Source organism: Muntiacus reevesi, chromosome 3, assembly GCF_963930625.1.
Source record: "Muntiacus reevesi chromosome 3, mMunRee1.1, whole genome shotgun sequence".
In the NCBI taxonomy this organism is placed as follows: Eukaryota; Metazoa; Chordata; class Mammalia; order Artiodactyla; family Cervidae; genus Muntiacus; species Muntiacus reevesi.
The window spans coordinates 217,877,851-217,949,939 of NC_089251.1; positions in this window are offsets into that span (position 1 = coordinate 217,877,851).

Below are 72,089 nucleotides of genomic sequence, written 5' to 3' on the forward strand. Positions count from 1 at the left end.
TAAAAATATTATACAGATTTAATAAAGAAGAAATAATTATTCAAGTTCAGATCCCAAAATGGGGAAAAAGTAAACTACCACATTTTAAGTGCAAGAACAAAAATGGCAATATAATAGAAGTGAAACTCATAATTCTAACACACAAGTAGAAATACTTAAGATCAAATTCCAATTACTGAAAAAATCTAGCATCCTAAAGATGTAAAAAGAAAAGGATGAATAAAACATAAGATATAAATTTTAAATAGTAATAAAAAACTTCTAAAAGCAAATCTAAATGGCATACTTTTCAGTATGAAGAGAGGTAAATATGTACTAACAGTAAGAAAATATCTCTGGCAATAAAATATTAAGGGAAGGCTCCATTATTGTTAATGAAATGCTCTATTCACAGATTAATTATCTAATAAAGATAAATAAAGCTATTTGTGATAGAAAAATTATTTTTTTTTAATTTTAAGATAATAACTTTTTGTCTATGCAGAAAGAACCATATTTGACCGGGTAGCATATCTCCAAGATATGGCAAAACAATTTAGCTGGAAAAAAATACCATTTTGACATCACTAAACTTAGCAGAATATATTCTATTTAGCCTTCATTTTCATTTTAAAGCTGTTATAAATTCTGTTCTGTTTAGTTTTAAACCATTAAATTAAGATAATGAACTCTTCACTGGAAAATGTAATATTTACTTGTTACCTTCCTTTCAAACCATAAAGTTAAAATTCTTTTAATGAGAATATCTCAAAACATCAAGGTCAGGGAAGAAATCCCTTTAGGATACATAGTATAACCACTATTTTATAGTACATGAAGTAAAAAAGAATAACCAATGATGCTTTAAATTATCTGATTTTATAATGGAATCAAAAAGCAAGAGATTTTTGATGGTATTAATTTAGTCATTATCAAAACTCATATAACAACACATATATTGGTCAATAGTAGTCACGCCTATGCTCTGCAAATAGAAACAGCCTCAAAATTCTAGTCAAGAAAGAGCTAAGTCTTTTAGGCAGAAAACATACTTTCAATAGCTTTCAAGAGCTATGACAATGGAGTTGCCACAGTTTCACTTATTTATAGTCATTCTCAGGACTGGGAAACACATCAATATCATAAATTATTTTTTAACAGACAGTATCAACCATTTACATATAGACAGCAGAGATGATCTTAGCAAAGACCACCTAATTTCCTGTCTTCTATAAATTAGCAACTAGGAAGCAGTTTTCACTCCTCATGACATCTATTTATGTATAGTTTTCTGCTTCATTTCCCAGGTCATTTTGTTCACCCTCTCTCTAAACTGATTATTTCCTAAGCATACTAACCTCATATTTAAACACTTGAATAGTCTTACACATTTTAGTGCAAATTCAACACAACACGCATTTACTGAAAAAATATTATTGTGAAGAAATATTTTGGATAAAGTGGGAACTTCAAAGATTAACAATAAAAGTTCTTTGCTTTCAATGATATAGGAAGGGGAACATAAACATATGCAACAAAAGTTAATTTGGTATTGATCATCAATGTGTTTTTAATTGTGCACTTCCCTCATAGTTTAGTTGGTAAAGAATCCACCTGCAATGCAGGAGACCCTGGTTCGATTCCTGGGTCAGGAAGATCACCTGGAGAAGGGAAAGACTACCCACTCCAGTATTCTGGCCTGGAGAATTCCATGGATTATATGGTCCATGGGGTCGCAGAGAGTTGGACACGACTGAGCAACTTTCACTTCAACACAGAAGTAGCTATGAAACCTCAGAGAAAATTGTTTTGAATACACTGGGGAGAGAATGCAACAATCTTGGCATCTATGACGTCTGAGATGGCACTTAATGGAAGTATAGAATTGAGCTGATTGACACAAAAGATTCAGATAGGAGGTATGAAGAAAAGAGGATGAAATTTAGAACATATTTTTAAAGGTGTGGCGATAGAAGATGGGATTTATCTTTTGAGGTAGAAAGGAGGAGCCTGAATTATATTTTAGGGCAAGTTCTATTAGCCATTGTATATTGTTCTCCTGTAGGGTTGACAGGACTCAATGACTTACTCCTTACTTCAAAATACTGCTGACATCTGTATTACACTGCCCAGTGACTCTTTCATATATAACCCATTCAGAAAGCTGATTTTCAAGTTGAGCAAATTCAGTTAGGTTTTCTTTCATCATATATATTTTTATTTTAGCTAAGATTCAGAATTGTCTTTGGCTAGATTGAATAAAGAGAAAATTACAAACCTTGAGTCAATTTCAATTAGTTCAGCTTCTCAAAATACCCATTTCTTTTTTCCTTTCAATGAGACTTAAAAAAAATTTTTTTTCTTCTATTACTAGCAGTTTTCATGTGTCCTTAGGCTATCTAGATTGAATAATTTGCATTTAGCCAAGAAAAGCTGATGAAATGCTCATTCAAAAATTAAAGATGTTTTACTTTTTAGAATCTGATATCTACCAAATCTTAATGAGTCCATCTGTAGGGTTATAATTAAGCTGCCTAAAATCACAAGACATTTGCTAATTGCTCATGAACTAACTTAAATGTTTCAATTTCCTACCATATAAAATTTGTAATGAATAATTTTTTAACTTCAAATGGTTTCGCTGCATAGCAATGAGCACCCCCAAAATACACTGGGTAAAATTCTAAGTGCTCAGAAAAACAGAAAGAGTGAATAAATAGGTGGTTGCATGGGCAGTGAAACCTTCCCTCTAAAAAGAAACTCCTTCACTGCCATCTGCTCTGCAGGAATCACTTGGAATATCCAAGATGGACCATTTAGTTTATAGCTTACTAGGGCACTTAGTGTCAATTTCAGCCTCTAACTTTCATGCAGAAAACTTAGTATTAAATATACAACTAGCCAGTCCTATGATTGAATAGATTGCTTTATTTCTCTTATCTTCAGTCTTCTAATCTGTAAGTGAGTGAGTGATAGGCAGTCAGTCATGTCTGACTCTTTGCGAGATCATGTAATTTTCCAGGCCAGAATACTGGAGTGGGTAGCTTTTCCCTTCTCTTGGGGATCTCCCCAACCCAGGGATGGAACCCAGGTCTGTTGCATTGCAGGTGGATTCTTTACCAGCTGAGCCACAAGGGAAGCCCTCTAATCCATAAAGTAGGAATCAATAACAAACACCACAGTCCATGCTTGAAAATATCAGCTCTCTCTCCAGCCTTCTCTACATTCTGCAATACCCATCAAAGAACAACTATGCAGAGGTTCTAAATACATATTTTCAAAAATAATATCCATATAATTAGGATAATCAGGTCATGCAGGATGTAGAAGCAAGGGTCCAAGGAAATATAATGAAATAATGTCTATCTTTGAGATAATAAACAGCAAACAGTGGTTCTCAAACTTGAATGTGAATGGGAGCCATCTGAGGATATGTCCTCAGATGGTCTTAATGGGGTCTTAAGGTTGTACGTTCTTAACAACCACTGACAAAATATGCAAATACTGCCGGTCTGCAGATGATACTGAATAGAAAGTAACAACCAGAAGACACCCAGAAAGCCCTCAGGTCACCCAGTAAGGCGTGGTGACAGGGAAAGAATTTTAAGGTATGGGTCCATGTGAGACCCAGGATCTCACATGACACTGTCTTACCCTGTATGGCAATATTCATCACCAAAAGCTGTTTATCAATAGACAAACTGAACTTTGACTCTAGATATAGCCTTTCTGTTGATTCTTATAGGCAGCCTAGGTGAATATCTAACAACATCCAAGTCCAAAGAAAAGAAAGGAAACTGAAATAAAGGGAAGGAAAATATTAAAAAAACATGAACCAAAAAAGTGGCTATCCATTTTCTGGAGAAAATATGGTGGGAAAATAAAATTGGGAAAGTAATTGCTTTGGTCATCCAAATATAATTTTTAAAATGGTTGTTTCTTTGATCTCCAAAATGGCATTTTTTACTGCTCAGCTATATTTCTTGCAAAATTTTCCAAACATAGCTCATTTGCTTCAAATATTTTTTTTTCTTTTCCTTGATTTATAGTTACTATTCAGTTTTAATACACCATGCGAGTACAACGTCTATTAAACACCAAGCAGTGGATGGAGTTGGGCAAATTAAATTTGGGGAGCTTCATTTTTCTTCATGTAAATTCCTAAGTCCTCATCTTAGTTCAACACTGAGTTAAAGATAGGATGATGGTAAATTCAGGACCAAAATCCAGGTTTTTAATTCCTAATTCACCTATCTTTCCACATTATCATATCATTTTTTTATTTATGGTATTAAGTTGTACTGTAAAACTGAAGACTCTGAAGTTAAAAAAAATGGTTCAAGTTTTGATTTAAATAGCCTTGGAAAATTATTTAATTTTTTTGATCCTCAGTTATCTCATCCATGAAATAAGGATAACTGTAATATCAATTCCAAGAGACGGTTTGAAGATGACATGACAATGTTTGGCTACCCATCAACTACTATTCAGCTACCTCATAAAAACATGAATTATTGTTAAGAAATTTTGCTGCTTTATTAAAATAATCCATTGGGGATCATAATTACTATTTTATAATGCTATCCTAATACATTTTACTACTCATATTTCAAAACTAACCTGTCATTAATGAATTTTTATTCCAGATGAACCATTTGTCCATAATTATTTTATAAAACAAAAAAGTGTGTATAACTGACTAGTCAGTAATTATAATAACCTTTGATGTCAAATGCATTTTTAAAGGTTTAATATATTTTTCAAATCATGGTATCACCCCTTTCTCTCTTACCTAGAAGAGTTCTGGCAGCACATTTTTCTTAGGCAACCCTCTTCCTAGGGTCATGGTGTCTCAAACTAAAACTCTGTCTCAACAACCCACAGGCCAACAGTGAGGTTAACTGCTTTTGCCTGACATTTTAAAACATTAATTTCAGTTCTTAAATTTCTCATTTAGTATTAGACAAGATTGAAATGAATATGGTTTGACACATACAACATTTTAATTTTTGAATCACCACTAGATTCAAACTTCTTTTCCAAATAAACAATTTCAACAGTTACATTCTATTTCCTAACCTTTAACTGCAATTTAAATCAACAATCAAGGAACTGGATTATGACATCTTTGAAACATCTTGCCAATATCATATGCAGGACTGTTTTTTCTAAGTGAAGGGAAAAAAGCACAACGATAATAGGATCCCAGGAGCCTGTGAATACTAGACTAAACAGAGAAGAGCCAAAAGCAGCTATGTAGATGACAAATAAATTGGTACTTATTTTCAGTTTTTTTTTTCATGGAAATGTAACAGAAAGAAAGAAAAGTTTATGAAGGATCCTCCACACAATGAAATATAAAAGCCGAGCTATTTATAGCTTTTTTATAGCTATTTATTTCTAATCCAGTGAGATGGAAACAAACTTTCTCAATGCCTTATTTCTCTTCACTCTGCTCAACCACCAAAGACAATGAAAGGTTTGTAAAAATAACTCTTTGGTTAAAAATGATGATTTTAATAAAATTTGCTAACCTATAATCATAAAGATAGCATTTCCCATAGACCATAATTAATGGATAATTTTTAAGATCATTTGATGAGTTTCTCGGAAACAATAAAAGTAAAGAAAAGAAATTCAACAGTTACTATATACCTGACATTTTATTTCACATAAACCTACAACATATTCATTACCAACACAGAGCAAAAGAAAAAACTGGGACAAGACGAGTAATAAAACTTGCCAAATACTAAATGACCAGTAAGTGGAAGAAGCTTGGATTCTCCACAAATAATGCTTTGACGGTAAGGTCTCACTTCTTTTTAATAGAAAATAGGTCATTAAATTTGTGATGCCACAAAATCTTTAATCGTTTTGGACTATGATATATGCCTCTCTAAAATAAAACTGTTTGAGTAGAAGCTCTCATTCTGTTTTGTAACTCTATATCATGAGTCTAGCTGGGCATATGTTGATAAAGTAATTGGCCAAGAATATAGGGTCCTGCCAAATCTCCAAAGCTTGCCACAAATGACCTGCAAAAAGAAAATCCAAATATAATAACAGCTCTATTATAATTCACTCAATAGTGTTGCTTTTGCCTGGAGAGTTAACATACCACACTGAATGCCTCGTCTAATATCAGACAGTAAACGAAGCATTTGGGAGATGGAGATCAATGACATCCCTACATGCACATCAATTGTAGCATAATTAACTAAAACCTAAAACCAGGAAGTTCAAAAATTGAAATGCTCTCCTGTGCACTTTTATATCACCAATCATTGTTGTACATTAATGTACAGGATGTACTTGTGATTGAGGATAGCAGCCTTGACAATTTAATTAAGAAAAGATAAAACACAGTAATACTATAGAGCAAAGTTGGTCTCCTATTTATCAACAAATGCATTAAGAATCTTCTATCATTAAATTACACATCAATAATGGTATGAAATGAAAAGAAATAAGTGCCAAATAGGTTCTTTGATATAAATATCAAAAGTGTTGGAAATGTCAGCCATATACTAAAGTTTAAAAAAAAGTAAAAACCCTACTATTCTATGATCTAATTGTATAGTGACAGGAGTAGTTTTACAGTTCTTAATAAAATAAAAATTCCATTGAAATAAAGGATTTGTCTTAGAACTACCTCATAAGTTCTACCAGACTATACAAATAATATGCAACATATTTTAACTCTTAAGGACACATATATAGAAAATAATGTGGCTCTTGAAATCACAAGGCTCTGCAACACGGGAAGTAAAATAGCCTAACAATCTGAAAACAATCAAAACAAACAATAAAAGTTATATATTTTAAATATATATAGTTTATTCAATTAGGCTTTTGGGAAAAAACAAAGTGGAAAATTCTGGATTAAATTTCAGAGATTACAAGGTAATTTTTTAACAGCATTCTATAAAATCAACAGACCAGGAGAGCAGATATAGATTTCTTTAACTTCAAATTGTCTATATGTTCATTATTAAATTTAAAAAATAATTTATTAGAAATCATTTTGCTTTGTTATGAAAGTAAGTGTGAAAGTCACTTGTCACTCCGTGGTATCTGACTCTTTGCAACCCCATGGACTATACGGTCCATGGAATTCTCCAGGCCAGAATACTGAAGTGGATAGTCTTCCCCTTTCCAGGAGATCTTCCCAACCCAGAGATCTAACCCAGGTCGCCAGCATTGCAGGCAGATTCTTTACCATCTGAGCCACAAGGGAAGCCATTGCTTTGCTAATAAGTATTCAATTTTATGTTTGAAATCACAGTTATAACAATGATCCATATGTAGAATTAGGTGGTAAGAATAAGAAAAATATTAAATTTGTCTTTAAGATATTACAGAAAATGTTGATTTACATTATATGTTAGTATTACAACAAGAAGAATCATTTTTGAAGTAATTGTTCCAGTATATTTTGTATCAGCTCTTGGAAATACAACAAATGCTCCAAATCTTTTCATTTTTCTTTACAACTTTAACTGAGAATTACAGGTAAATAAAAATTCTGCTTTTCTTCATTTTGTTTTCAATAATCCACAAATCATTCTGATATACTTCATTCAAAAACTCAGACCAACATTTGTAGAATTTTTGAGAGAATGTGTTTAATTTCAATGAAGATGTAATAGAACACGTGTGTAGTAGAATCTTCTACTTTCTGGCTTACATAATGCTGGGCAAGTTGCTTGAACCTTCAGTGGCTCTATTATTTTATCTTCTAGAGGAAATAAAACAGCTACTGAAATCAAAGAGCTGTGAGGACTGTACAAATACACAGTTGGCAGCAATACCTTGAGGTCTGTAATGATATATTAATGACAGTAATTAATATTAAGGAAAATCTTTTTCCCATTTTATGAATTGATAGTAGGAATATACTTTTTCACTTTAAGAGTTTTTTTTTTTCCTAATACTGTTCAAGGAGCACAACTCTCAGGCCCTTTCTGCTCCCTGTATTCACTCTTCTGCAGATAGAAAGTAGATTATCCAGTAGTTAAACTGGGGGAAAGACCCTGATGCTGGGGGGAAATTGAAGGCAAAAGGAGAAGAGGTGGGCAAAGGATGATGCAGTTCAATAGCACCACTGATTCAGTGGACATGAATTTGAGCAAACTCCGAGGGTAGTGAAGGACAGGAAAGCCTGGTGTGCTGTAGTCCATGAGGTAACAAAGAGTCGGACACAACTTAGGGACTAAACAACAACAACAAAAACTGGGGAAAACTATCTAGAAATGGCTATCCCAGCACTACTTGCTTTCCTCCTCTTGCTGGCAGAGAGTGGCTTCTTGTTCCTCTGTGATTTGAGATTTTAGATGGGTTATCAGAAGGATTGTTGTGCACATGGAGTTCTGCCTGGAACTCCCAGAACCTCTACCCCTGGGCTGGGAGAATCTGCATGGTTCTGGGATTTATTTAAAAGACTGCTTTGGCTCACATATTATGATATTTCCTACAAATTTCACATTATCAACTATAAGGTGAAAATCTGGTGTCCATATTAATAATTTAAAATGTAAATCATCTTCTTCAGATGCAGGTAGAACCTGTTCACATGGACAAGGAAAAGAATAGCCCATAAACTCTGAAGGTAATTTGTAATAAAAACCACAAAATGTATAAAAGCAAGATCCTGGAATTGGTTGAGGCATCTCTTGGTAACCATTGCTAAGTTTAACACTTATATGCTGTGAATATCCTGGCAGAATTGTTACAAAATTAATTCACAGTTAAAGTGATCTTTCATTTTGTACATAAATATAAACACTTTTAGAGCCTTCTATTCAAGAAACTAAGAAAATACTGTTGCATGTTCTGAGCATTCTTGTAATTGTTATTTGTGTTCCAAAACAATGGAAATATAGTGCTTTCCATAAATGTGTTTTTAGAGTTTAAAGCCATACAACTTAGATTATTTAGAAGCCACTTTTTAAAAGGTAAAACAAAAAGATCAAATTTAAAGTATTTAACTGAGTATACCCAAAATATTATCATTTAACATCCAATCAATATGAAATACTGATTAGATTTTTATAGGAATTCATGTGTAGTCTAGTATATATTTTACATTTATCTCAGTTTGGACTAATGACATTTCAAATGTTCAATAGTCACATGTGTTTAGTGGATATTGCATTTGATAACAGTGCAACTGTAGACCATCAACAGAATACTAAGACCTCTCTCTCTCTCACACACACACACACCTTCATTAACCTTAATAAGTGAGAAAAATCCAAATGAATCCTTTTGATTGTTTTATATTCAGAATGGTATTTTTTTTTTTACTATGTATATCAGCCTTCTTTTTTTTTTCTCAATTAGGCATCATTTACCAAAAAGAAAATTATATTTTTTAAGCAAGTGAGATAATGAATGAATTTTTTTTCTTAAAAGAGAAAGAACTGATACATGTAGATTAATTTCACTTATCTTGCAATCTTAGCCCATATAAGTTAAATATGTATTTTCCTCAAATTTTTTCAACACAACTAGTCATTCAATGTCAGAGTGCCTTAAAGCAACTCACAGAGACTTAGCACAGTGAGGAATTGTGTGTTCAGTTGTTCTGATTCATATCTTGAGGCTTATTATTGTATTTACTGATTCACTCAACTTGGTTTCACAAAATTTTTAATTTTCTTAAAGCATATATATGTAGAAAATAAAGCTACAAATATATCAGACTTAAGGACACTACAGATCAAGCCAAAGCTGGGGATCCTTAGAATATCAGTGTTCTTGCCACAGTGTTCCACAATTACTCATGAAGAGTACAAAATTTCACTCTCCTTTTGGCAGCTCATGCAAAATAGAGCCTTTGATCACTTACACAGTATTTGGTAAGGAAAAATGTTCTGGTCTCTCAGAGCATACAAATTTTCCTCCAACCTGAATCTGAAATTAAGCTTAAAATTCAATTTCTCTGATATTTTCTTTCATTTTTTAAACACTGTTATTCCTAAGCACCTCTTCCAAGAGGACTGAAAAGGCAGAAGTGAAGACCTGCCAAAGCCTCCCCTTGCCTTGCCTAAGTCCAATGTGCTCTTGTCACGTAGCCATAAAAACAGAGAAAAACCCCAACTGCAGTACTTTTCTAGTGCATGCGCACGCACGCACACACACACATTCCTGAATCTCTAAGCATATATAAATAATCATGTCATTTTATAATTCAAACTTTTCCCTAGTTCTCACTACTGTGATCCAAATTCAAAAATAAATAAATAAATACTCTTAAAACTAAATTTAAATGCTAAAGTCTATCTTCCGGGAATAAATCTCAAAATAAACGTTCTAAACTGTGAAAATCGATTTATGTTATCATTGCAATTATGTTAAAAATAAAGGTATACATATAAAAGTACTAAAAGAAGCCAAATGTGTTAACAACAGTTGGTTTCTCTGAATTATCGAATACGGCTGTTGTTTCCTTGTTTATTTTGGAGTTTAAATTTAATTATTTAATAAGTGCTTGTTACTTTTAAAAACGCAAAATTACTCCATAAAATGAAATGAAACAGACATGACTATACTGCCTCAAATACACAGAAAAAACAATTTTGGAACCTCTCAATGTACAGAAGCCTTCAAAGGATTAGGTAACAGTTGACTGAGTTTTTAAAATACATTAGAGATGAACACTATGGTGAATCAGAAACTGGAAAAGCAAACACACCCTAAATACAGGCTGATGCTAAAATATAAAATTGATACAGAGGAAGTTAAGCATGAGCAAGGAAGGGTGGCCTAGCCAAAATGGATGCAAGATGTTCTCTAAATTTCATACCACACAGGCCCAGGAGAGCTCACAGATATGCTACAAAATAACCACAGAGACTTTGTCAAGTCCTGAACATGTGCTCTAGGCACACAGCGGATACAAACTAACCACAAGGGCTTCCTAAAGTAACCTTAGGCAGGAAGGAGCCAACAAAGGGTACATAAATATTCTACACATACATACATCTGATTATAACAGACTGAATTATGGAATGCATGCACAGCAGAGCCTGTTGTTATGAAACTTGCAACTGCCAAATCTTTGTTACAAGACAAGAACCAAGGGAGATAAATAAGCCATCTTGACAAAATCACAGTTTGAACATCTCCTAGAAACTATTTTGCTACTCCTTAAAAAGTTTTCATTACTGTCATTGTTTTGGGCTCAAAAAAGTTAATCCCCATCTATTGTACTTTATTTTGGTTGGACTGTTATGACTTTGCTCATGGATATATATGTATATGTGTATATTCTATCATTTTAATTATTGTTTGTGACTGCCATTTGTCTGGGGTTTAACTTTGGTTTCTCATTTTTGGATATTTGTTTTAATCTCACACGATGACATAACAAACCACTCGTGAAATCTTCGTTCCTGACCAGAGACCAAGACCTGAGTGGGAGCTCCCTGTGTGGGAGCACTGACTCCAAGACCCTGGACTACCAGAGAACTAACCCTCAGTTCAGTTCAGTTCAGTCCAGTTGCTCAGTCGTGTCCGACTCTGCGATCCCATGAACTAACCCTAGGGAGCATCAAATAGTGAGAATGCACACAAAGGAACCCACTTGAATACAAGAGCTGGCATCACCCAATCAGCAGCAGCACCCTGTGCAGGAGAACTCATCTAAACAACAAACAAAAAGAAATCCAATCTTCAGCAGACAGGAATATCACCTCACTCAGCCTTTCCCATCAGAGGAAAAACAAACAAACAAAAACTCAGCACAAGTCTCACCCTATATGAAGCTTACCCAAACCACTGGACCAAATTTAGGATGGCAGAAACCAAAAGGAAGAAAGAATTCAACCTTGAAGCCTGGGAAAAGGAGACCTCAAACACAGTAAGTTACCAAAAAAAGAAAAAAGAAAGAAAGAAAAGGCAGAGAAATACTGCAGAAATGAAGGAACAAACTAGAAACCTAGAAGTCCAAATTAATAAACAGGAAACAGGCAAACTACCTGAAAAATAATTCAGAATAATGATAATAAAGAGGATCAAAAACCTTGAAAAAAAATGGAGAAAAATGCAAGTAACAATTAACAAAGACTTAGAAGAATTAAAGAATAAACATGCAGAGACAAACAACACAATTACTGAAATGAAAAATACTCTAGAAGTTTTCAATAGCAGAATATCTGAACTAGAATGAATCAGTGAGCTGGAAAATAAAATGGTGTAAATAACATCTGAAGAGCAGAATAAAGTAAAATGAATGAAAAGTCTCATAGACCACCAGGACAATATCAAATGTACCAACATTTGAATTATAGGGGTCCCAGAAGAAGAAGAGGAAAAGAAAGGGTATGAAAAAAATTTTGAAGAGATTGTAGTAGAAAATTTCCCCAACATGTAAAAGGAAATAGTCAATCAAGTCCAAGAGGCACAAAGAGTGTCATACAGGTTAAACACAAGGAGAAACATACCAAGACACATACTAATGAAACTAACAAAGACTAAACACAAGGAAAGAACATTAAAAGCAGCAAGAGAGAAGCCACAAGTAAAATACAAGGGAAACCACATGAGCTTAACAGCTGATCTTTCAGCAGGATCTCTGCAGGACAGAAGGAATGACAAGATATATCTAAAGTACTGAAAGGGAAAAATCTACAACCAAGATTACTGTTCCCAGCAGGGATCTCATTCAAAACTGGAGAAATAAAAAGGTTTTCAGATAAGCAGAAGTTAAGAGAATTCAGCACCACCAAACCAGCTTTACAACAAATGCTAAAGGGACTTATATAGTCAAGAAATACAAGAGAAGAACAAAGATCTATAAAGTCAACCCCAAACAATTAAGAAAATGGCAATAGGAACATGTATACCAATAATTACTTTAAACATAAATGGAATAAATGCTCCAACCAAAATAAAAAATTGATTGAATGGATATAAAAACAAGACCCATATATATGCTGTCTACAAAAAACCCACTTCAGACCTAAAGACACATATATACTGAAAGTGAGAGGATGGAAAAATATATTCCATGCAAATGGTAAACAAAAGGAAGCTGGAGTAGCAATCCTCATATCAGACAAAACAGACCTTAAAATAAAGAAGATTACAAGAGATAAGGAAGGACACTACATAATGATCAAGGGATCAATCCAAGAGGAAGACATAACAACTGTAAATATCTATACACCCAACATAGAAGCACCTCAATACATAAGACTAGCATTAACAGACATAAAAGGAGAAATTGACAGTAACACAATAACATTAAGAGACTTTTAACACTCCACTCACACCAATGGACAGATCATCAAAACAGAAAATAAATAAGGAAACACAAGTCTTAAATGATACATTAGATGAGATGAATCTCATTGACATCTTCAGGACATTCCATCCAAATGCAGAAGAATACACCTTCTTCTCAAGTGCACATGGAGCATTCTCTAGGATAGACCAACTCTTTGGTCACAAACAAACCTCAGTAAATTAAGAAAACTGAAATCATATCAAGCATCTTCTCCAATCACAACGCTATAAGATTAGACATAAACTGCAAGAAAAAACTGTAAGAAAGACAAACACATGGAGATTAAACAATACGTTTCTAAATAACCAACAGGTTACTGGAGAAATCAAAAGGGAAATGAAAAAATTTCTAGAAACAAATGACAATGAAAACATGACAACACAAAACTTGTGGGAATGCAGCAAAAGCAGCCCTAAGAGGGAAGTTTATAACAATACAATTCTACCTCAAGAAGAAAAACAACAAATAGACAACCTAATTTTACACCTAAAACAACTGGGAAAAGAACAAGAAAAACAACCAAAAAAATTATTAAAAGGAAAGAAATCATAAAGATCTGAGAAGAAATAAAAGAAAAAAAATGAAAGAAACAATAGCAAAGATTAAAACTAAAAGCTGGTTCTTTGAGAAGACAAACAAAATTGACAAACCTTTAGCCAGACTAATCAAGAAAAAGAGAGAAGAATCAAATCAACAAAAGTAGAAATGAAAAAAGGAGAGTTTACAACAGACAATGCAGAAATACAAAGGATTATAAGGTACTATTATGAACAACTATGTGACAATAAAATGGATAACCTGAAAGAAATGGACAGATTCTTACAAAAGTTCAATCTTCAAAGACTGAGCCAGGAAGAAATAGAAGTTATGAACAACCCAATTACAAGCACTGAAATTGAAGCTGTGATCAAAAATCTCCCCAAAACAAAAACCCAGGACCAGAAGGCTTCACATGGGGAATTCTGTCAAGCATTTAGAGAAGAGCTAATGACTATTCTTCTAAAACCCTTTCAAAAATTTGCAGAAGGAACACTTCCAAACATTCTACAAGGCCACCATCACCCTGATAACCAAAACCAGACAAAGATAACACACAAAAAGAAAACTACAGGCCAATATCACTGATGAACATAGCTGAAAAAATCCTCAACAAAAGTTTTGCAAACAGAATTCAGCAACACATCAGAAAGTTCATACACCATGATCAAGGTAAGTTTATTCCAGGAATGCAAGAATTCTTCAATATATGCAAATCAATCAATGTGATATACCATATTAACAAATTGAAAGGTAAAAACCATATGATAATCTCAATAGATGCAGTAAAAGCCTTTGATAAAATTCAACACCCATTTATGATTAAAAGTCTTCAAAAAATGGGCACAGAAGGAAACTAGATCAACATTATAAAGGCCATGTATGATAAGCTTAGAGCAAACATTATTCTCAGTGGTGAAAAACTGAAAGCATGCCCCCTAAGATCAGGAACAAGACAAGGGTGTCCACTTTCCCCACTATTATTCAACAGAGTTGTGGAAGTCCTAGCTACAGCAATCAGAGAAGAAAAATAAATAAAAGAAATCCAGATCAGAAAAGAAGTAGTTAAGCTCTCACTGTTTGCAGATGACATGATACTGTACACAGAAAACCCTAAAGATAGTATCGGAAAATTACTAGAGCTAATCAGTGAATTTAGCAAAGTTGCATGATACAAAATCAATACACAGAAATCACTTGCATTCCATGTACTATAATGAAAAATCAAAAAGAGAAATTAAGGAATCAAACCCATTCACCATTGCAACAAAAAGGATTAAGTATCTAGGAATAAGTTTACCTAAGAAGAAAAAAGAACTGTACACAGAAAATTACCAGACACTGATGAAAGAAATCAAAGATGACTTAAACGGATGGAGAGATAGTCCATGTTCCTGGGTAGGAAGAATCAATACTGTGAAAACGACTAAACTACCAAATGCAAACTACAGATTCAATGCAATCCCTATTAAATTACCAATGGCATTTTTCACAGAACTAGAACAAAAGATATAATGATACATATGGAAACACAAAATACCCCAAGCAGCCAAGCAGTCTTGAGAAGAATGGAGATGGAGCAATCAACCTCCCTAACTTCACACTGTATGACAAAGCTACAGTTAGGAAGACAGCATGGTACTGGCACAAAACCAAAAATACAGGCCAGTGGAACAAGACAGAAAGACCAGAAATAAACCATGCACCTATGGGTACCTTATTTTTTACAATGGAAGCAATAATGTACAATAGGGCAAAGACGGTCTCTTCAATAAATGATTCTGGGAAAACTGGACTGCTACATGTAAAAGGATGAAGTTAGAACAGTTCCTAAAATCATACAAAAAGATAAACTCAAAACAGATTAAAATCTAAATGTAACACCAAAAACTATACAACTCTTAGAGGAAAACATAGAGCAGAACACTCGATGACATAAATCAAAGCAAGATCCTCTATGATCCACCTCCTAAAGTAACAGAAATAAAAAACAAAAGTAAACAAGTGAGACCTGATTAAACTTTTAAGCTTTCACAGCAAAGGAAACAATAAGCAAGGTGAAAAGACAACCCTCAGAATGGGAGAATATAACAGCAAATGAAACAACTGACAAAGGATTAATTTCCAAAATATACAAGCAACTCATACAACTCAATGCCAGAAAAACAAGCAACCCAATCAAAAAGTAGGAAAAAAAACTTAAATTGACATTTATCCAAAGAAGACATATGGATGACTAATAAGCACATGAAAAGATGCTCAACATGACTCATTATTCAGTTCAGTTCATTTCACTTGCTCAGTCGTGTTGGACTTTTTGCAACCCAATGAACTGCAGCACGCCAGGCCTCCCTATCCATTACCAATGCCCAGAGTCCACCCAAATCCATGTATATTGAGTCAGTGATGCCATCCAACCATCTCATCCTCTGTTGTCCCCTTCTCTTCCTTCCCTCAATCTTTCCCAGCATCAGGGTCTTTTCAAATGAGTCACTGCTTCGCACAAGGTGGCCAAAGTATTGGAGTTTCAGCTTCAACATCAGTCCTTCCAATGAACACCCAGGACTGATCTCCTTTAGGATGGACTGGTTGGATCTCCCTGCAGTCCAAGGGACTCTCAAGAGTCTTCCCCAACACCACAGTTCAAAAGCATCAATTCTTTGGCACCCAGCTTTCTTTATAGTCCAACTCTCACATCCATACATGACCACTGGAAAAACCATAGCCTTGAATAGACGGACTTTTGTTGACAAGGCAATGTCTCTGTGTTTTGATATGCTGTTTAGGTTGGTCATAACTTTCCTTCCAAGGAGCAAGTGTGTTAAATTTCCTGGCTGCAATCACCATCTGAAGTTATTTTGGAGTCCTGAAAAATAAAGTGAGCCACTGTTTCCACTGTTTCCCCATCTATTTGCCATGAAGTACTGGGACCAGATGCCATGATCTTAGTTTTCTGAATGTTGACCTTTAAACCAACTTTTTCACTCTCCTCTTTCACTTTCATCAAGAGGCTCTCAGTTCTTCTTCACTTTCTGCCATAAGGGTGGTGTCATCTGCTTATCTGGAGAAGGAAATGGCAACCCACTCCAGTGTTCTTACCTGGAGAATTCCAGGGACAGTGGAGCCTGGTGGGCTGCCATCTGTGGGGTCGCACAGAGTTGGACACGACTGAAGCATCTTAGCAGCAGCATCTGCATATTTAAGGTTATTGATATTTCTCCCGGCAATCTTGATTCCAGCTTGTGCTTCCTCCAGTCCAGCGTTTCTCATGATGTACTCTGCATATAAGTTAAATAAGCAGGATGACAGTATACAGCCTTGACGTACTCCTTTTCCTATTTGGAGCCAGTCTGTTGTTCCATGTGCAGTTCTAACTGTTGCTTCCTGCCCTGCCACACGTTTCTCAAGAGGCAGGTCAGGTTGTCTGGTATCCCCATCTCCTAAAGAATTTTCCACAGTTTATTGTGATCCACACAGTCAAAGACTTTGCCATAGTCAATAAAGCAGAAATAGATGTTTTTTTGAAACTCTCTTGCTTTTTTGATGATCCAGCGGATGTTGGCAATTCGAGACAGTGTATTCCATTGTTCATTATAACACTATTTACAATAGCTAGAACATGAAAGCAACCTAGATGTCCATCAACAGATTAATGGATAAAGAAGTTGTAGTTCATCTACACAACGGAATGTTATTCAGCCATAAAAAGTGCATTAGAGCCAGTTCTGATGAGGTGGATGAACCTAGAACCTGTATACAGATTGAAGTGATTCAGAAAGAGAAAGATAAATATGGTATTCTAACACACATATACAGAATCTAGAAAATTGTTACTGAAGAATTTATTTAAAAGGCAGCAATGGAGAAACAGATATAGAAATATAGAATAGAGCTATGGATATGGGGAGGGGGAGGAGAGGGTGACATGAATGGAAAGAGTAACATGGAAACTTAGATTACCATATGCAAAAGAGACAGCCAACGGGAATTTGCTGTGTGGCTCAGAAAACTCAGACAGGGCTCAGTATCAACCTAGAGGGTTGTGAAAGGGAGGGAAGAGGGAGGAACACCTCTGACTGACTCATATTACGTTTTGACTGAAAACAGCAAAATTCTGTAAAGCAATTAGCCTTCAATAAAAAATAAATTTAAAAAATTATTCTTACTGCAAATAACCTTCCAAGCTGAGCTTGTCTTGCTTATCCTCATTCTTTTGCTTCTAGGAAAATACTATCTTTCAACTGATGTATAATATTCTATATTTCAGTGATTTGATTAAATTTTAAACAAACATGAGAACAGAGCTCACGATCAAAACCAATCACTAATATCTTGTAGGCACATTTACTGAGTAAAATTCTTAATACTTCCATACACATTAATTTATTCAGAGAGGCAGTCAGGCAGATAAAGCACTAATGTGTTGTATGGTTTTTAATATTGAAATGTTTTAAGCATAGAGTTGGAAACAATATTGTGATAGATATCTATATTCCCATCCTCCAGAGTTAGCAACTAACATTTTGCCAGAGTTGCTTAAATATTATTTTAAAGAAATAAAACATTTCATAAACAGCTAAAGCTTTCCATTGTATTTTATCCCCAAATTTTGCTTTTTACCTAAAGGTAACAACTATCCTCAAATTGTGTTTATTTTCCTTCATATGGTATAAAATAACTACCATTTTATATTGATAAATAATAAATGATGTTCAATATTTTAAATTTGCATACATGGCATCTACTCTCTTTACTTATTTTTACTGTGCACTAGACTTTTAGCATTATCCCACTGGATCTAAATAAAAATTAAACAATTTCAACTTCTAGTTAATAAATTATTTGTCCATTCTTATATTGATGAGCATTTATAATTTTTTCCAAGATAAGCAATATTGTGGAAGCATCACACTGTGAATGTCTTTATGTATGGAACTGGCCATACAGTTTGTTTGGGTTTTTCCATAACATCTTATGGGAAAACCCAAATGAACGATTTGGCTAACCCAAAACTTATAGAAGAGTTTTACTAAGGTAGACATATTTTTAAAAGAAATTCTGAATCATACAGCATAACTGTCATCAATTTTACAAATTATAACCAAATAAAAATCCATACTAATTCTTCAATACACATTCCTTCTAGTTATGTATGTTTTTTCATAACCTCAAATAAACTTGAGATTTGGTTCGGACTGCAGTAGACTCATGAATTAACTTGAAGAGGATTAATATACTTATATAATTCTGTATACCTCTATACATATAATATCATATTTAGACATACTATTCATAAAGACAGTACCTGTTGGGAGATTCACTCTTTGCCATTTTGTATTCCTCCAACAAATCTTGCTGCGTATGACTGCTCTCTAAAGAATTGGAACATTTCTCAGTGTTGTTTATGTTGCTGGTTACTTTGAGAAATGAGATAATCCTTGCCCTCAACTGAAAAACAAAAACAGGCTTGCTTACTACTTGCTATGAAAGCAGTTGATTCCCCAAAGTCAGTGTTCTTCACCTATAATCCAGCCCACTGTATATGCAGGCATCGACCTAGTCCCATCATCTACCTAATCCTGTGATCTTGGGGGATGGGGAACAAGAGCACCAAAGCAATATGGCAATACTAAAGCTGCTTCTTTAGCGGTGAGCAGTAATGTCTCTGTTTTTCTAACTCAAAAGTCTTCTGCCTTCTTCCAGAATCTATGAAATATCAACATGTTTGTTTGTCAGTTTTTATGTATGGTAAAATTAAATTTCAGTGCTAAGAGTTCATATTTTATTTATTATAGATTTTATTTGAAGCCCATAATACAGATTTAGAATGTTCAGTATAGAGGGCTTATGCATCTTCTGCCAGAAGAAAGAAAGGAAGGAAGGGGAGGATGGATGGAGGGAGGAAAGGATGGAAGGAGGAAAACTATGACACTGCATATGGTTAAATAAAGCATATTTTTCTATCAAATTTGCAATTATGGTCTGCTAAAATGCCACCACTGTGCTAAGCTGGCCAACCTATGTGCAACATGTACTTTGTGCAAATATGTATTATTCCCCACAACTGATTTTATTGCAGTTATTCGGTTGCATTTGTTTGCCTTACTATTCAGCAAAGAGTAGATACTTTGTATTAATCTTGTCATAATTTATATGCTTGATATTTGGTATATGGTGTGCATATGTTATCTTTCACTCACTCATTTAAGATTATCATGGGCCCCCTTCAAATTGTGAAGTCTTTCAAAAGACACAGATCATATATTTTCCTTCCTTTCTGCCTCACCAGTTGGTATAATACAGAATTCTGACCGTGCACTCATAAAATAAATGCAATAGACTGACTGATTATCTTGGTTGGAAGCATATTTTAAGATGTTTACAGTTACTCTCAATATTTAAGATGATTATAATCATAATAATCACTTTCATTTGTATAATGCTTTATATTTTCCAAAACCCTTTTCATATACATTATTTAATATGAACTCATAACAAGCTCAGATCTACAATAATCAACATAAATAGTATCCACTTGGCAAGATAAATTGATTGTATACTTCTTACACATAAGATTAAAATCGACTAGCATTATGAAAAAATAAAAAGGCAAAATATGTGTTTGCTTGTGTTTTACTTATGATAAGCATTAATCCAAATCATTTGTGTTGACTTTGATCAAGCTACATCTGTTCATGAAAGTTCTTTTATCTGCTTTATAAAGCAAGTTGTGCCTAGGGTATTAATAGACTGGGCAGAAGACAGTAAATTGTCTATTCTTTTCAGATTTTGAATAAGATAGCTTTGCTTAGTCAAAATGTCTCAAGCCTGGGGATATTACCATTCTCAATTTAATTTATAAATGTGTTCATAAGTCTTTTTTTTCCCCTTCTTTTCAACCCATTTGTAATATTGCTTACTGCACTCCAGGTCTAAAACATTTCCATGCTTAATCATGTTAGAGTGTAAAATTGTCTCTCAATTTGAAGATCACTAAGATGGACTGTGTCTCTGAGAATAATTAATGTCTGGAGACCCAATTTAGTTCTTTTTGTTCTAATGTTCAACAAAGACCCTCATTTATCAATGTATGTTTCCCATGTGTCACATTGCTATGTGGAAAGTAGGTCATAGGAAGAACACTATTGACTTTAAGGTTCAGTATTCAAAAATGCTGTTGCAGTGAAATAGCATGTTCTCAAAGCAATGACATCTAAAAGGTTATGGTAGGGACAGCCACAACCACATAATAATGATGACAAAAGCTCAAGAAATGTTTCAAGTGGTAGAAAAACTGTTTTCAACTGAATAGTGTACTATTATAAAACCCAGAGAATACATTTATGTGTGTGTGGTACTCTTCAAACAGGCCAACCTGCTTAAAAATACTATAACTGATGACTATGATGACTATTAAAATTTTAATTTACAGACTGTTTTCAGTAATATAGGTGAGGTTATTGAACAATATAGTCAAACCAGTTGATGAGGATATGCCTAAACAGAAAGGTTGCAACCAGGGATAACTTTGACATAAACAATTGTAAATTACAGGTGAAAGAAATGTTTAAAAAAAAAAAAAAAAAAGACATGAAGGAACAAGTGGAAAATGGGAAGGAAGGGAGATAAGAGTATTAAAAGGAAAGAGTTGAAAACCCGAATTGGCATATATTTTATCAAAATACCGAGATACTAATCAAAGCAAAACAGCTCCATGGAGGTCTAGTTTACATACAGTAAAATTCACCAACTTAGTATACAATTCAAAGAATCCATACATGTATATTCTTGGGTATCCACCACTTTTACCAAGATGTAGAATGCTTCCAGAAAGTTCCCTCATGCTTCCTTGCAATGAATCAGCCCTTACCCATCTCCAGGGGTCAGATAGTCTGCTGTGTGGGGTGACAGTTTAAATTTTCAGTTACAGAACCCCCCGGCCCCCACCCCATGGGACAACATTTTGGAGTCTGTCTTTTTTTGCTCAACATTGTAGCAGCAAGTTTTAGTAGACAGTGTTGTATCTATACGGTGTTCTGTTTACTATAACTATACACTGGATTGTTTATCTTCCATGAGTTGATGAGCAGTGAGCTATTCCAGTTCCTGGTGCTATATGAGTCTCTTCTGGGTACTGGCTACCCTTTCACCTAGATGAATAACTGGGAATGGAATGACTGCCTTGTATGTTAACAATATAGTGAGTTTATAACAAACAAATTATTCTAAAGTACAATTTTACATACCCCATCAATATGTAAGAATTTCAGATCTGTATATTTGCTAACACGTGATAATGCTCATCATCATTTTTAATTTTTGATTAAGGTATAGTTGATTTATAATATTATATTAGTTTCAGGTATACAACATAGTGATTCAAATTTTAAAAATAGATACTATATACATATAACTAAAAGTTATATATATATATAATAGCTATGCATATAGTTATTATAAAATATTGCCTATATTCCCTGTGCTGTACAACACAACCAATAAACATAGCGTGTTCATTTTATACATAGTAGTTTGTGCCCCTTAATCTACTACCCTTATCTTGCCTGTCCCTGCTCTCCTCTCCCTACTGGTAACCACTAGTGTTCTCTCCATACATGTGAGCCTGAATCTGTTCTGTTACTTCATTTTATTTCTAGATTCCCTATATAAGTGATAACATCTATCCTCTCTTTTCTTTCCATTCCAGGTATGAGACAATTCTTGACTAGTGCTTTGTATGGGAAGTTCTAGGGTTTAGACTGCAGAGAAATACATAGCATTAGCAAGTTATTTTTACTTATGATATACAATAAAGATATGCTGTACAAACAGCTTTATCAGTATCACAGCTGACAAAATGAATTTTATTTGCCTCCTAGAAATTGCTACTTACATGATTCTAAATTCAGAATAGAAAAAAAAAGGTATATTTATTCGTGTTCTAAAACTTTGGTCTTTTTCTTTTTCTATGACTTTGAGAAATACAGCGACTGGCACTTGGTGACCAGAATAACAAATGGATATCAAAGTGTATGGCAGACATGTGAGTCACTTTATTTAGGTTTTCACCTAAATTAGCTCAGGTGACATGGGATTGGTTATCCATAATGGTTTAATGCAGTGTATGGGCATTTTGAGTAGAGTTCACATATCCCATTGCGAAGAATGCTGAGGTAAAGAATACAGAACCTGGTCTTCTTTGAGGAAAGAAATAGCTTGAGAAAGCTATTACACACTAAAACATGAATAGCCAACTACATAGACCTGTGGGAAATCTCAGTTTCTATCAGATAGACTTGCTCAGGTATTCAAATGGTAACTGGAGTGGTTTTACATATATATATCAGTGCAACTCTCAGGACAGGAGTGGTGTGAGAACAGTAAAAACCGCGGAGGAAAGAAGATTAAGAAGAGATTTTCTTAAAAGTAAGGCCATAATCTTAAAGAACAAGCCTGCAATAAGTAAGAAATACTAAAGATGTTCTTGGGTTTAACTGCTTGTAAAAATGTGCTAAAATAGAGGGTAGCTATTTTAGTATTACTATGAATGAAAAAATGAATGGCGGTGGGTGGGATAAAGGTAAAAAACAAAGACAGAAAAGGCAAGATCTCAAAGAGGAGACTGAAATGACCAAGTACAGTTCAAGGTACCAGCCACATGGACCCAATGAGAAATAGAAATTTAAAAATATTTGAATATGCTGGCCAGGTAGAAAAGCATACCGAGTAAGTCCTGGTAACCGTAGTGGTCAAATTACGAATAACTCAATTTTGCAAAAAAAGTAGGAGCCTCTCAGTGGCCACACTCAGAGAGCAAATACAATATACAAGAGTAATTTTTTCCCTAAGAAAACATGAAATATGGTAACTGTAGTGTCATAAACAGCCTTTTTTTTTTAAAAGATATTTATTCCTCAATGAGTTTCAGTTCATAAATCACAATCTCTGGACAACTGTGATATGCTGAACAGTGAGGCTGGACCCTAAAAAGCTACTGCCGCTTGATCCTTCCCACAGAAATCACTATGAGCTCCCTGTGATTTTCTGCAGGATGAACATCAACTGTCTGGTTTACCTGTAGAATTACATCTGGGAACATCATTTTTGCCTAGGAAAGTGGGCAAAAAAAAACTCTTGACTAGAAAGTGAGTGACTTGCATTTCCAAAATTTATGATAGAGGTTTGTACTGTGCATCTAATTTACCCAATTACAAGAGGTAATACTATTAATGCTCTTTAAAAATTAAAGAACATCTGTGAGTTTGGGGTTGGATTAATTCAAAATTTGAAAGTATTGAAAAAACTGAATCTAGTCTGTTTAGAGAGAGCTGATGCTGGAAGAACACCAAAACTACTCAGGCTTCCAGAAAATGAATCCCTTTCTGGCCGAGACAGATCAGAACAAACAACTGGGGAATATTTTCAGGCTTTATTTCTTAAATCTGTAGTTAATTACTTTGGATTTCTACTCTCACTAAGGAAAGGAAATTATATTTTGGGTTCTAATTTTTTTCCTCAGAAATTAATTTAAATCACAGGTATCTTATGTGGTTGACACTTTTGTTGCAAAACCTCTGATAAATTTGAATGTACATGGTACATGGGAATATTTTGAAGTGTGAATTAGAAGAAACAACCCAGTTTTGGTCTTGGAGTTAACTATACTAATGCCATTTTATGACATAATTTAGAACTTTCTGATGATGATAAAAAGTAAATTGAACACTACCATCATTGTTCAGTTGCTAAGTCTGACTCTGCAAACCCATGAATTCCAGCACACCAGGCTTCCTTGCCCTTCACTATCACCCCAAGTTTGCTCAAACTCATATCCATTGAGTCAGTGATGCCATCCAACCATTTCATCCACTGTCACCCTCTTCTCCTCTTACCCTCAATCTTTCCCAACATCAAGGTCCCAAAAAGTCTGCTCTTCCCATCAGGTGGCCAAAGCATTGGAACTTCAGTTTCAGCATCAGTACTTCCATTGAATAGTCTTGGTTCATTTCCTTTAGGATTGACTGAATTGATCTCCTTGCTGTCCAAGGGAGTCTCAAGAGTCTTCTCCAGTGTGACAGTTCAAAAGCATCAATTCTTCAGTGCTCAGCCTTCGTCATGGTTCAACTCTTATATCCGTACACGACTACTAGTAAAACCATAGTTTTAACTAGATGGACCTTTGTTGCCACAGTGATGCATCCGCTTTTTAATACGATGTCTAGGTTTGTCATAGCTTTTCTTCTGAGGAACAAGCTTCTTTTAATTTAGTGGCTACAGTCACTGTCAGCAGTGATTTTGAAGATCATGAAAATAAAATATGTCACTGTTTCCACTTTTTCCCTGTCTACCTACCATGAAGTGATGGGACGGGATGCATGATCTTATTTTTTGAATGTTGATTTTTAAGCTAGATTCTTAATTATCCTCTTACACCTTCATCAAGAGGTTCTTTAGTTCCTCTTCACCTGCTCCCATTAAAGTGGTATCATTTGCCTATCTGAGGCTGTTGATATTTCTCCCAGCAATCATGATGCCATCTTGTGAGTCATGCAGCCCGGCATTTTGCATGATGTACTCTTCATATAAGTTAAATAAGCCCAGGGTGATAATATATAGCCTTGACATACTCCTTTCCTAATTTTGAACACTTGTATACCCAGAAAAACACTCACCCTCAAAAGACTAGCTCCCCCCCCCCCCAACCCCCGCAAAAGAGTAGAACTGGAAAAATCTGAAGAACTGCTGATTTCTTTTGCTATGAGACCAGTCATGTTCTCGATTGACTAAAAGTCTAATAGTCTCTAATAAGAGACAGGAAACTACAAAGTATTGGATAGGGATACAGAGCAGGCCACTTATTAATCATTCCTCTTGCACACACACCAGATGGCAAAATTTTACTCTACTGCCCAAGCAGAAAAAATAATGGCAGAAACATTTCCAGCCGCACTATGGCCTCATTCACCACTCACTCCTCCCCCAGGGGAATGACCTGTGTGAAAAATGATTGTGGCAAAAGAATCTTTGTATCCTGGTTTATTCCCATATTTGCCTTTTTGAGAAGAAGTTGCATTTTGACCATTTCTTTGGGGCAGGATATGTTTGTATAAAGTCAAAGTGTTAGTTGCTCAGTCATGTCTGACCCTTTGCTGCCCTATGAACTACAGTCCATCAGGCTGTGCTGTCCATGGAATTCTCCAGGCAAGAATACTGGAGTGGCTAGACATTCCCTCCTCCAGGGGATCTTCCCGACCCAGGGAACCCAGGATTGAACCTGAATCTCCTGCATTGCAGACAGATTATTTACCATCTCAGCCACCAGAGGAGCCAGTTGTGTCAATAACTGGGTAAATGAATCTGCTGAATTTAGGGGAGTTACCCACTTTTCTTGTTGATTCAAAATCATGCTCTTCAATCAATTTTATTAGCAGTAACTATAAATATAAGCTTGGTCTCCAAATGTTTGATCCATATATACATTTCAATTGGTTGTGGATACAGGAGGAGTTGTTTCTATCCAGAATGAAATATGGCAGTTTGGGTACTGTACCTCAATGAACTGGGCTTAATGACTTTCTTGTATCTTAAAAGTCCCATTGTTTCCATGTCAGCCTGTTCTTTAACTGTCAAGATCATTTTTCAATGACAGGCTATAGTCAGTGAAAAACCTGATGCCTTCTGCACAGAAATACTAAAACTATGCATGAATAGTAATGGCAAAAAAATAAAAATAAAAGTCGATAGAGAAGACTCTTTAGGCAATATTTTAAAATGCTAGCAATAGAAGCAACTTATTTTCCAAAATATGAAATATAGAAAATAGATTTATTTCGAAGAAGTAATGTTTTTCTTTATTCATCTTACCCCAAAATAACTAGCATTAGAGGATATTTTTGGAAAAATTAAAGTCTCTGATTTAAATTAAAAAATGATATTTTACAAATTTCATCTAATTTCTTTCAAAAAGACAACGACCACATCTAATATTCTGTTAGAATTTTTTTTGAATCTACAAATAAATCACAGCATTTGCAATCATTAAATGATTAAATGGAATTTTTTTCCTACTGAATACATGTACAATCATTTTAAACTAATGATTTTTAGTCTTATTTATAATTATCATCCCTTTTCTTCACATTTTGCTTTCTCATCAAGAGACAGAGTACTTTTTAACATACTATGCTATTTGGGTAATCCAGTGCATCAGTTAGGATGATTCTGGCTACCAGGAGAAGACTAACTCTATGAAGAGGAACTTAAAAAAAAATAAGCTCATGTAACATGAGCTTATGTAACATAGTCTCATGTAACAAAAAATATGAAGGCTGTGTGATTCCCCCAATAGATTGCACAACAATATCAGCAAGGTTCCAGGTCCCTTTCATGTCTCTGCTCAGTTTTTTGTGGTAATTAGCAGTTTATCCTCTTAAACTAACTCCCCTTTTGATCCAAAGGTAGCTTTTCACATGCACGTGGAAGACTAGACTCAGATCCAGAAATGCCTTTTTTCCCAGGCATTATTTTCTAAAATAAGAAAGTATTTTCCAGACATTGTCAGTAAGATAATCCATGGCTCAGTGGCAAAGAATCTGCCTGCCAATATTGGAGATGCAGGAGACTTGGGTTCAGTCCCTGGGTTGGGAAGAGCCTCTGGAGGAGGAAATGGCTACCCACTCTAGCATTCTTGCCTGGGAAATCCCACAGACAGCGGAGCCTGGTGGTCTGGGGTTCATGGGGTCGAAAAGAGTCAGACAAGACTGAGAGTGCAAACGCACGCACAGGAGTAGTCAGGAGAACTCTTCTCACTGCTGTTAGACAGAACTGGTTCCCATGCACTTTTCTAAGCCAATAAAGAAACAGATGAATTATTGTGGAGTGATAATTGATTATTTTAAAACCAGCCTGGTTAACTATCAGTTAGAACAGAAAATTATTAATTAGACTGGACAGTAGTCATAAACCATTATGTGAATATTTAGATTTCTACTATCTATCGCATAGCACCAGGAATTACTATTATTGGCTTAGACTGAAGGTTTCTAAACTGTATTCTCTTTAGCACCTTTTGAGAAACTAGTTAAAAATGGAAGCTCTCAGGCTCTATTTCTGATGAACTGAGTTAGGAAACATTGAGGATGGGACCCAGAAATCTATATATTAGCAAGTCCCCTTGGTAAATCCATTCATGTTACAGTTTGAAAATAATGAATTTAGCCCAATGATCATCCCTAGTCTGAAACATTCAGTCAACATATAAATAACTGAATTAACTATTTATTATATGCAAGTATTATAAAGCTAGAAGTAAATGTTCCCCCCAAAAAAGGAAGAAACAGAGACCAAATAATGGATTGGAAACCATCAGTGTCGCTGCCATATCTACACTCTCTTTTTTATCTTAAGAAAATTTGCTCGCTCTCTCCCCTCACTCTCCCTCTTTCCTCACTTAACATAATACGATCTACGCTGTATCATGCATACAAAATCATAGAAAGTTACAGAAGAGTGGTCAGATATTTTAAAATATATAATTGATTTTACATTATGGTTTATTTATATTATATTTGCTTTTTAAAGGGTTTCCCTTGTGACTCAGAAGTTAAAGAATCTGCCTGCAATGCAGGAGACCCAGGTTTGATCCACGGATTGGGAAGTTCCCCTGGGGAAGGAAATGGCAACCCATTCCAGTATTCTTACCTGGAAAATCCTATGGACAGAGGAGCCTGGCTGGCTACAGTTCATGGGGATGTAAAGAGTTGGACACAACTGACAGACTAACACTTTGCTTTTTAAAAAGCTTGTAGTGAAAACAAACATTATCATGGTTCTTTTTCTTGTGATTATTATAAGCTGTGTGGTGTTTAGTCATTCAGTTGTGTCCGGCTCTTCCCAATCCAGGGAGTGAACCTGGGTCTCCCACTTTGCGGGTGGATTCTTTACTGTCTGAGCCACCAGGGAAGCCCAAGAATATTGGAGTGGGTAACCTATACCTTCTCCAGGGTGTCTTTCCAACCCACAAATCATACTGGTACATCCTGCATTACAGGTGGATTATCTTTACCAGCTGAACTACCAGGGAAGTCCTAGAATATGCTAAAGATAATTTCAAATAGAAGTGAATACATTATCAAATTATACAAAGAATTATTGCGCACCTATTACTCTATATGCCTGCTCCATGGTGTATATTAATTATCTTACATTTCTACTTAAACCAGTTTAAAATATGTTTTCAGTGTGTATTAGTAGGAGGGCAGTCTTACGGTGAGGGAGACTCTTGGGTCCCAAATTATTTGACTCTTATCATCATTGATTTTTGTTAAGGGATAAAATAACATTAATAGTCTAGGTATAGCATGATTCAATGATGAATATGCATACAGATAACAAATAATATTTTACTAATCTATCATCCCTCCTGTGGTTTCTGTCATCTTTTATGAAGTCTGTGGAGGGAATCACCTCTGATAATGCTTTTTAGGCAAATAATAATAATATCATTTTCAGAAGTTCAGATTTGAACTTCATTGACATCTTCCCTATAGAGATAGGAGGATCATAGTTATTTTCTTTAAAGAAAGATTTAAGCTAAAAAAAAGAGGCAAACTTTAAAGCTTTCAGGACATCAACTAGAATAACCAGATATTTTATAAAATATATATCTTGATGTGTCAGACAATATATGTTTTCAACAAGGAAAAAAAGTTGCAAAAACCCTCAAACAACAGTGTTTCTTGTGTACATAAACATACATATTATTTGGACTTATTTTAATTCTATTGAAATATTTAAACTAGTTTTTTTTTTCCCCCAAATTGCTTCTTATTTTCTAACCCTCCTGAGAGGAGGGTTAGACTTTACACAAAAAGTGAGACATTCACACGCTGACAAATCATTATCAATTCATGAGATATGAATATGCAGTGAAATTTTCAGCTAGAAGATATTAATAACTTGCAATTTTGCAAGGATCTATTATATTTATTTCATTCAGCAGGTTAAAGTGCTCTGGACGTTTTGGATTCATTATATGCTATATAAATTTACCAGAATAAACCCAAAATTTCTGTATATTTAGTTAAAATATCATAGTTACTTATGCATTTCCCCCTCATGTAGTCTTATTCTCGCTTTTCAATTTTAAGAATTACCTTTGAGTCAAGTTTATCTTTTTCTCTTAAATTTATTTAATATAAAAATGTAAGAGTCTTTCTGAATTTTCAGCTAGCACATGTGACTACTATATCATTATTCTGCTTGAAAACATAAAAAAATCAGACAGCTATTAACAGCTGACTCTATACTCTCTAGCCAAATTTTAGAGACTACACTTGAGCGAAAATTTTGCTCTTAAATGTAGAAGCTAAATACATAAATGTTGCTTACCAGATACAGCAACCCTACTAAATCTGAGAAGATGGATGTATCGTTATTTTAAATAGTGCTTAAAAGGGGTGGGGAAATTGAGATTAAAGTTGCAAACATATTAATTGGAAGACACATTCTGAATTTGGAGATATTACAATGTATAACTAAGTTGGTATTACTCTGAAAAAATAAACTATCATGGATGTTTTCTTTCCTCTTGGCATTATTTCCAGAAGTGAAAGTTTACACAAATTAAGAGTCCACTGCTACTAGAAAGTGTATTATATCTTTTGAAAACATTTTATTAGAAAAAATACCAAACTCCACAATTCAGAGTTCTGAGTTTAATTCATTACTTTGGCTAAAACCAACACTAATTACTAAACTGTTTTGTTAAAAGGAGTTATCTCAATGTTCAGATCTGAAAATATCAGAATAGTTTATCAACAATTGAAATCTGGAATTAAGACAGAGGTCTAAATAAGGAAGACTTTTATTACTGCTTATTCATCACTCTCTATTGCCTACAGAAGAAAGAACAAACCTTCAACATGACCCACAGGCAAACTGGACTCAAGTCTCTAACTCACCTATACATCTCCCACTTTAACCTTATATCACCTCTGTACACCATGCAATGTTGTTCAATGTCCTCAAGCTGATTCCTATTCTGTGGTTTCACAGAAGCTCTTGCCATGGTACACTTCAGGGAATATCCCTCCTCCTCCTTCAAAATCTTCTCAAAGTAGTTCTTCTTCCCTGGCAACTGTTCTAACTTACTTATCAAATAGCTTGCACATAGCCACCAATGTTTAAAGTACCTATTTTATAGAATTATAGTGTGTTAGTAAGTGTGTGTGTACATTTCTTAAGGAGAAGCATTATATCTTTAACTCCATTCCTCCCAAAACAATCATAGTGCTATGCACATAACTGTCACTCAATAACAGTTTGTTGAATCAATAATTACTTAGTTAAATGGAATCTACAGAAACATGTATACTTTGGTCAAACAAATTAGACTAAAGGTCCTCTTTAGACCTTTTTTTTTTTTTTTTTCATTTTTCTTTTTATTTATTGTGAAAATAATGAAACAAGAGCATTTGTCACTGAATGCAAACTCACTCTGCTTACCGCACAACAGGCCAATGATTCAGAGAGACGAGGTATTGAGACAAGGAAGAGACTTTAATTGGGGAGCCAGCTAACTGAAAAGATGGCAGGCTAGCATTTCAAATAACCATTTTTGGGGGTTTGAATACCAGGTTCTTTTATAGATAAGAGAGAAAGGAGCAATGAGGAACTAAAGTCAAAAGGCAGAATGCAGTGAGGAAGTCAAGTGAAAGAGTCTTCAGTCTTGCAAAACATCTCCAAAGCAATACCCAGTCTTCAAAAGGAGTGGGTTAATCTCTTCTATTCACAAGTGGGCAAGGACAAACTATCTCTTCATGAGTTGAACAAAGGCATTTTAGTTCACAGTCAAGCAGAGGGGCAAGGTACTCCAGGCAAGCCTGTGAGTATGATAACAATAATAAAAGCAAGTCAAATAAACATTTTCCAAAATGGAGTCAGAATTGGTTTCCTCCCTCCAATGCTTTCTTTTATTTCTATACGAGAAGGGACATCTGTGATCCTTTTATATAGGAAGAGTGAGATACTTGCTTAGAACCTCATTTTTGAAAGGTAACTTACAATTTCTGTTCTTGAATTTTCTATATATATATTTTAAATTTAGATGGTATATCAGTTCAGTTCAGTCGCTCAGTCGTGTCCAACTATTTGTGACCCCATGGACTGCAGCATGCCAGGCCTCCCTGTCCATCACCAACTCCCGGAGTTTACTCAAACACACCCATTGAGTTGGTGATGCCATCCAACCATCTCATCCTCTGTCATCCCCTTCTCCTCCCACCTTCAATCTTTCCCAGCATCAGGGTCTTTTCCAATAAGTCAGTTCTTTACATCAAGTGGCCAACATATTGGAGTTTCAGCTTCAGCATTAGTCCTTCAGATGAATATTCAGGAATGATTTCCATTAGGATAGAATGGTTGGATCTCCTTGCAGTCCAAGGGACTCTCAAGAGTCTTCTCCAACACCACAGTTCAAAAGCATCAATTCTTTGGTGCTCAGCTTTCTTTATAGTCAAATTCTCACATGCATACAGACTGCTGGAAAAACCACAGCAAATAGATGGGGAAACAGTGGAAACGGTGGCACTTCGTTTTCATGGGCTCCAAATCATTACAGATGGTGATTGTAGCCATGAAATTAAGACACTTGTTCCTTAGAAGAAAAGCTATTGCAAACCTAGACACATATTAAAAAAGCAGAGACACTGTTTTGCCAACAAAGGTCTATCTAGTCAAAGCTATGGTTTTTCTAGTAGTCATGTACGAATGTGAGATTTGGACTATAAAGAAAGCTGAGTGCTGAAGAATTGATGCTTTTGAACTGTGGTGTTGGAGAAGACTCTTGAGAGTCCCTTGAACTGCAAGGAGATCCAACCAGTCCATCCTAAAGGAAATCAGTCCTGAATATCCATTGGAAGGACTGATGCTGAAGCTGAAGCTCCAATCCTTTGGCCACCTGATCTGAAGAACTGACTCATTGGAAAAGACCCTGATGCTGGGAAAGATTGAAGGCAGGAGGAGAAGGGGATGACAGAGAATGATATGGTTAGATGGCATCACCGACTCAATGGACATTGAGTTTGAGAAAGCTCCGGGAGTTGGTGATGGACAGGAAGGCCTGGCATGCTGAAGTCCATGGGGTTGCAAAGAGTTGGACACAACTGAGTGACTGAACTGAACTGAAGGGACAGAGAGCTCTAAGAGATGTCTTAACAAATATTCTTCATCAGGACCACAATTAAAATAGCTCCCTGAGATTGCTCTAAGTGAGTTTCAATTAAAGTTTTAGTTTTATTTTCTCCTCCCTTTTTAAATAGACATGCAGATAACACAGGATGTCAGGTAGGACTCTCCATTCAGTACAAATGTCAACCATTCACACTTGCTGTAAATATTAACAGATTTGGCTTCATTGCTTTCCAAAGGTGATCATATTTCTTTAACACTCCTGAAAGAATATTTTTCTTCAGTCAGTTTATAAAAACCACCATTTATCCAAACAAACTATCTCATCTTATATTTTTTCCCTTCCTACAGGAAAAAAAAATAATAAAGACTGAAAATATTTTTACTTTCTTACATACATCCCTACAAAACTATGGGGAGTAATATATTTCCTTTTCTACTCCATCCCCATTTAGCAAGTTTTGCTATAGTTGTTTAGTACTTTTAGTTCCTGTATACCAGTTTGTACCTTTTATTTCAAGAAATTGTAACTAGGACTTATTGTATATAATTAGTTACCATCCTTGCCCACTACTCACTAATGTATATTTTCTCTTCTTCCACTACCTTTCCACTGAGACCCCTGATCTGATTTGCTTGATAAGAATTTTTGCTTGAATGTTAAATATGAGGATGATACGGTTTATGAAGGCTTACATATTTTCCAGTATTTCACTGCCAAGTGAAAGCTATCTTACCTGGGATAAAGATCAATTTGATGTCACTGATGAAGCATTATTTATTTTCTATATAACTTCAGCCTTCTGAGTAGCAGACAAGAGCATTTTCCTTTAACTTTGAATTTTAGGAATTTTGCCAAGATATACCCAGGTCTGTGTTCCACCAGTCCTGCCTGGGATATAGTGAACAATTTCAATTTGCACTATAATTTTCTTCACACCAGGAGAATTTCTTTTTTTATTTGTCTAATTATGGTCCCTCCTCCATCTGCTCTTTTTTTCTCCTTCTAGAATCATATTATTCATATGTTATGTCTTCTTTATCTATTCTTCTTGACGTTTTTTTCCACTTCATGATTTTCATCACTTTATATTTGTGCTCTGTGTTTTGAGACATTCTTCTACTTGATTTTCCAGACCACTAATTCAAATCTCAACCAACAGTGATAATCTTTCCTTTTTAGTCATCCTCTGAGTTTTTGGTTTAGAGCACGTTCTTTTATTTCTAGTAAGTTATTATCTATGTTGTTGTGACTCTCCAGTAATAGACAGGTAGATAGATAATACTTAGAAATCATCTATCTACCTATCTAATATACAGATGGACTTCCCCCATAGTGCAGTTGATAAATCATCTGCCTGCAATGTAGGAGACCCAGGTTCAATTCCTGGGTCAGGAAGATCCCCTGGAGAAGGAAATGGCAACCCACTCCAGTATTCTTGTTTGGAGAATCCCATGGACAGAAGAGCAATCCATGGGATCACAAGAGTGGGACATGACTTAGTGACTAAACAACAAGCCAACAATAAATAAATATATAAATGTATGACCCTGGAAGCATAATGGGCATTTATTATCTGGATTTTGCAATGGTGCTATATGCTTTTAAAATATCCTTTTAATAGTTGCCTTGCATTTTATCATTTGGCTACATCAAATTTAACTAGCCATTTAGGAAACATTATTGAAATTTTTTGAGTATTATAAGTACTAACAGTTGTGGTATTCTTCCTAAGCATGACTATTTTAAAAATCAATATATGTATTTGTTAAGATCAATGGATTGGGAAAGATTATGAGTGCTTATTTGCTTCATTGTCTACTTTATTAAATATTTCTAAATAAAATGCATATTACTTTTATGACAGAAAAATGTATATAAAAGTTCATTGAAAAATTTGAAAACAAATTTGCTTATAATGCAAATTTAGATATTTCGGTGTTTCCATATTTCTCATTTTCTGAGCATATACTCCTTTCTCTTTGATTACTTCAATAATAATTGTATTATTTGTATATAATTGCATAGTATCTTTAGAATAATGAAAATTTCTTTGAAGGGAAGAAGTGTTTTATTCATTTACACTCATCACACAATGTTAAAACAAGCATTTGAAAAATGTTGATAAAATATAATAAACTGATAAAAAGTATTTAAGTTTCATTGCTAACATTGTGTTCAACTTAATGAAAACTTCTGTCACTCAATATAGATGAAATTCAGTGCTTAAACACTTCTTTTAACTGAATGGACCAGGAAAGTGCACTCATATATTTATTCATTTTTTCCCATTCCTCATTTATTCATTCCTTCATCTAGCATTTATTTAGAGTTAGTTTTGTTCCAGTTCCTCAGCTTAAAACTAAGTATTCTTCCTTTGTCTTTTATAGGTTTCCCTGGTGGCTCCAAATAGGAAAAGGAGTACATCAAGGCTGCATACTGTCACCCTGCTTATTTAATTTATATGCAGTGTACATCACGAGAAATGCTGGGCTGGAAGAAGCACAAGCTGGAATCAAGATTGCCGGGAGAAATATCAATAATCTCAGATATGCAGATGACACCACCCTTATGGAAGAAAGTGAAGAAGAACTAAAGAGCCTCTTGATGAAAGTGAAAAAGGAGAGTGAAAAAGTTGGCTTAAAGCTCAACATTCAGAAAACTAAGATCATGGCATCCGGTCCCATCAATTCATAGCAAATACATGGGAAAACAGTGGAAACAGTGGCTGACTTTATTTTTCAGGGCTCCAAAATCACTGCGGATGGTGACTGCAGCCATGAAATTAAAAGACGCTTACTCCTTGGAAGGAAAGTTATTACTAACCTAGACAGCATATTAAAAAGCAGAGACATTACTTTGCCAACAAATATCCATCTAGTCAAGGCTATGGTTTTTCCAGTGGTCATGTGTGGATGTGAGAGTTGGACTATAAAGAAAGCTTAGCTCCAAAGAATTGATGCTTTTGAACTGTGGTATTGGAGAAGACTCTTGAGTGTCCCTTGGACTGCAAGGAGATCCAAACAGTCCATCCTAAAGGAGATCAGTCATGGGTATTCATTGGAAGGACTGATGTTGAAGCTGAAACTCCAGTACTTTGGCCACCTCATGCGAAGAGTTGACTCATTGGAAAAGACCCTGATGCTGGGAAAGACTGAGGGCAGGAGGAGAAGGGGACGACAGAGGATAAGATGGTTGAATGGGATCACCGACTCAATGGACATGGGTTTGGGTGGACTCTGGGAGTTGGTGATAGACAGGGAGGCCTGGTGTGCTACGGTTCATGGGGTCGCAAAGAGTAAGACAAGACTGAGCGACTGAACTGAACCGAACTGGTGGCTCAGACGGTAAAGAGTCTGCCCACAATGCAGGGAGCCTGATATCAATCCCCTGGAGAAGGAAATGGCAACCCATTCCAGTATCCTTGCTTGGAAATTCCATGGACAAAGAAGCCTGGTGGGCTACAGTCCATAGGTTTGCAAAGAGTGAGACAAGCCTGAGCGACTATGCTTTCCCTTTTGGTCTTTTATAATGAGAAATGGATTTCTTCCTCTCTCTTCTACACCTCACTTGCCTGGTTTAAAAGGCAATAATATTAGCTTCCACAGCCCACTATTCTCATTTAACTTATCTTTCAATTAGGAAATCCCCCAATTCTTTTGTTGATATATCATTCTATCATCTATTGTATATGCTGATACAACTATTTTGTTTATCAAAGACAGAATTCTTTAACCTCATACATGGGATACTTGGCCCTTATTATTAGAAAAAAAGGAAAAAAAAAATCTTACTGTTTATTCATTCCTGCCTTCACCAAGCCTCTAAAAAAGATTGATGCTTTGGGGAAATATTAACTGCTAATGAAGCCAGCATGAAGTTTTGAAAAGATCTTTAGCATTAAAGTTAGAGAGTTTATTCAATTTGGATGAACTAGATGGGTTCAAAATGGAATACATCCTAATTTTTGCCATCAATTGAGAGCTGCAGTGCTATTCCTGTGTGCAGATGGGCTGTGAATAGCCTCAAGCATTATAACAGTAATGCCAAATAATGAGAAGCAAGTGTTGCTATCAGACAATGAGTAAGCAAAATCATAGAGATAAATATATTTTAATACTCAAAAGTGTTTTAACATTTACAAGAATATTTCTTTGCATCCTACTTTATACATAGATTTTTCCTGATTAAGAAATAATCAATCAAGCCTATGGACAAAATTCTCCTCTATGGTTAGTAAGGCATCAGTCTGAACTATTTGATTTTATTACTCTCATGGATTCTTAAAATTGAAAGCAGAAAACCTTTACATATGTAGTATGAAGACAACAGATAAGAATAAACTCTAATAAAGGCCACTCTGTAAGAGTGCTTTTTAGGATATCTACTTTTTGAGAATCAACATTTTGAAGGGAAACTATGTGTTAGATCTACCCAGACAATAATCGTTTATATTAGATGCACTTGAACAAAATACAAAACAAAACAAACATCACATATAAAATACTAAAATAATTATATTAGAAAGACTGTATTCCTACAGTAGAATATCAACCATGAAGTTAACTTGAGCGAAATTCATGGAAATCTGCCAATTCTATGCAATGTGACTTTGTCTCACTAAGTAACAAATGAAACTCTCAGCAAAACTATAGAATCACAGGATGTCTCTGGTGGTACAGTGATTAAAACTTCACCTTCCAATGCACAGGGTGCAGTTCAATCCCAAGTTATGGAGCTAAGATCCCACATGCCTTGTGGCCCAAGAACCAAAATATAAAACAGAAGCAATATTGTAAAAAAAAAAGTCAACAAAGGCTTTTAAAAGCGTCCATATCAAAAAACAAAAAAACACAAAAAAATTATAGATTTTTTTTCCCTCCTAAGGACCCAGCTTAGATTATCTCCTTGATTAGCTTGATAGCTCATATTCTTCTAGAACCAGTGCGTTCTCTGTTGGAGTGGTAGATTGCACATTATATCAGTGCTTTACACTAAATGAAAATAATTTCCAGACTCTGGGTTTGCATCTGTTCAGAATTCAAATTCCAAACGTTGTTATAACTCCAATTAGATACAATAAAGTCCCTTGTTTTCTGTTCACTCTGCAGAACGTTAACCACCTTAAAACTTTGGAATCATCTCTTTGTGCATAGTTTTAGTCCTCAGGTGTGTCTCTGTGGGCAGGTAACAAATTATTCCCATGTATGATACTTGCTGAAGAGGAAAATGTCTGAAGTCCCTTGATTTTTAGATTCAGACTGTAAAGTTTTCCAAATTAAACAAAGTTGTTATCATATTAATGTAAGTAATGTAATTATAGCTTTATTAAATTATCTTCCTTTAATTTTAATATTTATTCTTTATTTTCCCATTTTACATCCCTGGTTGTATGTATGGGTTAAAGTTCTTTGGTTTGTGAGTAACAGAAACCTACTCGGTTTCACTTTTAAAAAAATCAGGATATGCATGATAAAACTAAAGCTATAGCTCATGGACATCAGAGGAAGATAGTGAGGCAGGCCTTGGAGGGGAGAGAACTAAGAAGATATTAGGAATTAGGGCAATCCCTCTAGTATTTCTCATTCATTTCACACACACACTGACTTCCTTTCCCTCCTTCTTCACTCTTAGGGTCACAAAGTCTTCCAAATCTAATTCATTCTGAGTACTTTAAATTCCATTCTGTCTGTCTGAAGTATTTTCCTGTTCCTCTTTCATAAGGGGAAAATGTTTCTCCAGCTGCCTTGTGGTTTGTAAGTTTCTGTTTAGAAAAGATCCCAAATTTACTAGTATCTCTGAATTCTTATTTCAAAATTTCTGCTCCATTTGGTGTCTAAACCTTGCAGACAAGTCCAGCCCTGCAGTCACCAAAAAAAAAAAAAAAAGAAAAAACCAGTCCCAGCTGCCAGGACCCCCACTGGGAGCATGGCAGATAGTCTAAAAGGTCTTTATTACACTATCTAAAAACAAATAAACAAAATGTTTTCTCAAGACATATCTAAATAAACTCTCCTGGGTCATGAAGGGGAAAAAAAAAAGAAGAAAAATGTAGTTTTTAGGACTATTATAGTCAAAAAGTATGTCAATGCAAGTCAGTTTGCACACACTGAATTTACAAAAAAAAGGATAGCTTTGTAGATTTTTCAGAATTCATAACTAGGCAGTCTAACGTAATAGAAGGCTAACATGTAAAGATTAAGGATCTCATTGTTCCAATAAAGAAATAGATGCAGAAATAAGGCAAGAAAACAGACAATAGCATCTTCTTTTACAAAGTGCTTGCACTCTATATAGAGTGTGACACATTTGATATATCCAGAGAATTGTACCAGCTGTTTAAAGTCAAGTGTCAGACAACATGATCTGAATTATTAGAGATACTAGAAATCAGAGAATTCAGTTATTGATGCAGGTGGAAGAGTAAAAAGAGTTTCCTGCTGAAGACTAGACTTTATCTCACTCAGCCTTTTGTTTTTAAGTGTAAGATTGGCAACACAGTGAGGGAAGAGGTGGTGGGGTTAAGGGTGGGGATGAGAATCTTTTGGAAAACGAGTAAAGGAGATAATAAATTATTGTCAGAGAGCGTTGACAGAGCAAGCCTGTTGTTAGATATACTCATTACACAAGCAGATTTTTAATTTGTTTCTTTCCCAAAACAATCAGAAAAAAAAAAGAAGTTTTTTTTTTCTTATCAGATTAATGTGGCAACTAGTTTCTAACATCAAAGTGCCAAAATGTCATATATGAAATGTTGCCAATATTATTTCAGCTATTATCGACAGAAGTCTGAACATGACTAAATATTTTCACAATTTTAAGGATGGGAAAGAGATATATCAAAGTAACTCAAATTATACCCATTATTACAATCCCCAGAAAAATTATAGATGAATTTACTATCAAACACAGTTGGTAAGCACTTAGAAAAGAATGTAGTTCTCATGGAACAAACCAAGTTGAGCTCATGTTTAACAATATCACTGGGTAGAAAGACAAGAAAAGTGCCACAATATATTACATCTTGATCACAGCATAGCATACTTCAGATGAGTCTATCAGTCTTAGCTGTAAACAGAATCAAATTCTGACTGATTAAGAAACCAAAACAAAGAAATAGTATAAAGGTTATCCTAAAAATAGCTGATTAAAAGGAAACCAATTTTTCCAAAAGACTAAAACATAAGTCAGAATTTGGGAGGAATGGAGAATCAGACTTGAAGATCAGGTGTCAGGCATCTAGCCCAAAGCCAAGGCATAGATTAAGGCTTCTGAGGAAATCACTCTAGCCAGCAGTACCTATGTGAGACCACTGATCATGTAAGAAAATTCTCAGTATTTTAATTTGTTGTTCAGTTGCTCACTTGTGTCCGACTCTTGGCAACCCCATGGACTGCAGCACACCAGACCTCTCTGTCCCTCACCATCTCCCAAAGTTTGCCCAAGTTCATGTCCATTGCACTGGTAACGCCATCCAGCCGTCTCATCCTCTGACACCCTCTTCTCCTTCTTCATTCCTAATTTTAGTTTAGGAATGCACTATAGTCTAGTAGCTAAGTATATGAGCACGGACATAAGAGAGTTCAAACTTTGAATCACTCACCTTTGTAGTTAAGTAATCTTGAGAATCATTGGTTTCCCTGTCTGTATCAAATGAATCGAAATAACTCAGCTAACATGGTAGCTATAAAATATGTCAATCTGCTTTACATAATAATTTACATAATAACTGGCAAGGAGAATTAGCAATATAGTTGTCAATTTACCCAATTTTCACCAGCAAAATGGCTGAAGTAATGTTTAGAGTTAAAATGTATCCATGGTCCATAGAAAAGCGAATAATGTTGTTACCCATTTCATTTGTTAGGTGATATAGAATACTGTGTTCAACTCTGGGTGTTATTTTTTAGAAACAATTTTGAAATCTGGAAATTTAATATTTGTTATTTAAAGGAATGTCATGTAGAAATAGAATAAAACAACCTGTATAGTTCCATATGTGAAAGCAGGAACTAATGTGTTGGAATTGCACGGAGATAAACTTCACATCAATATAAGAAGAAATTCTGAATGATTATGGAAATAAGGTGTTCTTTCATATTCAAAAAGGAATATAAACACTTTCTTTGAATAACTGAGAACTACAAAACATCTTCCCAATGGCTAAGTAAAGAATCTGCCTGCAATGCAGGAGACACAGGAGACGCGGGTAAGATCCCTTGGAGAAGGAAATGGCAGCCCATTCCAATATTCTTGCCTGGGAAGTCCCACGGATAGAGGAGCCTTGTAGAGTGGCAGAGTTAGATGTGACTGAGCATGAACACACACCACATCTTGGTAGCATGTGTAGAAAAACAGCTGACTTTTGTATGTTGAGCTTGTACCTTGCATATGACTGAGCCACGAAGCACACACAACATCTTCGACCAAGCGTTAAATATGTATTTTTAGATATATTATGGAAGTTCTTATATTTTATTGGATTAAAATTCTCTAAACTAATCTCCCATGATGAGTGAATCATTTTAACAATAGTCACCTATACCAGTGAAACATATTATACAAGATAACTTTGAAAAAAATGAGATCAGTGCAGCAAATTACCAATATTCCATAAAATACACTTACATTTTAAAAAGTGTTTGTAACACAGCAAATATCCCTTCTCTTAATTACAAATTTCTAGTAATGCTTCAGGAAAAATAATGATAAAATAAAGCAACTCTAAGATTATTTTTTGCTTAGGTGGTCAGCCTTGGAGTTTTCTGTTAAGAGGAATGAAAGACAACATTTTACACATAGATGAAGATCAGTGAATCTTTTAAACGTTTCATAAAAACATGAAATTATATCAGAAATTTAAGAAAATGACTGAGGCTTTCAAAAATTTGGAACACTTTATGAAAGCTGATATTTATACTGAATTTTACTATTTCCAAATAACAGCATAACTTAAAAATACATTCCTAACAAATGATTTTTTAAAATTCCTTTCTATTTTAGTGACTTTTTAAAAGAGAAAATTTTTTACTGTTACATGCAAAATAATTCTGGTTTCAAAAAAGTGCTATAAGGACTGGCCTCTAATCAAAATGCCAATGCCAACTGTGAGTATATAAAATTAGTATCCTACTGATTTTCAGACAAGGTCCTTTACAAGTGGAGAAAGCACACATAAGGTTGTTTTAGTGTATATGAAGTCTCATTTTCATCAAACTTATTTGTAAGGAAATGTGTTTAAATCTAAGAATATTTGGTTAAATACTGGAAATAAACAAGAAAGATTATTCTACCAATCTACTAATCTAGGGGAAGTTACTTCTCTACAAAACAAAATCAAAGATTTCAAAGAACAAAAAGCTATGCAGAATCAAGGGAAAAAAGCTTAATGAAGTATGGTGCTTCTACCTTGAATATTGCACTCAAAAATCCAGTGGCTTTGAATAATTTGCTTTTTTCTCTGAAAACTGTACATAAAATATCTTCTGATTACACTATACCACTGTAAAGATGTTAGCATTCTGTGAGTCACTATGCAAAAATAAGAGTATTATTATTTTGTATTATGATTACAGAAATCAAGTATCAGAGCTATAGACTGGATTAGTGCAGCAATTTTCTGAAGCTGCTTTCCATTTTAGTAACTCAAGTGCTCAGAATTTCAGACAAATGAAAAGTTTAAGGTGAAAAACAATTACCAAACTTGCCAAAGTTAAACTCCACACTAGCATGAACACTTTTCTGATGTTATTTTAGTGCATCAAATATATATTGAGAAAAATGAAAAAATAAGCATAAGCATTAACGTAAGCATCTGACCTTCATCAGAAACACCAACTACTGTCATTTATCTCACCTTTTCTGATCAATAACTGTCTGGGAAATCATAAAAAGAAAGAACAATTTCAATCCCACTTTATAGGCATTGTTTCTAACATCTCAACAACCTTCAAGTACAATACTACTATGTTCATTTTGGGAAGGAGGAAACAGGTTCACAGTAGCTACAACTTGCCTTAGAGAATACAGTCATCAAGGAAGAGAAATGAGTTTTATTTCAGGATTCTGTTACTTTAAAATCTAGGTTTGTCTTACTTCGAGTTTTTTTTATTTTTTAAGTTACCATAGTGTGTCCATATCCAGCTCATGGATTCTTATCTCTGACTGTATAAAAACCAGTGTGAAAAGATAATTTGCTTCTCTAGCCCCTTACACTCCAGGTCATTCTGTTCCTAAAGGCATCCTTGAAGATACTCAGCCATAGACAGAGCTGTCTGTTTTTCATTTTTTTTCTAATTGCCCATTATAAAATATAATAGGATGACTAATTCTTATTCTAAAACAACATCTACAGTTCCAAATGTTGAAACATTAAATGCTTTAGTTTCAAAGATATGGTACTCATAACTAAAACTGTCCGTGGATGTGCCTGTCAAATTTATTTATAAGGAAAATAAATTTGAAAAATAATCACAGAACATAATCATGAGAAGACAGACAGATATAAAGAGGATACAGACTGGCTACCTAAGAGAAAGACAGTCTTGGGATGTAGGCCAAAAAAAAAGGTGGAGGACAAAAATAATAAAGACGAGCATATAGTAGGCAAGCGCTATTAAAGATATGTCCTGGTGCCTAAGTGTCAACATAGACTGTCACTCTGCACTGGAGTACAATGAAAATTATGTTCAAGGATAACTGCTTTGCTGTATATCATCTTACATAAGGACGTAACATACAACAATTCAAATAGGTTTTGTACATAATCTATATATTTATATATCGATAAATCAATCTATCTATACACATAACTGATAAGTTCAATTTGATCATAGAATCTAAACAACTTTTTAATTATTAATGACATTTTTTTTGTTTAAAATCTAAACAACTTTTTAATTATTAGTAACATTTTTTTGTTTAAAAAAAAAAATTAGTCATCAAAGTCAGAAGCATGAGCAGGAAAACATTTTGTTTTGTTTAAAAAATATGGACCTCTTTTCTATAATAAACAAATATCACTCAGCTCAAGTTAAATCAGTTTTCTTTCAGTCATCACATAAGGTACTAAGACAACCAGACGCATGATTCTTTTCTATATTTGGTGTCATCAAAATGCTCCAACTGACTGAATATATTATGGAATCTTGTTGGCAAGAGCTTATCCTACAACCTCTACATTCCTCACCCAACCATCTGTTTTTCTTGGTCCTTAGTCATCAGGAAAAAAAAGTACAATTTTTTTCAACACTCATATCCAGCTAAATTAATAACAGATTTCCACTGACTTCAGAGAATACTCAGCATTGGGATTCTTACCCACGGTGTGCAAAGAAAGATGTGAAAATGATTCACAGAACTATAAAAATGAAATAGTATCATCACTGGGAGCAGATACAGATACCCTCACTTTTCTACACTCCATTTTCCAGTAAACCAAGGCCAAGCAGTCTCAAGTACTAAACACACTGCAAAATAAGTTATTTTCCAGAATAGATCAGATGTACAATGATATACTCTAGTAAATATGTTTCTACATATCACCCAGTTGATTTGAGAGTATACACATACTACAGATCAAGTTCACCCTTGTAAATCTATCAGTTCAAATTATTACTGGCCTATATATCCATGATTTAATCAAATCAACACACTGGCCTTTATTCACATCTACTAGCTTTTCTCTGCTAACTTTTTATAATGTATTCCTTCTCTAAAAATATCATTAATTTTCATATACTCAATATTTATAAGTATGAGCCATACAACAAAAGTAATTAATTTGTTATATAATTAATATAAAATTATGTAATCAAATTTATAATTATAAATGTATAATTATTTTAGGCTTTTATTGGGATTTATAATTATTTTAGGTTCATTCCGTCACCAGAAAGTTAATGAAGACCTTCTATGTCATCTAGTTGTGCTTAGACTAAGATATAGCTTTGGTACTTAAGCAACTTCCACCTCTTTAAATAGGAATTATATGAACCTGTATATTTTTCTCTTCAAATGAACTGGAAAGGCTTCTTAAACAATAGAAGTTGTTATTTATTCAGTATCTAAAAGTTTGTTTAAAAACTCAAGCACAATCCCTATGCTGATGATAAAAAAACATAAATTGACCATGGTAATCACAATAATCATATCTTCTTTCCAGTCATGTTTTCTCTTGCTTATCAATCATGAGTTCTTCTTCATCTTTGAAATAATTTTAGGATAGATACAATTCTATTCATCTTTATTTCCCTCCAGTATTCAGCACAGTACTTGGCCCATAGAACAAAATATTCAAGAAATATATTGGAGAGAAAATACATAAGGAGAGAAATTAACTCAAGTAGGCCTCCAAATGGATGTTCTTTAATCATCTATATGCTAAATAAGTTTTGTGATTCTGTCATATTTCTATATGCCTTATTCTACATAGTAATAGCATTCTTTTTACTATTTTTCCTCTTGACTAGAGGCATTTGACCAAAAATATCTAGAATCACAAGTAAGTATTTAGCACTCTGACAAAAGAACATTAGTATTCCATTCAGATGGCAACCTTTATAACTGAGAGTTACAATAAAGTTCTGCAAAAATAGTCCACTTCAGTTCCAGTCAAGGCATTTGTGGATTTATTGGAAACACTTTCAAAATGGCTCCACTGGTATATGGGATAGTGATAGTTGTTGGACTAAGCATTTACGGTTTTCTGCAATCTCAACTACTTTAGAGAACTTACTAATCATCCAAAGTTACTCCTTGCGAATGATTACAGCTTTCTTTCAGGCATCTAATGCAAGCCTCATTGATTCTCTTCATGATTTATTAAGCCAGGGCACTTTTGTGGTTAAGAGACAGAATTTAGATTTCACTGTAATATCTTTTGTAATGCTTTTTAAAAAGCTTTATGGAAGAATATGAAGATGTATATTGCCTCAATTAAATGTTTACATATTCAAACAAATATGACTTGTTTTAAAACATTTCAAAACTACTCATAGCTGATGCTTGCATCAGAAATAGAATTATTTGGTCTGAGGCCATCGGCCAATGATGACAGTGCTGGCCAGCGTAGGTGGTGGGGGCACCCTGAGGGGTGGGAGAAAGATAAATCAGGCTTTGTCATGTCCTGAGACTGATGGGGGTGGGTAAGAGTCCATGCAGCTTTGGGAACCGAATTCTTTCCATGTTGGGGAGTCTCTGTGGGCTTGGGAGGGAGGACACATCAATGACTAGCTGTGACGCAGGAATGGTGGGTGGAAGAACCTACCAGGAAGTGTGTGGAATAAATTATTTTTGGAAGGAAGCAAAAAAAAGAAAGACAGTAGAATTATTTCACTTTAGAATATGATTAAACGTTTGTACAAATGTACTGCCTATATAGTCTACACTATTTTCACTAGGGTTTGGTTGGAAACAAGATGCTCCTATCAATAATGACCAAGCCCTGACAATCAGGTGGATTAGAATACTTGAGAAAGACCATGAAAGAGAAGCATTTATTCTTCAAGAGTATACCTTTTAAGCAATTTTATAGGCCATTGGTCTTAAAGGGATCTGAGAACCAGCAGTGAAGACTCTACCATGAGGAAAAATAACAGGAAAGGAAATATATCCCTGGAAGGACAGAGAACAGTAGAAAGAAAGATTTTGGCTCAGTCGAACTTGAATATACCCTAAAGAACTAAAGAACAATCCAACTGTTTGCTGATACAGCAGAGCAGCAATCATTATAAATGTGTAAAGTAAGCTCCTGATCATAGTCAATAAACAGTTCTGGACTAGTCCTAGCATACAAAATCAATATTAAACTAAAAGCCTGGCTGAATTGATCTTAAAAATAATAATAACACCCCATACATTTCTTTTTAACCTATCAAGGATTTCAAATCTGTAAAGGTGCTCCATTTACATAGGAACTTAAATGACTTCAACAGTAAAGGTCAGAGGTCTATAGAAGCTGAAAGCCTGGCATAATTTGTAATCACTGCCTTTACTGCTTCCATGAAGATTATAGATACCTGCAAGGAGATCCAACCAGTCCATCCTGAAGGAGATAAGTCTTGGGTGTTCATTGGAAGGACTGATGCTGAAGCTGAAACTCCAATACTTTGGCCACCTCATGCGAAGAGTTGACTCGTTGGAGAAGACCCTGATGCTGGGAGGGATTGGGGGCAGGAGGAGAAGGGGACAACAGAGGATGAGATGGCTGGATGGCATCACCAACTCGATGGGCATGAGTTTGAGTAAACTCCGGGAGTTTGTGATGGACAGGGAGACCTGGCATGCTGCGATTCATGGAGTCGCAAAGAGTCGGACATGACTGGGCGACTGAACTGAACTGACTGAAGGACATCTATGTGAGGAGAAAGAGATCCTTTAGAGGGATCCCTGAAGAAGTCCTCTCTGAGGAGATGAAATTTAAGTGAGACCTGAAAGATGAGAGAGAAACTGGGCATGAGAAGGGAATAAGGGGAATAGTTATCTAGGTAACAGAAACAGCATGTGCAAACTGAAGGAGAGAAAGTGGAAGAGGCAGAAAAAGAGAGAGAGAGATCCTGTGGGTTTTTTCCTTCCCTTTAAGTACACGTTATTATTTATCTTGATTATTTTACTTGATTACTATATCATTGTATGCCACTCTTTCATTTACTGTGACTTTTTTGATTTAACTTTTAAAATGCCACGGTCTTTGCAATGGAAGAAAACCTAAAAAATATGGAAAATAATACTTTGAAAAGACCATCAATAGCTTTATTAGAGAAAATACTACCCCTTTTCTTCAACAGTTTAAATCTGAAAATCAAGCCACAACTGCACATTGGTCCTTTTCCCCCTAGAAATGAAAAGTTAGTGTGTAATATGAGTACATAATTCAGAAATAATATTGAGATCACTACTTCTATGAAAAAGTTAATGAAAGTTGGGCTTGCTGTGAAGAGAACATTACTTTATGAACAGTAGATATAGGGAGACTTCATAATAAATTATAACTAGCCTTTTCATACATTTCACAAATAGCACTGATTTAGACAGCCATTTTCTCTGAGAAACAATATTCTTCACTCAAAATATCTAAAACATATAAACAAAGCTGAACAAATCTGAACTGACCATTAGATCTAGGCTGTGCAAAAAACTGCATGTAGAATTCAGTAGGAGCAGAACCAAAGAAAGGGGACTTCTGATATTTTTGTGAGTTTATAAACATTTTATAAGCTGAACAATTTGTTTGCCATTCTTGCCAGCTGTCATGAGTTTTCTTTCTTCTTGCAGTCACAAAGATATAAATATGGTAGTCTCATTTTGGATGCAAAAAATGAATCCAGGTCACCAAGTAATATACAGTTAGGGCAGATTACACCTTCCAGAACTCTTTGGGAAGATGCTCAATTCCTTGCTTAGGTTTTGACCAGTATATGACCCCTGAGCCAGTGCCTTAAATTGTCTGAGTCTATTTTATCATTTTTAAAAGCAGGCACAACAAAACTATTTTACTACTCTTATAGGTGTGTCAGCAAACAATAAGAGTATACACTATACAGCTAGAATATATTAAAATTTTATTAAAATATAAGATATCAGGATTAGTTCTGGCATTTTAAATCATTTACTTCTCTAATACTGAGGCCACTTGAGCCTACTCCTGAAAATTATGAGAGCATTTTGAGGATAGGAACTGCTACTGCCAGCCCCTAAAAGGATTTTAATTAAACCCTAAGAATGCAATCTTTATTCATTCAGTAAATATTTACTGAACACCTACTATTATGTACCAGGTATTGTATTAGTTGCTGTGTACAATAGTAGATGAAATAGATATGATTTTTACCCTGATGGAGGTGACATCTAATGGTGAAGCAAACTATTTTATAATAATTTCACTTAACAGTTTCTCTTATGAGAAAGGTTTTCCTAAGAAAAGTCATTACATTTTAAATTTAAGCCTATGAACAATATATAAAACCCCAGAAAATTTAGAATCATTCAATTCTCTTCTTTGGATTAGATTTTTGATTTCCCAGTATGTAAGAGAATAAGACAAAGCATAAAGCAAACAATTTACATATGTATGTTATCTAGACTTGGACAAATTTTTCCAGCTAACTTGTTTCTCTAGTCTACCAAGACAAAGGGGAAAAAATCATGGAGGCTGATTTATAGCTTATCAAAATCACCCCATTAGTAGAGATTCATCAAGATCAACTGAGCAGTCATACAACCACGTTAGTGAACGTCAAAACAGTGCTGGCATAGCACATCTTAAACTCAAGAATGATAGCTCTGGATTGGTGGCTCCGAGAAGGGATACTACATTTGCCTCAGTAATGCCTCAATTAACCAGAAATTAAAAGAAAGAAGGCTACGTATAATCTGCTTGTCTGATTAACACAAGGCTAAACTGAAAATTATGACAGCAGGAAATTTTCAACCTTTCTTTTTTACTAAATGTATAGATGATTGAAATTTTTTTGTGATTCAGGTTCCTACTGTATTTAAAATTCCTTAATTTGTCTGTGAACACCCATTAAAAAAGCAATTTTACATTAAAGACAAAAATAATATTCAGATGTATTTCATACCTTGTGAAAAAAATGGCTGATAATTTTGAAATATAAGATGTGAGAGGCAACATCATGTAGTAATGAAGCAGGTATTACCAAGCCAGACTTCTCGAGTTCAATGTAACTCTCTAAGTTCTTAGGTGTGTAATACTGAACAATGCTTCAGTTTTTTTATAGACAAAATTAAGATTATTGTATGAATTACCTCATGAGGTTATTATAGGAAATAAGTTAGTGAACACTTAGAAAGGACATTGCTGAGGACAATAAATGCATCATATTTAGTATATATGTTTCTTAAAAATGATATGCACTGAGACAAAGAATTCTCTTAGGTGACTCACAAATGCATTTCTGAAGCTGAATGAAAACAAACAAATAAAAACTTTAAAAATATTTTGAGTAATAACAGTGTCTTCAGAATAAATAAATGGCCCTTTCAAAAGTGACCACTTGGAGGAAAACATTAATTTGAATGTGTAAGTAGAAACATAATTTTTAGATGCTATTTCACTTCTCTTGAATCACTCCTCATATGATGCCCTAGATCTGTCTACTAATCATATCAAAGATTTTATTTTGTTGTTTAACTTCATCTGGAACAAAAAGGAAGCTTTGAAGTTAGATGACAGAAGTGAAACTTAGTACACTAGACACAATAAAAGATTCTTATTTTCAAGCTAATAAACTGTCATTAGCTTTGTAGCTAAAATAAAAAATAAAAGAAGATAAAGTTCAATTATTGGGAATCAGAATTGGAATTCATGAAAAATATACAAAAATATTGGAAGGCTAGAATCACTTAGCTGTTGAAGGCAAAGAATAAAAATTTTGAAAGCTTAATGCTAATAACATGTTGTGAGAAACTGGCTAGTTTAGAAACCTTCTGAATTTTAATTTCTTGTAATCTATTTGCCCATGGCCAGAAAAGCAATGGGGAAAAAGGGAATTTATTGAAATACCTGTGTGTGGGGGGCGGGGGGGGGGACTTGTTATGCTTATTCACACAATGTTAAGTAAACAACTATTTGCTTAATTTTAATTTTACTTTATTTTACATGTTAGTTTGTGGTTTTATCACTATCAGAGCCAGATTTAATTGGAGAATTTTTAAATGTGCAATTAATACATGTACTTTATCATATAAAGATATCTAGGCATGAAAACTATTCTAAAGGAAGAAACATTATAGAACTCAGGAAGAGAAAAATGTTAAGAGGATTTAATGGTTGTCAATTTGCTTAATGACCCAATCCTACCACTCGACACATAAAAATCTTGGGACTATGAGGCAAGGCTAGCAATGCTGCCACCATATTCTATCATTCTCCTCCCTCACTCCTTCTTTCCCAGTCACTTTTGCTTGACTCATTGCTGTTTATTGAATTCACCAAAAATCCTGCTATTTTAGTCAGGGTTCTCCAGGAAAACAAACCATTATATGTATTCCTAGTAGTGTGTGCATGTATGTATGTGTGTGTGTGTGTATTTTATATTTTATATATATATACATATATGTATATATACACAGAAATATATATGGCGACAGAGGAGAAAGAGATAAATTTTAATGAACTCACTCATACAGTTGTAGAGATGCAAATCCAAAGTCTTCAGGGAAGACGGTAGACAGAACCTCAGAGAAGAGTAGCAGTTTAAGTCCAAAGGCGGCCTGCTTGCAGAATCTCTTCTTGCTGAAAGAGGTCACTCTTCATTCTTTTAAGACTTTTAACTGATTGGCTAAGGCCCATTCACACTATAGAGGGAATCTGCCCACTGATTTAAATGTTCATTCAGTTCTCAGTCATGTCGGACTCTTTGCAATCCCATAGACTGCAGCACGCCAGGCCTCCCTGTCTATCACCAACTCCTGGAGCTTGTTCAAATTCATATCCATCGAGTTGGTGATGCCATCCAACCATCTCTACCTCTATCGCCCGCTTCTCCTCCTGCCTTCAATCTTTCCCAGCATCAGGGTCTTTTCCAATGAGTCAGTTCTTTGCATCAGGGACCAACATACTAGAGTTTCAGGTTCAGCATCTGTCCTTCCAATGAATACTCAGGACTGATTTCCTTTAGGATTGATTGCCTTGATCTCCTTGCTGTCCAAGTGACTCTCAAGAGTCTTCTCCAACACCACAGTTCAAAAGCATCAATTCTTTGACACTCAGCCTTCTTTATGGTCCAACTCTCACATCCATACATGACTACTGGAAAAACCACAGATTTGACTAGACAGATAACTGTCAGTAAAGTAATTGCTCTGCTTTTTAATATGCTGCCTAGGTTGTTCATAGCTTTTCTTCCAAGGAGCAGACTTCTTTTAATTTCACGGCTCAATCACCATCTGCAGTGATCTTGGAGCCCATGAAAATAAAGTCTGTCACTGTTGGCATTGTTTCCCTATCTATTTGCCATGAAGTGATGGGACTGGATGACATGACCTTCGTTTTCTGAATGTTAAGTTCTAAGTCAGGTTTTTCACTCCCCTCTTTCACCTTCATCAAGAGGCTCCTTAGTTCTTCTTCACTTTCTGCCATAAGGATGGTATCATCTGCATATCTGAGGTTATTGATATTTCTCCTGGCAATCTTGATTCCAGCTTGTGTTTCATCTAACCTGGCATTTCGGATGATGTACTTTGCATATAAGTTAAATAAGCAAGGACAATATGCAGCCTTGATGTACTCCTTTCTCCATTTGGAACCAGTCTGTTGTTTCATGTCCAGTTCTACCTGTTGCTTTTTGACCTGCATACAGATTTAACAGGAGGCAGGTAAGGTGGTCTGGTATTCCCATCTCTTTTAATAATTTTCCACATTTTGTTGTGATCCACAGAGTCAAAGGCTTTAGTGTAGTCAATGAAGCAGATGTTTTTTTGGAATTCTCTTGCTTTATCTATGATCTTATGGATGTTGTTAATTTGATCTCTGGTTCTTCTGCCTTTTCTAAATTCAGCTTGAACATCTAGAAGTTTTCGGTTCACACACTTTTGAAGTCTAGCTTAGAGAATTTTGAGCATTACTTTGCTAACGTGTGAGATTGGAATTGGAATGAAAACTGACCTTTTAAACTCCTGATGCCACTGCTGAGTTTTCCAAACTTGCGGGCATATTGAGTGCAGCACTTTCACAGCATCATTCATCCAAAAAACAGATTCACGGACATATCCATAGTAACTTTTTAGCAAGTATCTTGCTTAAACTTGACTTAGCTAAACTGACAGAATTAAACATCACATCTATCATATCCCACTCAAGACCTCTGCACCATCCCCTCTAATAGCAATCACATGCTTTCTCCAGCCATCTGTCATATACCTTGTCTCCATCCTCTTCTAGTCTCCTCTATCCCCGTTATTTGCTCCATGTTACTTAGAACTACTTCACTAGTATTAGAGACCCTTGTTTTTTGTTTCTTTGTATGTTGGTTTTATAATAGTGTTCATTTTCCTCTACTGAAATGAAACCAGAGATACTGTCTGTTCCGTTCACTACTGCTCATTCCCTACAGGGCATTTCCCAAGTGGTGCTAGTAGTAAAGAACCTGCCTACCAATGCAGGAGATGTAGGAGACATGAGTTCCATCTCTGGGTAGGGAAGATCCCTTGGTGAAGGCCACGGCACTCCACTCAGGTATTCTTGCCTGGAGAATCCCATGGACAGAGAAGTCTGGTGGGCTCCATAGGGTCTCAAAGAGTCAGAAATGACTGAAGCAACTCAGCACACATGCACCTAGACTCCCCACACATAAGCAGTCAAATAGTCATTCAAAAATAATCATGATGAACTAATATGTGAACCATAATAAGCTGTATTTCATACAAATGTTGGAGAATAAATCAAACAACTCTCTTCAGTATACCACATTGTCACTGTGACAATAGGTCCATAGTTTAAGCTCTGCAAGAGTCCCTTAAGGAGAGCCCTAATGGAAAATCTGTACTGTCCTGACAATTCTCTATCTCAAATACTTTACATCAGAATTACAGTGATTGGTTGAAATGGTCACAATTTGTACTGGCTTAAACAAAAGGATCATATTGGCTCATGTGCCAAGTCACTTCACTCATGTCTGATTCTTTGTGACCCTATGGACTGTAGCCCTCCAGTCTCCTCTGTCCATGGGATTCTCCAGGCAGGAGTACTGGAGTAGGATGCTGCCCTCCTCCAGGTGATCTTCCCGACCCAGGGACTGAACCTGAGTCTCTAATGTCTCCTTCATTGGCAGGTGGGTTCTTTACCCCTAGCGCCACCTGGGAAGCCTTATTTAAAAATTACTAGATCTAGGAGCACAAACAATGTGGTGAAGAACTAACCTTTCATTCTGCAAAACTCAATCCATGTTTTCATTCAGTCCTTTAAAAGGTTTTTGTTCTTGTGATTGCAATATGGCTCTAGGCCTACATGCACACAACTCAAGTCTGGTAGAAAAGAGAAAAAAAAAATACTCTTTTTAAGTCCTACCACAAAACACTTCAAGATTTGTTCTGATTGAAATGATATGGATTATATGTCCATCTGTGAAACAATCTCTATTTTTGTGTAGGAGGTAATGCTCAACTGAGCCAAGTCTGCTTTACATTTCCACTACTGGGCCTGGGCATTGAGCCAGCTCCACCAAAGCGGTATCATCTCAGAATGAACAAGTAGATTAAAAAAAAAAAAAAAAGAAAACTTTTATTTTTGAACCCTTTAAGAGTTACAGAAAAAATATGCAGAGAGAGTAAAGAGCATTCCCAGGACCCCATGCCTCACTGTGTACTCAGTCATGTCCAACTCTGAAATTGTGGCCTGCCAGGCTCCTCTGTCCAAGGGGTTTTCCTGGCAAGGGTACAGGAGTGGGTTGCCATTTCCTACTTCAGGGCATCTTCCCAATCCAGGGATCAAACCTGGGTCTCCTGTGTTTCCTGCATTGGTAGGCAGATTCTTTACCTCTAGCACCACCTACCAAGATTCCCCTATTATTACCATCTTATATTAATCCGGTGCATTTGTTACAATTAATGAATTAATATTAATACATTATTATTAACTAGAGTCTGTATTCAACCCTAAATATTCAATGGAAGGACTGGTGCTGAAGCTGAAGCTCCAATACTTTGACCATCTGATGCGAAGAGCTGACTCACTGGAAAAGACCCTGATGTTGGGAAAGATTCAGGGCAAGAGGAAAAGGAGGCAACAGATGATGAATTGGTTGGATGGTATCACTGACTCAGTGGACATGAGTTTGAGAAACTCAGGAATATGGTGAAGGACAGAGGAGTCTGGCATGCTTCAGTTCATGGGGTCACAAAGAGTCAGACAAGACTGTGATTAAACAACGATAATTCTTTCTTCAGACTTCTTCAGTTTTATTTAATGACTCATATTCATTCCAGGACCTCATCCAAGATGCTTTATTGTATTTAGCCATCATGTCTCATAGGATTACTCTTGACTGAAAGGGTTTTTCAGACTTTTCTTGTTTTAAAAATCACCCTGAGGGGGGGAAAAAATCACCCTGACAGAGTACTGATAGGCTATGTTGTAGTACTTCTCTCAGTTGGAATTTATCTAATATTTTCTCATGATTCGAATGGGGATATGAGTTATTGGGAGGAAGACCACAAAGGTAAACTGCCATTTCAATGCATCATATCAAGAGTATGTACTATCAATTAACACTATTGATGTTTACCTTCACCACCTAGCAGGGTACTGTTTGTCAGATTTCTCCACTGTAAAGTTACTCTTTTCTCACTCCAACTCCATACTGTGCTCTTCACAAGGATACTATACTCAATCCCAACTCAAGGAGGAGGGAATTATGCTTCACCTCTTTGAGAACAGAATATATACATAAATTATTTGGTACTCTTCTACATGAAATATTTGTCTAGTTTCTGCCATTTGTTTATTTATTAAACCATTTATTTATATAATATAAAGTTGTGGATATTTATCTTATAATTTAGGTTATAATCCACTGGCACATTATTTATTTTGCTTAAGTTAATCTAGTTGTGGACACTGGATGCTCTTTCAGCTGACACCTGTGTCCCTTTGTCAAAACTCCAACACGGTGGTACTTATTTTTTAGTATTTTTTTCCTGTGGCAAAATTATTATTGCCTGTTAGTGATGGACAGGGAAGCCTGGCATGTTGCAGTCAATGAAGTCGCAGAGTTGGACACAACTGAGTGACTGAACTGAACTGTTATAATTTTCTATTGGTTTAAGAATGGTCTTAACGTCATTTATTACTTTGGAGCCAGTTGAAAGAGAAAAGAAGGTGCATTTCTGAATTCCTGGCCAGAGGGATTATTTTCATAGAAATGTATAAGCTTGGAGAATGTCATAAAGCTCCACGCCTATTATACTCTCACAACTGCATGTGTCCCCAAGATCATGACATCGCAGTGTCAACCATGTGCGGGCTTACAATCACATTAAAACATTCACACAACACGCCCTCCCTCCTTTGTGTCTTTCTCTTTCTGGGTCTTGTAACATAAATTCTTGGTTGGTGCCTTATAGCTCTTCATTTCCTGTTTGGTATCTGTTGACAATGTTCCCTGGATGACTGACCTTAAGTGCTCTTATCGTTGATAGCCAACAGGAAAGAACCTTCTGTTGTTATGGTCAGTTCCTTCAAAGAGTTTTACCAAACCAAGGCATTTAAAAGACAGTGATCAAAGATTTTACTCTGTGTGTGTATGTGTGTGTGTGTGTGTGTGTGTGACTGATACATTTAACAAGACATTATCAAAATATGGGATCAGAAAAAATGTATTACTTATTCCTTCACTTTAAAGTGGATCTAATAGCAAGAATATTGGGAGTGGGATGGTTATATTTTCTACACCCATGAACAAAGAATCAAAATGACCCCATGGTTTCTCCTATCACTTAAAAGTGTCCATAGGGTGATATCACAAACATAATTTCAATTAAGCAATTTAAATTACAGATGGCTAACAAACACATGAAAAGATGCTCCACATCACTCATTATCAGAGAAATGCAAATCAAAACCACAATGAGGTACCATTACACGCCAGTCAGGATGGCTGCTATCCAAAAGTCTACAAGCAATAAATGCTGGAGAGGGTGTGGAGAAAAGGGAACCCTCTTACACTGTTGGTGGGAATGCAAACTAGTACAGCCACTATGGAAAACAGTGTGGAGATTTCTTAAAAAACTGGAAATAGAACTGCCATATGACCCAGCAATACCACTTCTAGGCATACACACTGAGGAATCCAGATCTGAAAGAGACACGTGCACCCCAATGTTCATCGCAGCACTGTTTATAATAGCCAGGACATGGAAGCAACCTAGATGCCCATCAGCAGATGAATGGATAAGGAAGCTGTGGTACATACACACCATGGAATATTACTCAGCCGTTAAAAAGAATTCATTTGAATCAGTTCTAATGAGATGGATGAAACTGGAGCCTATTATACAGAGTGAAGTAAGCCAGAAAGATAAAGAACATTACAGTATACTAACACATATATATGGAATTTAGAAAGATGGTAACGACGGCCCTATATGCAGGGCAGAAGAAGAGACTTTTGAACTCTGTGGGAGAAGGTGAGGGTGGGATGTTTCAAAAGAACAGCATGTATATTATCTGTGGTGAAACAGACCACCAGCCCAGGTGGGAGGCATGAGTCAAGTGCTCAGGCCTGGTGGGCTGGGAAGACCCAGAGGAAGTGGGTGGAGAGGGAGGTGGGATGGGGCACCGGGATGGGGAATACGTGTAACTCTATGGCTGATTCATATCAATGTATGACAAAACCCACTGAAAAATAAAAAATTTTAAAAATAAATAAATAAATAAATTATAAAAGCCTATGTAACAATCAAATCTTCAAAATTTACTCCAGTGAATAACTACCTGTTGGATGAGGACAGTGGCCAGTAAACTCTTCATCCCTATTAGAAATATTCTCCCAAATTTCAGGGGCAACATAGAATGTGCAAACCTGAAGGTTAGTAAACAATAGCTTTAATTTATAAAAATTTGAAGAAAGTGATAAAATTTGAAGCACCAATTAAGTCTTTTATCATATCTCCCTCATCCAGCTTAAAATGCATCAGTGACTTTAATATCAAGAGAATTATAGTCAGTTTGCCTATTATAGAGGATATGACATGATTTGGCTGTTTATGGTCATTTCGCTACTTAGTAAGAAAATACAGAGATAGGTGTTTATTATTATTAGTCCATATCTTGGCGCTTCCACCCTTTCTTAGACAGTTTACTTCCAATGACTCAGACTATGGAAAATATAATGCTGAGCAGAGGTCTTTTCTATGAACTTGAATGTAGCAACAATTTAGCTTTAACTCCAAAAACTTTCTCACCCATAGAAGAGGGACACCATTTTTCCCCCCAATATGAAGGTAGGAAAAACATTTGGAAATAAAAACAAATCAATAATATACAGCTGTAATATTTCCTATCTCATTATTAGCTTAAGTTATAGAAAGGTTAAATTTTGCCCAGTATCCCTGGTTAGAGAAAGTATGAAATTTACTTCCATAAAAGCACTCCTAACCAAAATGTACCAAATAAATCAAGCAGTATTGTGGAGTATCTGCCTTTTTATATCCAAGCACAACACTAGCCTCATGACTCACACCAAATAAATATTTACTGAGTAGAAAAAAGTGTCTAATGATTTCATGAACTACCACAACGTGGCATCCAGACCATAAACTGCAAAGTCCGAGGAGCCTGGGCCTTATCACAGAGCCGCTAAGGAGCCCTGGCTGGGGCACTGTGATGACTCACTAACACTATTTCAGAAAAGAACATGGATTTTTCAGGGATCCAATTTGTTGGAGGTTAATAACATCTAGCATTTCACTGCAGAGGTATGTTAGCATAGAATTTAGAAAATGTACTGATAATTTAGACACTGATGAAGGGAAACTAAAGAATGCCAGATTCAGGTGTTGCTTCTTCAGCAAGTGATATTTGTTAAGGAAAGACTATAGAGAGGCAGTGAGTACAGTTATTAGGGAAAGGATGAGACTCTAGAACCACCGCACTTTCCCAAACTGAGAATTAAGACATGCCATGTTATTAACATTTTCACATTCTGAAATGGGATTTTAATTTATTTATTGACATTCTGTTCAGACAAGGTTAGGTCTTCAATTTTCTCCCCTGTATTACAAGCTCTTAAATGCCAAGTAGGAGTTGAAACTGAAAAAATTCAGGATTTGTATCTTTAATATATTAAAAACTAGCTAAAGACATCAACAGTACCATACAACAGAGGAAATATTTAAAGAAAATATTTATTATTTAAAATGATTTCTAAATAAAATGCAAAGGAACATTCAAAAATAGAGACAACGTTGATTTCAGTACTAAGTTTGAAATCCACAGAAATGTATTGCAATTATGTACTGATATTGAAAAAATAATCCTATTGTTGTTCTCTTTTGTTAAAGAATATTAATGCTTACAAGTTAACACAGAAAAAGATGGTTTGACATGGCAACTTACTTCAATTATTATTCAACACAGTGACCATGCGCTACCAACACTTTGCAAGGTAAACCTTATTGAACATCTGTCTTAAAAATACTTAAATCAATAAGAAAGACAAAGTTTATTTGACTTGCAGTCAGATTCTAATTCTAATTTCACTTTTTCTACAGGCTAAATAATTACAATTAGGCACTGATTAATGTTGTAGTTAATGAGAAATTAAAGGATTCTTCAACTTTCTCCCCAAACTGAAAACATTTAGTTCAAATATATTTCATTGTTGACAGCGAAAACAGAACAGTGAGCAAATCTTTGTTAAAGTTATACACTAATTTCAATCTTTTTTCTTTTAATTTCAAAATATATTTTAAACAATATTTTCTCTACAGGAGTACTTTTTCTTAATTCTAAAAAGAAAGTGATTAGATGGTTTTAGAATCATTCAAGACACTTATTTTTTACAAATAAAAGTCCTTTATCATCAAAACAAGATCTTTCAAAAAGGTAATGTAATCTTTAAAATCATATATTTACCTTCTACTCCATTTTCTTTTTTCAACTGATATAAATGCACTGTTCTCCTTAACTACAACATCATTTTAGCTGGTATAAAGTTGAAAGGGAAAATGTGGGAGATTTTGAAGATTAAGTTCATGTACCAAAGCAACAATTTTAACTATCACAGGAAAATGTTTAGTCCTGGCTTAATTAATTGGAGAAAGATCATGAACTTAAGATAGTTTCTTCATTGTAACCTTTATAAAATTTGACTAAGCTAACTGTTTGCCATGAAAATTAACTGTTTAATTTCAATGACAGGATTATATGAATGGATAACTTCCAAACAGCATTTTTAGCACCAAATTCTCTTATCACTATTAATTCCACTGTACCACTTATCCTAACAAAGGTCTAAATTGATATGTGGCATGGGAGAGTTAAAAATAACCTAAAGGATTAAACTGATCATTTGTTCTTCAAGGTGAGCAAGGATGAGGAATGGTATCATTCTTTTAAAATTTCATATTCACACTTATTGAGCAATTTCAGGAGTTTACCAGTCCAATGCTGGGCAAATTTTGACACAGGAATGATTAGCATTTGAAGTCCTTTCACATTCTCACACCGTCTTTCTTTTCTGTGGTTTATTCTTCCATTAAGTGTCTGCAACCTTCATTCTGCTATTACCCAGAATTCTATTACAATGCCTCATAAATAGCCTTTCCTCTTAAAATAGAGCTCTGCTTTTCCTGGTTTCCCAGCTGGCACACTGGTAAAGAATTCACCTGCCAATGCAGGAGACACGAATTCAATCCCTGGGTTGGGAAGAGCTCTTGGAGTAGGAAATGGCAACCCACCGCAATATTTTTGATTGGAAAATTCCAAGGACAGAGGAGCCTGTTGGGCTACCGTCCATGAGGTTGCAAAGAGTCCGACATGACTGAGCACATGCACACACACACACACAGAGATACATGCTTTTTCTGTGCTTTCCAAAAATTGCCTGCCTTATAATTATTCTTACAGAGGATAAAATTTAAGTCTCAGAAATATTAAATATCTTACCAGAGATCACCCTGAAATATACATTTTGTGCATTATCAGATTCCATACTCTACGAACTTTTCCTTCTCCCCTACTGTTGTTCTTTCAGTAGAGAAGAATGAGTCAGAGAAACACTTTAGGAAGATAACGCTACACAACTCTAAAGGGTACAAGTCTCATCACAGAATATGTGAAGAGGAGTCCCAGAGTTGTGCAGTGCACAACATGAGTGACCATACATGATGGCCCTGATGTTGATTATTTGCAATGGTAAATGGAAGCAAATAATACATTCTCCTTTAGCTAAAGTCTACTGACTAACATTTATATCTGTTAAAAAAGTATTTAGTCTTGGATCAAAAGTTTTCATCCATTCTGATTTTACCTTACTAAAATTCAAATCAAATACTATTCCAATGAATTCGAAACTTATTACCAGAGAGATAAGAATCACTCTATTTCACTTTTATGAAAATATATTTAAAGAACATGAAATCATACATTTCTTGTTATGTGGTGTAATATCATAAATTATTGACAGTCAGCTTTCCGTTTACTTGTTAAAATATGCAGCATTTGGTTCTGATATTTTAAGTGTTTTACACATTTACAAAAATAAAATTGTCAGCACTTTAGAGTTGTTATGATCCCAACCTTATCCTAATGCAAATGAATAAGTTTCCTTCTTGCAAATTAATAAGAAAAACACATAAAAAACAAGCTAATTTGAAACCTCTATCTTACTCCCTTTAGCTATTCCTAGTTCTTCCTTATACTTTCTTAAATGTTTCAGAAGTACTAGCTCTCTTCATGTGGTACTTAATCTGTTAGGCTTCTTGTTCTTCAGTTTACAGAATATTACTTTTCTGATCTAAGACAATATTACTCTTGTGGACACTTAAAATGTCATCATTATTTTTCTGATGTATGAATAATCAGGTCAAAGATCTGTCTAAAGTCCTTATGAGATAATGGCTGTTACTTTCAGATTCAATTTGTTCTCCTTTCCACAGTTGTTAATTTCACACAATATGATGGCGATATGTATAAACTGTGATTCCAGTCCTGTAATCTTTCTAAGTAGTTTGCATTTATGCTTTGGTAATAGTAAAAAATGAGACTTTGTTTTAGTAGGGGAAGAGATCTTTTTGGCTTTTTCCATGGACTCATGCCACTCTTCTCTTTTTCTTGATAAACATATTCAAGTACGTGCTAATTTAAGGCCCTTTTGCCTATTGAAAACCAACATTACATATAGAACACTGCACTGTATTTATCAACAAATTCCTACTGTCTTGTTCTCAGACTAAACTATTTAATCAGTGGACCTCCAACCAAATGATCTCCCTTAAATACACATTCTGTTACTTTAGATGCTGCCTTGAACCTACCTTTTAGACATTGTACTTTTCTGCACATTTACTCTCTCCTCTTGCATCATCCGCACATTTTAGCATACTATAATTCCTTCTGGATTCTTAAAATTATTTTATACATCTTAATATTGTATACTTTAAATCCTGCAATAACGTTATAATTGCCACCAGTGTCAATTTAAATTTATCCTATTGCCTCTTGTTTATTATTCAAACTATTTGCCTCTTGTTTTATTTCCAAGATTCCATATGGACTTTTTTCCCTACCTGAGGTTCTTACATTTTCCTTTGGATTTGTCTGCTGGGGGTGAATTCTTTATTATTTGTATGCAAATTCCTTTATGCTACTTTCATTCTTACAAAGATTGTCTATAGCAGAAAATTAGGCTCAATAAGTGTATCCCTTACCATTTTGAAGTCACTTCTTGGTTCTGTGGCCTCTTGAGTAGTCAACTCACTCATTTCTTTTGAGGTTAATCTTTGGCTACTTTCAATAGTTTTATGCCTTGTTTCCTTCATCAATTATGGGAAATTCTCAGACATTATTTCATGAAAAAGTTCTCTGTGGCCCATTTTTGCCCTTCTTTTTTTCTAAAATTAGTTTAAAAGGTATTGGACCTCTTGTTGTCCTCTCTTTCCCCTTCATCTTTAAGTCTATATTTGTCTCTCCTTGTTTCTTTCTAGCTCAGCTGTGTCCAAGTGGTTATTAAAATCATGTTGTCTACTTGGTTTTAGTTACAGTTTTCAACTTCACAATTTTAGTTGATTTCTATTTATATATATCATATCACTTTTTATAGTTTCCAGTTCTTTTTTCTAAATTTTATGTATACTATGGGACTTCCCTGGTGGTCCAGTGATTAAGACTGTGCTGCAGAAGGCCCAAATTTGATCCCTGACCAGGGAACTAAGATCCCATACACCTACTACATGCTGTGTGGTGCAGCCAAAAAAAAAAAATGTAAAAATGCATTTTTATTCTGAACATAATAGATCATTGTATTATAATCTACATCTAGCAAATTCCCCTAACTGGACTTGCTCACAACCAAACTTCTGTTGAATATTATTGTCCTATTGATTACTGTTTGTGCATTTTTATTCTGCTATTGCTTTAACATATTAGATTGTTTTTTGGAACAATTAATTTCAGAAATAATTTGAGCTCTAAGATGTTTCAATACTCTTTTGAAGATGACTTTTGTTTCCTTTTGCCAAGCTAAAGTATGTGCTAGCCGACCAAGACCAAAACTTAAGAACTGCTTGTGTTACCTAGATGGACTGCCAGAGTCTAGTCTATACCCCACCTCCTGAAGTTAGTTTCTTCAGGTTTCTATCTTTGGTGATCACTTAAAGCTAACTTTCATCTTTTCAATTCAGTGGGTCTCCTGACTTCTAGGTTTTCTCTCAGATGTGTCCTGGGGACTGGCAGAAGTTCTCAGTACTCAGGTAACAGCGCAGTCCTAGCGATCAGAGACGGTTTCTGCTCCTGGAGATCCAGGACTATTGCCGGCTGCCTGTTAGCTGTCTGGTACGACTGAACGTACTCCTACTGGAGACGCGGCGCATCCTCTCCCTTGTTATCACTTGAGGATCTCGGCACATAAAACAGCTCAGTGTATCAGTATGTATTAGTAGGTCCAGCTTTTTAGGTGGCTCTGGCACAAAGTGCTTTGAATTACCTGGGTGACCACTTAATGAAAATGGAGTCCTCTCAAATGTTAGTTTTTCACAGATTTATTCACAGTCACACTATATTTGGGAGAAGTTAACATTTTGTGAATCTGTGTTGGAAATCTTAAAAATATTAATAACTCCTGCCTTTACAATCTCACTCTGGCAGTTTAAGAAAAGAAACCAAAGGGAAACACACACACATACACATACAAAACTATAGGAAAACTTACACAAAAATACAACATTTTTAAAAATTCCAATAAAATGACAACAAATGAAATATCAAATAAAATGGAACAGATGCACTATGATTCATCCAGATAATGGATTGGTATTTAGTAATTAAAAATGATACTTTCTATAACCGTGCTAGCTAAAATGAAAATATAAAATTTCATATACTTTGTGGTTAACATTATATAAACATTATATGGAGAAAAGAAACAGGACTATAAATGAGAAACATATAGATAAATCACTAAAAATCTATAGTAGTTTATTATTATCAGGAATGCTGATTTATACATTTATTTATATTTAATGTATTTCTATCAGTATAAAATAAAGTCATATTACTTTTAAATTGGAAGAAAATATTATTTTAAATAAACCTGAAAGGAAATATAGCAAAATATAATCAATAACTTTATTCAAGAAGTGGGAATTTAAGTTTCCACCATTCTTTCAATTTCTTTGTATTTCACAAACTTTTTAATGATAAAAATAAAGTAATTCTATTTCTAAGCTAAATTTAAAAAAAAAAATCAGTCTTTACACCTGTTAGTGTTAACAATAATAGTTCACAAAGGTAATCAAAGTGAACTGACAGGAATTTTTTTTAAGTTCCATTTTTTTAAACAATTTGGCTGTTTAAAAACACACTGTTAAATAAGGGATGAATTAAAGGATAATTTCATATGGCATTAACTTTTCAGTCATTTCCTCATTGTTAAGTACAGCTTTATAAAGGAAAGCAGTCTTTAAAGGCTTTATATTAGAAGTAAAATACCATATGTTATTAAAAAAAGCAAGCTTTCTAGAATGTATCTTTTGTGTAATAAATATCATAACATGAAAAGGTAATATAAATTAACTGCATAAAAGAACAGCCTTCTGACCCATGTAATGTGCTCCTTTCTCTTTCAGCATTGAATTGCTTTCTGCAAAGGATCCTTAAGTACTTTATCTCATTTTATACGGTGAAAGAAAAAGGACTCAAATTTCTCCCATTAGTATCTTCGTGTCCCAATCTAATGTTCTCCTAGTCAATCACTTCCCATGAATTCTGGTTTTGTTTCTTTAGTCACTCTTGGCAATACTCACAACTCTGTTTCTGATGCTGTGATAGCTGTTATGTGATATCCATCTTGCAGAGTTTTATAAAGTATTATATTGTTTACAACAATCTAGCTATAGAACTAAAACAGATTAAACAAAAATGCATTATGCCCTTGAGTTGTTTCTTGACTGCTCAACAGGTTAACTGTGACCTCAGAATAGGGAAAGGATGGCTAATTTAGTGGATAATTACATTAGGAAGGTGGCTTGGCTTGTTTGGAAAACAGTACTGCTCTTTGCAAACGTATCCTGTAAAACTGTAATTTTTACCTGTTTCACAAATCAAGGACTCTCAAGACACATTTGATAACTCCTGGTATCTGGATAAGCAAATAAGAAAATGTTTTCTTATTCCAAATTTGTCAAGATTTTTAATTTTATTTTCCTCACAAAATTTGTTAACCAGATGATCTTATGCCAAACTTAAATATAAAAGTTTTAACACAAGTGCCCTTAATGATGACTCAAGATACTTCATAAAATCAGTCTTTTCTTTTTAATATCCATTCATTCATTTATACCTCACATTGTCTGAAAGGTTTCAAGAAATATAAGTGTGTATGTTTGCATGTAATGAAATAAAATACTAATAAAATTAATGACTGAGGAAAGTAAGACAAAGTGAAAATGACAAAATGAAAGGTAAGGTGAAACAAACATGACATTAATACATGAAAAGCTCACCAAAGGTTTTTGGCTCCATTGGCTTCAGAATAAATATTTGACCCTAAGTTAATTAATGAATATGAAATTCATTCTAGTTTTTAATATGAAATAAGAAATACGATGACATATATTTCAGTAAGAAAAAATGAGTTGTATAAGAGAAGTATTATTCTGATACGAAGGCCAGAAAGAAATTACTTCTGTGAATTCTCATGGAAAATGTGCTATATTATTCAAATGATATTTTTCTATTGTAAACAAGTTAACTTATTCAATGGTTCTGTTTCCTATCTAAAAGGTTCATTCTGGGAATGGAAAAAGACCATCATTCAACTTAGAAGCAGTGAGATAAGAGGACATGAAATGAAGCCAAGTGTATAGTTCTCTGGCCTAACTTAATTCAAAGCTCCTTCAAACATGTCTTCTATAAATAAAAGCTCTCTTTACTGAGACTTTCATATTAAAACAGCAGTGATTCCAAGATTCTAATCTTTGACCAGTAGCTATGTTTCAAGCAAAGCAAAGAGACACAAGCGTTAAGCTGGAATATGTGTGATATCCACCTAGCAAGGAGCTACAAAAACAAAAGGCCACTGTCCCCTCATCCCAGAAATGAAAGAACACTCACATACTGGATAAAGTCTCTCTTAGGAAGTATTTGTGAATATTGCCACAACTTAGAGCTATTAATGTTATGCTCTGCATAATGTTCTCGTTGTCAGTATGTCATCTAAAGAATTACATCTATGAGGGTTTGAGAGTACCTTTTGCTAATTCACATCAGTTCAGTTAAGTTCAGTCACTCAGTCATGTCCAAATCTTTGTGACCCATGGACTGCAGCATGCTAGGCTTCCCTGTCCATCAACAACTCCCAGAGTTGCTCAAACTCATGTTCATTGAGTTGGTGATGCAATCCAACCTTCTCATTCCTGTCATCCCCTTCTCCTGCCTTCAATCTTGCCCTGCATCAGGGTCTTTTCAGTGAGTCAGGTCTTTGCATCAGGTGGCCAAAGTATTGGCATTTCAGGTTCAGCATCAGTCCCTCCAACGAATATTTAGGACTGATTTCCTTTAGGATTGATTACTCAAAATAAATTAAAGATCTAAACGTTAGACCAGAAACTATAAAACTCCGAGAGGAAAACATAGGCAAAACACTCTCCGACATAAACCACAGCAGGATCCTCTATGATCCACCTCCCAGAGTAATGGAAATAAAAGAAAAAATAAATAAATGGGGCCTAATTAAACTTAAAAGCTTTTGCACAACGAAGGAAACTATAAGCAAGGTGAAAAGACAGTCTTCAGAATGGGAGAAAATAATAGCAAATGAAGCAACTGACAAAGAATTAATTTCAAAAATATACAAGCAACTCCTGCAACTCAATTCCAGAAAAATAAATGACCCAATCAAAAAATGGGCCAAAGAACTAAACAGACATTTCTTCAAAGAAGACATACAGATGGCTAACAAACACATGAAAAGATGCTCAACATCACTCATTATCAGAGAAATGCAAATCAGAACCACAATGAGGTATCATTTCATGCCAGTCAGAATGACTGCTATCCAAAAGTCTACAAACAATAAATGCTGGAGAGGGTGTGGAGAAAAGGGAACCCTCTTACACTGTTGGTGGGAATGCAAACTAGTACAGCCACTATGGAGAAAAGTGTGGAGATTCCTTAAAAAACTGGAACTAGAACTGCCATATAACCCAGCAATCCCACTGCTGGGCATACACACTGAGGAAACCGATCTGAAAGAGACACGTGTACCCCAATGTTCATCGTGGTACTGTTTATAATAGCCAGGACATGGAAGCAACCTAGATGTCCAGCAGCAGACGAATGGATGAGAAAACTGGTATATATACACAATGGAATATTACTCAACCGTTAAAAAGAATATATTTGAACCAGTTCTAATGAGGTGGATGAAACTGGAGCCTATTATACAGAGCGAAGTAAGCCAGAAAGAAAAACAGCAATACATTATACTAATGCATATATATGGAATTTAGAAAGATCGTAATGATAACCCTACATGCAAGGCAGCAAAAGAGACACAGACGTATAGAACAGTCTTTTGGACTCTGTGGGAAAAGGCGAGGGTGCGATGATTTGAGAGAATAGCATTGAAACATGTATGTTATCATATGTGAAACAGATCGCCAGTCCAGGTTCGATGCATGAGACAGGGTGCTCAGGGTTGGTGCACTGGGATGACCCAGATGGATGGGATGGGGAGGGAAGTGGGATGGGGGTTCAGGATGGGGAACACATGTACATCCATGACTGATTCATGTCAATGTATGGTAAAACCACTACAATATTATAAAGTAATTAGCCTCCAATTAAAAAAGCAAGTATTGATCGTCTTGATCTCCTTGCAGTGCAAGGGACTCTCAAGAGTCTTCTCCAACATCACAGTTCAGAAGCATCAATTTTTTGGCGCTCAGCTATCTTTATGGTCCAAATCTCACATCCATACATGATTACTGGGAAAACCATAGCTTTGATCAGATGAAACTTTGTCAGAAAAGTAATGTCTCTGGTTTTTAATACGCCCTCTTGTTTGTTCATAGCTTTTTCCCAAAGAGAAAACGTCTTTTAATTTCATGGTTGCAGTCACCATCTGCAGTGGTACTGGAGCAAAAAAAATAGTCTCTCACTGTTTCCTATGTTTTCCCATCCATTTGCCATGAAGTAATGGGACCTGATGCCATGATCTTAGTTTTTTGAATGTTGAGTTTCAAGTCAGCTTTTTCACTTTTCTTTTTCACTTTCATCAAGAGGCTCTTCAGTTCCTCTTCCCTTTCTGCCATAAAGATGGTGTCATCTGCATTTCTGAGGTTATTGATATTTGCCTGCAATCTTGATTGCAGCTAGTGCTTCATCCAGCCTATCATTTTGCATGATGTATTATGCATTAATTTAAACAAACAGGGTGACAATATACAGCCTTGACGTACTCCTTTCCCAATTGGGAACCAGTTCATTGTTCCATGCCCGATTCTAACTGTTGCTTCTTGACCTACATACAGATTTCTCAGGAGGCAGGTCAGGTGGCCTGGTATTCCCATCTCTTGAAGAATTTTCCACATTTTGTTGTTATCCACAGAGTCAAAGACTTTGGCGTAGTCAATAAAGCAGAAATAGATGTTATTCTGAAATTATCTTGCTTTTCCTATGACCCAACAGATGTTGGCAATTTGATCTCTGATTCCTCTACCTTTTCTAAATCCAGCTTGAACATCTGGAAGTTCTTGGTTCATGTACTGTTGAAGCCTTGTTTGGAGAATCTTGAGCATTATTTTGCTAGCGCCATGAGATGTGTGTAACTGTGCAGTTGTTTGAACATTCTTTGGCATTGCTTTTCTATGGGATTGGAATAAAAACTGAAAAAGACTGGAAAACTCAGCAGTGGCCACAGGACTGGAAAAGGTCAGTTTTCATTCCAATCCAGAGAAAGGCAATGCCAAAAAATTCACATAAAGGCTCTCTATAAACCACGTAGCATTGGCCAGGTTAAGATGTATTAACAGATCAAGTACAAGCACTCCCTGTTTTTGAATGATTCTCAGTGTTCAATTTTCAGTAACTATGATTTAGTTAAGTAACTTCAGTCCCCCAAGGACACAGTTTAAATGTTGCTTATCACGGTATTAGTTGTGAGTAATTACGTAATGACACAAACTTCACTACCAGCATTTTGATCCAGGAATCACTAAGTAAAGGACATGCATCATGATGTGACCTAATTGTGTCACTTGTTTCAAAGTCTGTTGGTAGTTGATTTCAAAGAATCTATTAACAAGTCCACACACAGATAGCAAGGTATCGAACTGAGTTGCCTTTTTGTCTCATAGTGGTAAATCCATGTAGCATTTTAGAAAAAAAGATAATTGATAGAGAAAGAGAATTCATCAACAAAGATGAATGTGCAGAGTGAAATAAAGTAGGGAAACAAGAGGAAATGAAGAAAAGGAAGGAAAGGAGGAGGGGAGAAAAGTGTTGTTGGTGGAAGTGAAATTCAAATCAAATGTAAATAGAATTACAGTACAAACAGTTGAGTGAAGGAATGTTGATAATGGCACCATTCAAGAGACTCTATAAACATGTGCTACAGTACTGTAAATTTCTTAACATAAATGAGTAAGTAGTTGAGATGGAAAAGAAAGAATGCCTCAGAGGAAGTGATGTCAGCAAAAACTTCACACTGAAGGAACTCTCAAGATATTTCACAATATTAAAGCACAAAGGGTAAATGCTGGAATCTGCCACAACATTTGAAAGGTGTAAGGAACTTATCCAGAACATAGAAAAAATACAATAAAATTCTCACCTGCATTTTAAATTATATGAAGAGAAGAAAAGGGAGATGATGTTCAAACTAAACTCTTGATAAGCATTTTTACAAAAGAATAAAATACTTTAATTTTTAAAATCTCCAATGTTTTAGTGCACTATATAAATATTAAGTTTTTCCTAGGTTTCCATATATATGTGTGTGTATACATATGTGTGTGTGTGTATATACATATATATATAGAGAGAGAGACTCATCTATAGCCAACAGTAAAAAAGTTTTTAAGGTTTTGACAAGAAATATTAAAGTCATGGAACAATCATAATGTCCCCATTGATTTATTAAAGTTGCTTTCATGTTTTGGGGCTTCCCTGGTGCTCAAATGGTAAAGAATCTGCCTGCAATACGGGAGACCCAGGTTCAATCCCTAGGTCAGGAAGATCCCCTGAAGAAGGAAATGGCTACCCACTCTAGTATTCTTGCCTGGAGAATTCCAGGGAGAGAGCGAGCAGCCTGGTGGACTACAGTACATAAGGGTGGCAGAGTTGAACAAGAGTGAAGTGACTTATATGCACACAATAATTATTTGAAGATATTTTAAATACCAAATAATTGATCCATAAGATGGTGAAGTATGTTTCAAGGAAAAATAGACAACAAAAAAAGAAAATTGACACCTCATGAGCACTGCTTGAGAGATTACAAATCAATACAATTATTTCAGGGAAAAATCTGTCAGTGTACAATAAAAACCTCAAAAATCTGAACTTCCAGTGATTTAATTTGACTTTTAGAAATTTATCTTCAAGAAATAATTACGAGTTTGTGAAAAGTTGACACACAGAACTCTTCATTTTTATCTTATTGAAGATAGAGAATGAAATTACTAACTTCAATATTCAAAAAGAATGGTCATACTTTCAAATAATGTAATATTATTCACTCATTACAATTCATAGAAGTCCCCAAATTTATTTTTGAAGACATCTATGTTCACATGCAATAACATGGAAAAATGTATATGTTCGGTACACTCTGAGAGAATATTTCACAGTATTTGAAATAATTTGATAAAAATCACTTAAGACAAAGAATAACTGCAGGCAAGTACTTCTCAAACTATATGTAGTAAAAGACCAGTGTTATTGTTGCTATTCTTTCCAATTCTAATTCACTGTAGACCAATACCTTAAAAAACTATAATAAAATAAATCAGTATAAAAATAAAATAAAATGACATTACATGTAGTTTAATATTCAATAAACAAAGTATGCCATTTTACTATATATGTTTCTAAACACTTTCAGTTTCTGTACTTATCACAGACTGCTAACCAATCTGCAGAGCAACAAACTGTGGAATACAACTTGAATAGCACTGCAACTGATCTTCATTATACCACTGTCTGCTAATATGGTTGGTCTTAATAACAGCAAAACTTTTGATTCACTAAATGATATACACATTTATTTTTAAAATTATTAATCATTTTAACTAATATATATTGAAGACTTTGTCACTGTTTTCAATTAAAAAAATTAAGCCTAAAAATAACCATGTACAAAAAGTAAAATTACTTCATTCACTTACAGACACATGGAAGAAATTCTCCCAGATACATAGCCAGTCAGTAGCAGACCTGGGATTTGACCTGGAATTTGCAATATGACTCTAAAGCCCACTTTGTAATGTACTCTTCTTTCTCCTCTCACACTGAACTGCCATGCAGCCCAAAGCTTAACTGCTTAGAATCACAGAATAGAGGTTGAGCACTAAATCCAAACTCTGTAAGATGGGGCCCCTCTGGTGACATAAAAGGATTCATAGACACAATTTGAAATGAGAATTAAGAGAATTTAATGTGAGATGAGCTCTAGGAACTCCTTTGTCTATTCCAAAACATATTTAACAAAATTTGGGCATTCTAATGCACTGAAAATACTGAGTATAATTGGATATTTCAGTAAAATATAGAAAGGGATGAGGTATGCTTCAATGCCATAGTTGTCACTACCTTTCATCAACTGCCATAGACAACACATCAAAATTTAACTGTTAAAGGTTACTTTTTTTGGTTTAAGATTAGGAGCTTATTATTTCTTTTATTTCTTTCCA